This window comes from Chlorocebus sabaeus, chromosome 15 (assembly GCF_047675955.1).
Source record: "Chlorocebus sabaeus isolate Y175 chromosome 15, mChlSab1.0.hap1, whole genome shotgun sequence".
Lineage (NCBI taxonomy): Eukaryota > Metazoa > Chordata > Mammalia > Primates > Cercopithecidae > Chlorocebus > Chlorocebus sabaeus.
Genome location: NC_132918.1, coordinates 92,160,190 through 92,221,137, shown reverse-complemented (window position 1 = coordinate 92,221,137; position 60,948 = coordinate 92,160,190). Strand labels below are relative to the sequence as shown.

At 57.8% G+C, this 60,948-nt stretch overlaps 1 protein-coding gene across 25 annotated transcripts; it reads right to left on the bottom strand.

Annotated features, from left to right (window-relative positions):
* Positions 1 to 2,649: 2,649 nt before the first annotated feature.
* TNK2 (tyrosine kinase non receptor 2) lies at positions 2,650 to 49,253 on the bottom strand. 25 transcript variants are annotated; one of them, XM_038003142.1, is made up of 16 exons: positions 49,115 to 49,250; positions 27,477 to 27,657; positions 25,741 to 25,811; positions 23,534 to 23,755; positions 21,733 to 21,885; positions 20,629 to 20,906; positions 18,505 to 18,631; positions 17,960 to 18,106; positions 17,767 to 17,861; positions 10,325 to 10,519; positions 8,460 to 8,551; positions 7,842 to 7,886; positions 5,658 to 7,006; positions 5,467 to 5,562; positions 5,188 to 5,315; positions 2,650 to 3,469 (listed from the first exon to the last, which is right to left on the bottom strand). In XM_038003142.1, the coding sequence occupies exons 2-16, from the start codon at positions 27,637 to 27,639 to the stop codon at positions 3,463 to 3,465; spliced, it is 3,168 nt and encodes a 1,055-aa protein (XP_037859070.1). In that variant the 5' UTR covers positions 27,640 to 27,657; positions 49,115 to 49,250; the 3' UTR covers positions 2,650 to 3,462. The 25 variants fall into 25 exon arrangements, with proteins under 25 accessions (XP_037859070.1, XP_072879892.1, XP_037859071.1 ...); XM_073023791.1 differs by lacking the exon at positions 49,115 to 49,250 and adding an exon at positions 36,324 to 36,345; XM_038003143.2 differs by lacking the exon at positions 49,115 to 49,250 and adding an exon at positions 35,005 to 35,079.
* Between the last annotated feature and the right edge of the window lie 11,695 nt (positions 49,254 to 60,948).

The following is a 60,948-nucleotide window of genomic DNA, read 5'->3' as shown; positions in this document are numbered from 1 at the left end:
TGCTCCCCTGAGAAAACTCCAGCTGCTTTGACATCCTCTGCCCACTGCAAAAATCTTTCTGAATGTGTTGGCTCTGAAACGGATTTTTAAATGCTTGTAAAGCATACACACGTCTGGATTGCTTACAAAAAAATTGATGTCTTTTTAAAAATGAAGTAAAAACACCTATGATCTCTAAATAGGATAATTGTGAGCAAAAGAATAAACTGTTTCCAAAAAAATAGAGAAAATGAGAAATGTAAAACACAATTCTATGCGCAGAGTGTGGTCAGTGCACAACGTAAGCTACCGATGAATAGAAACAGGCAGGAACACGGGGAAATAACATTTATAATAACTACTGTGTAGTGGGTACTGACTATGGCTCACACACTAAGCAAAATGTTTTACCTTCACAACCTCAGTCAGTCCTCACAGCCCTTCTAGAAAGCAGGAATTACTCCATCAGTTTACAGACTCAGAAAAGTTAAATAACGTTTCTAAGATGAAACAGAGCTGGGAATGAAATCCAGGTCTAACAGCAATGCTCAAAGCTCACTTAATACGAACTTGTTCTGGCTGGGTGCGGTGGCTCATGCCTGTAATCCCAGCACTTTGGGATCAAGGCCGAGGCAGGCAGATCATGAGGTCAGGAGTTCAAGACCAGCCTGACCAATATGGTGAAACCCCGTCTCTACTAAAAATCCAAAAACTAGTCGGGTGCGATGGCGCACACCTGTAGTCCCAGCTACTTGGGAGGCTGAGGCAGGAGAATCGCTTGAACCCGGGAGGCAGAGGTTGCAGTGAGCTGAGATCGCGCCACTGCACTCCAGCCTGAGTGACAGAGCAAGACTTCGTCTCAAAAAAAAAAAAAAAAAAAAGAACTTGTTCCTTTTTTGTCTATTTGACTAGGTATTTTAAATCACAGTTAAAATAGAATTCCTGCCTTTGCAAATGGCATATGCAAATCTGCCAGGCTTCAGAGCTTCTGAGCCTCAGGGCCTACCCCCGAAGGCCAGTCTACAGCCACAGACACACACGTGGCCCAGACTCATCCTGAATGGCCTGTTTGTTTTCAATAAACCCGAGTCATCAGCCTACTTTCCTATGATTTACCTCTTTTCCTATCAAGGTCACATGATCCTATGTGAAGCTCAAAGAGCTAGTTTCCTTAATTGAACTAGTGATTTCCTGGAAAGCAGAAAGAAACTGAAAAATAATCTGACATTTTGTAATGGGCCAAGGATATTAATAGGCAACTCATTAAAAAGGAAACACAAATGGCTCAACTTATTTTTGAGTTTATTCATAAGAGAAATGCATATTAAAACTGTAGAAACACTATTTTCTAACAGTCTGGCAAAGATCAGAAAACTCCTTCACACACGGAACGCCCTCCTGCACAGGTGGTGGACAACTGAGGACGCCCCTCCACTGGGGGCAAGTTCAGCAGCACCCACCGCCACAGCACACACTCTGACCCGGGAGTCCCACTGCTGCGAACTCATCTTTCAGACTGACGTGCCCACGTACACCATTTACTGAGGCAATGGGTGTAACTGCAAAGGACCGGATACGACTAAAATTGCCCTTCATCAGAAGGAGCCCAGGTAAGCAGGTTGTGGTACACCCGTACAGCCATTCAACCGGAAAGAACGGGAAGCCCAGCTGGGCGCAGTGACTCACGCCGGTAATCCCAGCCCTTTGGGAGGCTGAGGCGGGCGGATCACCTGAGGTCAGGAGTTTAAGACCAGCCTAGCCAACATGGAGAAACCCCGTCTCTACTAAAAATACAAAAATTGGCTGGGTGTGGTGGCGGGCGCCTGTAGTTCCAGCTACTCAAGAGACTGAGGGAGGAGAATCGCTTGAACCTGGGAGGCACAGGTTGCTGTGAGCAGAGATCGCGCCACTGCACTCCAGCCTGGGCAACAAGAGCAAAACTCTGTCTCAAAAAAAAAAAAAAAAAAAAAAAAAAAAAGAATGGGGAAGCACGTTCAATATTGCTATGGAATTCTTCAAAATACTGTTAAGTAAAAAAACAAAAACAACAAGAAGCACTACACAAGAAACTGGTGATACAGGCATCTCTGGGCTGGGGAAGTGGACGGCTGGGGTGGGTCATTTCACTGTACACTCTTCAGCGCCTTTTCAATTTTGAACCGTGTGAATATATGAGTTATTCAGAAAAACAAAATTAAAATGCCTAACATACTGAAGGGCTCCTTGTTCCTAACATTTCTGGCTCGGCTCCATGTAACTGAGTTGCTGTGCTCTCTCCTGCAGCATATATCCCGCCTTACAGAACTCCATACGGCAAATGAAGTCCAGGCCCCGAGCCTCACAGAGATCCAGGCCCCGAGCCTCACAGGGATCCAGGCCCCGAGCCTCACAGGGATCCAGGCCCCGAGCCTCACAGGGATCCAGGCCCCGAGCCTCACAGGGATCCAGGCCCCGAGCCTCACAGGGATCCAGGCCCTGTGAAAGTCACTGACCAGACCGGTGGGGACTCTGGCCCGGCTGGCAGCTGTGTAAGGGGAGACGCCCTCCCGCTGCCTCCAGGTGGTGCCACGAGACCAGCCGCCCGGAGCAGATGCTGGTGGCCCGGGGAGCCCCACTTGGGGCCTGGAGCTTGCTGACCAACAGGCAAAGGAACAGGCAGGTGCGAGTAAGTAACGTAAAATAGAAACTAACTTTATTTCTCCGGAAGAAGCAGGTACCGAATGCTGGGGCAGCAACTTTGCCGACAGGCTGGTGGGAAAACGTGGAACCGCACGGGAAGTTGGGTGGAAGAGGAAGCACTGATGTCCCTCCAGGGTGGCTGCCCCTTGGTCTCCTTCCAGCCCTGGGGCCTTGGGCCCTGGTCCCCGCCACAGAATGGTCTGGCACCCTTTCTCTGCCTCCTGAGCCACCTCAGGCTATTTCCAGGCACGAGATCCTGAGGCCAGCCAAGTCCCATTCAAGTCCATGGTGAGGCCACACGTCACATTCTGCCCGACACCCCAACTGCCTGCCAGGGGCCCCCTGGAAGAAGGCCCAGTCCTAGGAGGTCCTACTGGGTGCTGGTCCGCCTCTCTCTGTGGCCAACACATCCTGCCTGCCCAGGTCCAGTCAGGTTTCCTCCCCGTCTGGTCACCCAGGGCAGGGTTTGGGGACACTACTCCAGCCACAGGCCCCACCCAGGACCCGGGCCAGAGGCAGGTCATACCCAGAGCCTGCTGGGGCAGCCCCCAGGCCTGTCTTCACCGGGCCCCTTCCTCATCTTGGCTGGGGCACCGAACCAAAGTCTGCAGGGACAGCGCTGGTGCGGGAGGGATGGGCAGGGCGGGGCTCCCAGCCTCCCACTGCCTTGGCCTTGCTCTGTCCCCAGGAGCAACAGGGAGCAGCAGGTCCTCCAGGCCTGGACGGGAGCATCTCCCTACCCCTGGTGGATGGACAGGCTCAGGCGATTCCTTCAGCCAGGTCCTCTGGCTCTCCAGACACGTCTCAGCGCCTGCAGAATGGGAAACCACCAGCAGTTACACAGGTTACAGAAAGGTCAGCGGGGCGGGTACCGGGGGACGCAGGAGTCGCTGCCTCCTGGTGCCAGGCAACACCACTGGAAGCTGGCAGTGCCCGGCAAGAACTGTGACATTTATCATCCTGGATGTCCTTTCTCTGTACGTTAATAAACGATGAGTAAATTAACTAGCACTCCTGTGTATTAGAGAATCTGCGGACGACCGGTGCGAAAAAGCCCAAGCCTAAGTGGATGCAAATCAGTAAGAACCACGCCAGACAGTATGAGACAGACGGGGGACCCGGGGTGCCTGCGTCCTGGTGCCAGGCATGCTGTGCGTGATGTGACAGGCACGCCCCCCATCCATGGCGCCAGTCCTGTCCACAGGGTGGGCACTATTTTTTTACTTTTTTGAGACGGAGTCTTGCTCTGTCGCCCAGGCTGGAGTGCAGTGGCGCGATCTCGGCTCACTGCAAGCTCTGGTTCCTGGGTGTACACCATTTTCCTGCCTCAGCCTCCCGAGTAGCTGGGACTACAGGCGCCGCCACCACGCCCAGCTGGTTTTTTGTATTTTTAGTAGAGACGGGATTTCACCGTGTTAGCCAGGATGGTCTCGATCTCCTGACCTCGTGATCCGCCCGCCTCGGCCTCCCAAAGTGCTGGGATTACAGGCGTGAGCCACCGCGCCCAGCCTAGGGTGGGTACTATTATCTACACACTTTACATATGGGGAAACTCAGAGCCACGCACAGGCCATGCGGCTGGGACAAGGGCAGCAGGCCCTGACTGAGCTGCCGTCTCCAGGGCCTGGCCCATGTCAGCCCCACCTCCTGCCATGATGCTGGCTCCACCCATCTGACCTCAGTTCACTGCTTTTTGCCTTGGCGGCACTCTCATATACGTATTTACATAATGTATAAAGTATATTTATATATGTATATATTTTAAATGTCTATATTTTGTTACACTACAATATAAACCTTTTACAGGAAAGATAATACATTTTCTTTTTAGTGAAAAAAAATTTTTTTTTTTTTTTTTGGAGACAAGAGTCTCGCTCTGTCGCCCAGGCTGGAGTGCAGTAGTGCCATCTCAGCTCACAGCAACCTCCGCCTCCCAGGTTCAAGCCATTCTCCTGCCTCAGCCTCCCGAGTAGCTGGGATTACAGGTGCCTGCCACCACACCCAGCTAAATTTTGTATTTTTAGTAGAGACGGGGTCTCACCATGTTGGCCAGGCTGGTCTCGAACTCCTGACCTCAGGTGATCCTCCCTCCTGGGCCTCCCACAGTGCTGGGGATTACAGGCATGAGCCACAGTGCCCGGCCAACATTGAAATTTTAAATGTTACTTTAAACAGAAATACGGAAACACAGAGGTGAGACAGAGGTGTGTAAATCACGGGGCCCTAAAGCACCATTCCCTGGAACCGCTCAGGGTCGCTGCAGGTGCTAGGGGAGCAAGGTCTCTTCAACTGGAGAGGCTCCAATTCCCTCTTGTACTCGTTTGAAAACCAAGTGGCTAAAATGTCCAAACACACACATTTAGGAGAAACGATTTCCTGAGTCCCGTGCGCGCCTCCCTCCTGCAGCTGGAGAGCCGTGTCTCCCTGGCTGGGAGTGGCCTGCGAGGTGCTGGGCTTCCTCCCAGCATGGCAGGCTCCGGGACAACCCTCCTGGGGCACGGAGCGGGACAGACTGTGGGGCTCACTCACTTGTGGTGGGCAGGGCCCCAGGAGCCCAGAAGGTGGCAGCCGGCCTGCTCCAGGTTCCAGTCGAACATCTCCAGCACTTTGTGACACTCCCCTCTGGGCCGCAGACCCAGCCCGAAGAGCTGCTCCACCTGGGGGTAAGGGTGGTGCCATGGACACGCGGACCCAGGGCACCAACTAGGGTGGGGAAGAGGAGAGTTGGAGCCGGGGGCGGGGGACTGGGGGCAGCAGAACCAGGCTTCAGGGTCCCTAAAAGCCAGAGCGAGCAAGAGGTGGCGGTACCTTCAGATACTGGGCAGCCCTCTGCACGCTCCAGCCGTGGCTCTGCAGGGCCGCCTGGCACTCCTCTGTGGTCACCCCATGCACCATGGCCTGCAGCTGGGCACACCCCCACCCCCGTCAGCACGAGGGCCCACTGCTCCAGGCCCCTTGGGCCCTGCCCCGCCTCACCCACAGCCAGGCTGGGTGCTCACCATCTGGATCTTGTCTGCTGGCCGGCCCACCTCTGGTCCGTCCCCAGGGCAGCCCCTCTGTGGCAGCCGAGCAGTGGCCCTCGGGGCTGGTGGTCGGGCCCCTGGGTTGCTGTTGTTGGTGGAGAAGTTGGCCTTGGGGTCCGAGGCAGCCTGGGGCATCGGCCGCACGGTGGCCGTGGGGGCGGCGGGGGCCGGGGTGCTGGGTGGGGGCAGCAGCAGGGGCACAGGCAGGGGGACCGGCTCCTCGGGGCTCTGGGCCTCACGCAGGAAGCGCTGGTAGCGCTCCAGGTAGGACGGCCGCTCAGGCAGCAAATAATAGTGGGTGCTGCTGACCTTCTTGCCATCCCGGACAATCGGCAGGATACAGGGACCGGCCCGAGGGCCAGGCGCCTGGATCACCTGGGGGGTGGCGTACTTGGGGTCTGAGGCAAAGCTCTGGGTGGTGGGCATGGTCTTCCCAGGTGAGCTTGAGAGTCGGGGTGGCAGTGGGGAGCTACCAGGTGGTACCAGGGGGCTGGGTGTCCTTGAGCCTTGAGGGGACAGGGGCTCCCGCGGAGGTACCCGGGGAGGGGAGGCAGGTCCAGGCCACCGACCCGTCTCCTCCTCGCCCAAGGGGGCTGGAGACAGCTGGACGTGTGGGCGCGTGGGCCGAGGGGGGATGGGTACCCGGGGGGGCACCTGGGGCTTGTCGTCACCCCCTGGGCTGGGAGAGGGGGTCAGGGAGCCGGCCGGAACCTGCAGTTGCCTCATGCATTCCTGCTGCAGTGCCTGGAAGATCTCTGCGGTCTGCGCAGAGCTGGGCGGCTTGCCCCCACCCTGGGGCGGGAGGAACAGGTTGTCCTCCAGGGGAGGGGGCGGCCGCCCCTGCTCAGGCACAAAGGCGTAGTTGGTCTCGCCCTGGCTGGGCCCAGCAGGGACCCCCATGCCCACCAGGGTGCTGTTGATGGAGCAGACCTCAAAGTCATCCTCATCCTGGGCCACATCGTCATAGGCGGGCGGAGGGGGCAGCGGGCGGGCATCCCAGTCCACCACAGGCGTGGGGTGCAGGGGCCGGGGCAGTGCCCGCGTGGGGCTCTGGGGCGGGGTCTCGTCCAGCAGGGAGCAGGCGTCCATGGCCAGCTGTGCCAGGGAAGGCGCACAGGGCCGCAGGGCCGGGACCACGGGCTCCTCACCAAAGTCAATGAGCGTGACCTCGGCCCCGCTGCCTCGGCCGGCCTTGGTGCCCGGCACCCGCGCTGAGGGCTTCGCCAGCCACAGCCCTCGGGGCAGGCCTGGCTTCCGCAGGCCCAGCCTCTTGAAGTCGCTGGACAGGGGGTCCTGGTCCTCACTCACAGGGTCATAGGCTGGTTCTGTGAGGAAAGGGAGACCCCGACAGGAAGGCAGTCAGGCCGGGTCAGGGGCACAGGGGAGGTGGCACATGGGAAAGAAAGCCGAGTGTCCCCCAGCAACCCTCCACTCCCAATTCCCCCCGAGGTCTGAGGTCAGCCATTGGCTGCCAGGTTCTCAGTGCACCTCCGACCCCTCATCAGGAGGGCGGAACCTGCTCTGCCCAGCAGGCAGCCCCGTGTGGGCCCATGAGCCCCGCCTCCCTCCGTCTAAGCTGGAGCAAGCAACACCGGCTCCTGCCCGTCACTCCCTCCATCAGCACAAGACCCTGGCACCTCTGCTCCTGGGCCCCAGCGCGTTAGTAAAGCCCTCACCCCCGCCCCCGCCACGGCACACCATTAGTGCAGGCACGGAGCCACCTCCTGCCATCAGGGCCATAGGAACTATCCTTGGAGAGGACAGCGCTCCTGACCAACCGCCACAAAGCCCAGACAGTGCCCGCAGGTCTGAGAGGCAGTGAGGCCGAGGCGGAAGCCAGGGCCACACTCGTGCTCCAAAGCCCAGGCAGGTCTGAGAGGAAGTGAAAGCCTCAGCCTCACTCGTGCTCCAGAAGCCCAGGCAGGTCTGAGAGGGAGTGAGGCCGAGGCGGAAGCCAGCGCCACACTCGTGCTCCAAAGCCCAGACTCTGGGGGGCAGGCCGGAGGAGGCAGGCACGCTAGGCCAGGCCAGCCGCAGAAGCTCACAGCACACACCAGCCTCCCCGCCCACCCAGCTGCCCGGGCTCTGTACCTTCCAGGAGAGGAGTGAGAGAGAGGGGGCGGGGGCGGGGGCCGAGGCACCGGGAGCAGCCCCACTTACTCTGAGTGAAGAAGGCAGGCTGAGGTGGGCGAGGTGGAGGCTCCCCTGCAAGAAAGGCCATGCGGACAGGGGGAGAGGGACGGAACAGGACAGAGGACGAGGGAGGAAGACAGCCGGACGAGAGGGCAGAGCGTGGAGAGAGAGGAAGGGAGAGAAGTGAACGGGGGCGAGTGAATGTACAAGCCCCCAGCACACGGGAGGCCGCGGGCGGCAGGATAAGGAACAGGGCAGTCTGGTATGACAGGCAGAGGACCGGGAGATGGAGGCGGCTCCAGGCAGAGCCGGAGCATGGGGGGGTTTTGGCTTGGGACAGGAGAGCAGGATTAGGGGGAAGTGAGGAAAGCCAGGATCTGAGCTCGGCTGTGGAAGGAGGGAGGAGGGACGCCGGGGCGGACGGGGCTGCTGCAGACCCAGCCAGAGGAGGCCCACCTCGGCGGATACAGCTGCCTATCTTCCACCCCACGCCCAGCCAGAGCCAGGGACACAGCTGTCCCGCCTGCTGCCCTGACCCCACTGTCCCCAGAGCCAGAGGAGCAGGCTCAGGGTGGCCTGTGAACACAGTGCTCCTTCCTGAGCAGCCAATGAATCAGGGACACCAAGGAGCAGAGGGGATCTTACTTTTCACCCCTCCTAGATGCTGGGGGGGCCGGGAGGTGCTCAGTTCCACGCTCAGCAGGTCGGGGGGGTCCATGGGGTTTCCCAGATACAGTCTGTGGGGGAAAGAGCCAGGTCAAGAGAGCAGGGGAAGCATGTGGAGGGGTGGCAGAATCTTATCAGAACCCCCTCCTCCTGGAGGAAACCAGGTGTAGTCTTAGGTCTGGAGCGCAGGCCTCCTGCCTCCCAGTCCACAGATCCTGACCACTCATCTCAGCTGGAACCAGAGGAGACACAACAAGGTGTCCTGGAGAGAGGGCAGAGAAAGGACATCTGACCCCAGGATGGAAAGCCTAGGACTTCAGGGGCTCCAACTGTATCCTACAAGGGCAGAGGTGGGTCCTCCACAACGCCCAGGCCCCTAGCCCACACCAGGCAGCCGCAGGAGGGCACATACTTCTGTCCCGCAGGCCACCATGGGGGGCCTGAGAACAAGGCATCCCAGCTACGGTGCCCGGCTAGGGTGGCCAGGAGGTGCGGGAGAGGCTGGGCCACTTGTCCTGCTGCGGATCCACCCTCCATCGCTGCACCAACTGTCAGTATCTAAGACTTAGTCACTGGGGCTGATTAAAGCCCGTAGGAATGGGGCTGGGCTGGCCACGGTGTGCCAGGAGTGGGGCAGAGGGCAGCAGCCTCTCCCGGAGGTGTCTGCAACCTTTCACCCCAAGCCTCAGGCCCTTGCTGGGTTTTTTAGGCAAAACGCATGGGCTGAGCCCTGTGAGCCTGGGGTTCTGGTGTGTGGGGTCCGGTGGCCAGAGGCCCCTGCTTTCCATGCCTCTCAGGACAGACCAGAGTGTGAGCTTGGGGTTCTGGTGTGTGGGGTCCGGTGGCTGGAGGCCCCTGCTTTCCATGCCTCTCAGGACAGACCAGAGTATCAGAAGTCAGCAGAAGGGCTGCAGAGGCCAGGGACCTGGAATCCCCCTGTGGCCAGCAGAGAGGCTTGGAGGCCTGGTGGAAGAAGCTTCCAGGGCCTCCCTGGGGTGTAGCATCCCGGAAGTGACCGATTCTGTGCGTCCTTCCCAGATGCCCCTCAGTGGCCTTATCCTCTTACACAGGGGGCAGCGCCCTTCCCAGGTATGGAGTGAGCTCTGTACTGTGCGGTGGGGAGGCGGACCTGCCACCTAACGTTCCCTCTGCAGTCCCCAAGGTCCCCAGTCCTGCTGTGGTTCTGGGAAGCAGGCTCACTCCCACACATCCCCAGGGCCCGAGCCAGTGGGCTCACGTCTCCGGGACTCTGGCACCACCGGCAGGAGAAGGAAAACCACTGCTCACGTGCAGGGGTCACAGGGGGTCACGGGGGGGTCACGGGAGAAGCTCTGCCCCTCAGCAGCTTCCACTGGGTTCCTCTCAAGTCCATTTTCCTAAGGCCGGGGTCCCAAGAGGGGTTACAGCTGTGGCTCCGGGGCCTTTCCACCAAACAGGAGTCCATCCTCAGAAGCTCCTGACCCTACTTTCATCTGTGATGGGCAGGAAAGCATCTCTCAGGACCCCTGCCTCTGAGCAGCACGTTCTAATTCACAGTGCATTTCCAGCCCTCCCCTCATCGGGGGGTGGACCCATTTCACAGATGAAGTCAGTCTCGGAGTTAGGAGATCGGCCCCGGAAGCTTGAAAATGGCAGGGAAAGCACGTTCCCCGGGAGAATCCCCACCAAGCTGGGCTTTCTAGGGTTCCACAGCTTCCAGAGAGTAAGGCCGGGGGTGAGGAGGGGCGGGTCGCAGGTCGCAGGCTGAAGCCCGAGCGAAAGGTGACGAACAGGTTCCGCCTATGCGTGCTGTGCTGAGGGTCCTGGAGTCCCGAGCGGGGCACCCATCCCCGCCCGGTACTCACTCGTCGATCCTGTCTGGGAAGCCCCAGCAGTGGCGAGGGTCACTGTCGCCATGCCCCGTGTGGATGAAGCTGTTCTGCAGGGGCTGGCTGATGTCCTGGGCCGACAGGCCGGCCACGGAGGTCACCACGTTGCGAGGGAAGGGTCCCACACACAGCGTCCGCGTGTTCTGGCCACGCCACCAGTAGTTCTCGGCCCTGCCCGACAGAGTTGGCACAGTGAACTCGAGACGTGGCGGGCAGCCCCGGCACTGGGACCCTCCTCACACCCTGGCCACTGTGGCAGAACGAGGATGGGGCTCAGGCCTCAGGACCAGACTGCCTGCCACCGGCCCTCCTCCCCCACAGCCCCCGTGACCCACCATGCCTCGTACAGGCCTGTTTGCACACGGCCTTACCCTCAACTCTCTAGGTGGGTCAGGCAGCTTTCCCTACAGTTTGCAAATAAGGAGGCACGCTGCTGCAGCAGGCAACATGATCTGCCTACGGTTACCAGAAAGATCCCAGGAGACCCGGGACCCAAACCCAGCTTTCAGGTCTGCGAGACCAGTGCCCCAACCACGGCTCCTCCTCGCTCCCCAGTCAGTCCCCTGGCAAGGCCGGGCCCCAGTCCTTTTCTGGCCACTGGCTTTCACTCCTCGGCTGGGTTCCAGGAGTTCTGAGCGGTGTGGGGGTGTCGGGACACCGAGAGCCTTGCACTAGGCTGGGGGCCAGGCCTCCAACTACAACCTGCCTCCTGCATGCAGACCCGTGAGAGTCTAGAAGCACTCCCGGCAACTGAAGGCCTTCTCCCCACCACTTCACATGCTTCCGGCAGTTTCTATCACCTCCTGGCAGGTCTGCGGGAGCCTCCCCGTCTCCTCAGGAGGGGCTCTACTTGTGTCTTAAAACAAGAAGTCCAAAAGGGAACTCAGTACTCACACAGTGACCAGTGGCTGCCAGTGCCCTCTGACCTCAGTCCCCCCCACCTCAGTTGCCCCGACCTCAGTCGCCCCCTGACCTCAGTGCCCCCCTGACCTCAGTCCCCCTGACCTCAGTCCCCCATGACCTCAGTCCCCCTCTGACCTCAGTCCCCCATGACCTCAGTCCCCTCTGACCTCAGTCCCCCTCTGACCTCAGTCCCCCTCTGACCTCAGTCCCCCCCGACCTCAGTCCCCTCTGACCTCAGTCCCCCATGACCTCAGTCCCCCCCGACCTCAGTCCCCCTCTGACGTCAGTCCCCCTCTGACCTCAGTCCCCCATGACCTCAGTCCCCCCCGACCTCAGTCCCCTCCGACCTCAGTCTCCTCCGACCTCAGTCCCCCATGACCTCAGTCCCCTCTGACCTCAGTCCCCCCCGACCTCAGTCCCCTCTGACCTCAGTCCCCCATGACCTCAGTCCCCCATGACCTCAGTCCCCCATGACCTCAGTCCCCCCCGACCTCAGTCCCCCCCGACCTCAGTCCCCCCCGACCTCAGTCCCCCATGACCTCAGTCCCCTCTGACCTCAGTCCCCCCCGACCTCAGTCCCCCTCTGACGTCAGTCCCCTCTGACCGTCAGTCCCCCTCTGACCTCAGTCCCCCTCTGACCTCAGTCCCCCCCGACCTCAGTCCCCCCCGACCTCAGTCCCCCCGACCTCAGTCCCCCTCTGACCTCAGTCCCCCTCTGACCTCAGTCTCCCCCGACCTCAGTCCCCCCCCGACCTCAGTCCCCCTCTGACCTCAGTCCCCCTCTGACCTCAGTCCCCCTCTGACCTCAGTCCCCCCGACCTCAGTCCCCCTCTGACCTCAGTCCCCCCCTGACCTCAGTCCCCCCCTGACCTCAGTCCCCCCCGACCTCAGTCCCCCCGACCTCAGTCCCCCTCTGACCTCAGTCCCCCTCTGACATCAGTCCCCCGACATCAGTCCCTCTGACCTCAGTCCCCCCCGACCTCAGTCCCCCTCTGACCTCAGTCCCCCTCTGACCTCAGTCCCCTCTGACCTCAGTCCCCCTCTGACCTCAGTCCCCCTCTGACCTCAGTCCCCCCGACCTCAGTCCCCCCGACCTCAGTCCCCCTCTGACCTCAGTCCCCCTCTGACATCAGTCCCCCGACATCAGTCCCTCTGACCTCAGTCCCCCCCCGACCTCAGTCCCCCTCTGACCTCAGTCCCCTCTGACCTCAGTCCCCCTCTGACCTCAGTCCCCCTCTGACCTCAGTCCCCCCGACCTCAGTCCCCTCTGACCTCAGTCCCCCCTGACGTCAGTCCCTCTGACCTCAGTCCCCCCCGACCTCAGTCCCCCTCTGACGTCAGTGCCCCCGACCTCAGTCCCCTCTGACCTCAGTCCCCCTCTGACCTCAGTCCCCCTGACCTCAGTCCCCCTCTGACCTCAGTCCCCCTCTGACCTCAGTCCCCCCGACCTCAGTCCCCTCTGACCTCAGTCCCCCATGACCTCAGTCCCCCCCGACCTCAGTCCCCTCTGACCGTCAGTCCCCCCCGACCTCAGTCCCCCTCTGACCTCAGTCCCCCTCTGACCTCAGTCCCCCCCGACCTCAGTCCCCCCCGACCTCAGTCCCCCTCTGACCTCAGTCCCCCTCTGACCTCAGTCCCCCCCGACCTCAGTCCCCCCCGACCTCAGTCCCCCTCTGACCTCAGTCCCCCTCTGACCTCAGTCCCCCCTGACGTCAGTCCCCCCCGACCTCAGTCCCCCTCTGACCTCAGTCCCCCTCTGACCTCAGTCCCCCCTGACCTCAGTCCCCCCCTGACCTCAGTCCCCCCTGACCTCAGTCCCCTCTGACCTCAGTCCCTGTGACGTCAGTCCCCTCTGACCTCAGTCCCCTCTGACCTCAGACATGAAACCTCTGCTGCTGCGGCCTAAGCCGGGGCCAGGGCAGGGGCAGCGGTAGGGAAGGCATGCCAGGAAGCACAGGGCTCCCGCAAGACACTCCTGACACCCCAAGGCTCTGACAGGCTGTGAGGCTCCCGCCTCCATGCTGGACTTGCTCATAAGTGATGCCATGGGCAGAGTCTGCGCAGGGGGGGCGGTGACAGTCCCGTGCAGCTGGGGTGGACACGTGTGGCACCACACTACACACCCTCCCCACCAACCCCCGCGTCACCTGTCCCAGGGCCAAAGCCTGAGGAAGGGCTCCTCTGAAACACAGTCAGGCCCGGGAGAGAGGATGGAGAAGGCAGCGACGCGTGGGCACCCAGACCCACAGCCTTGTGAGGTGACCAGGCCTGGCTGGAGCGGCTCGACTCCGGGAACAGCCCATCCCAGAGACCAAAGTCAAACCCCAGAGCACCACAGTCCGCGGGGGGGTGGGGGGGGGGGTGGGGGGGGGGTGAGGAGAGGCCGGGAGGCCGGGGCCCAGGGAAGCTCGTGGAGGCCGCGGGTGCATGGAGGGGCAGGAGGGGGGGCGCGTGGAGGAGTTGGGGGGAGGCACAGGGAGGTTGGGGGCCTGGGGGGACGCGTGGAGGTGCGGGGGGGGGCAAGTGGAGGCGGGGAGTACATGGAGGCACGGGAGGGGGCGCAGGGAGGCAGAGGGCTCGGGGGGCGGCGCGTGGTGGGGGCGCAGGGAGGTTGAAGGTGGGGGGGCGGGGAGGCGCAGGGGGTGGGTGCATGGAGGGGGGCGAGTGGAGGGGCGGGGGGAGGCTCAGGGAGGTTGGGGGGCGGGGGGGGCACGGGGAGGCATCTGGAGGCGCGAGGTGGGGAGGCGCAGGGAGGTTGGGGGTAGGGGGTTGGTGCCGGGAGGCACGTGGAGGCGCGGGGGGCGGCGCGTGGTGGAGGCGCAGGGAGGTTGAGGGTCTGGGGGGCGCAGGGAGGCGTGGGGGGCGGGTGCGTGGAGGGGGGCGAGTGGAGGCGCAGGGGGGAGGCTCAGGGAGGTTGGGGGCCCGGGGGGACGCGGGGGGGCACGTGGAGGTGCGGGGGGCGGCGCGTGGAGGGGGGGCGCCTGGAGGCACGGTGGGAGAGGCGCAGGGAAGTTGGGGGCCTGGGGGGGTCGCGGGGAGGCACGTGGAGGCTGGGGGGGGGCGCAGGGAGGTTGGGGGCCTGGGGGTGCGTGGGGAGGCGTGGGGAGGCATGGGGAGGTGCAGGGAGGGCGGGGGGCGCGGGCAGGCAGGAAGCTCCCCCTGCCCAGCCTCCCATACACAGGGCCACTGGCCCGGCCCCACCACACACAGCCACCCTGTGATTCCCACCCTGCCTGCAGGGTGGGAAGGAAGGAGAGAGGACAACACCCGGGAAGGGACAAGTCCCATCCGAAAAATAGGGCTACTGGAAGGAGCAGAGCCACGGCTCCCCAGCACAGGCACACACAGCCTCCGGCGGCGGCCGCAGGGGAGGAACCCCGGCACCAGCCCGGCTGCGGCTCTCCTGCTACACCCACGGGTTCCCTGGTGGCGGCCCTGGGCCAGACGCTGGACTGCTGGACTCTGGTCTCCACCTCTTCAGGGGCGCTCGTTAACCAGGTGAAAATGCAGCTGAGGCGGAGACGGAGACCTCGCTCAGAGCAGCAGGACTGGCGCCCAAGGCAGGAGGCCACTCCCTCTGGCCTTTCCCTTCCACCAGCACTGCCCAGCTCCTGGCACACAAGCCTCCTCTGGGACCCACTCGTGCGAGGGAAAGGAGACACCTCCCTTAGCGCAGGCGTGGCCAGGCAAGAACCCCCACGGCTGCTGGGAGTCCTGACACTCCAGAAAACATGCTTGCTCCTGGGGGAAGGAGAGTAAGACGGCAGAGAATGTGTGCAAGAAACACCCCTCAGGATCGCACCCAAGCACATTCCCAGGCAGCTTCTCCCCCAAGAGGACCAGTGTCGCTTCTCACAGCCCACACGCACCCGTGTGAGGCTCAGTGTGGCCGAGGCACCAGCAGCCCAGAGGGGACTGAGGCCAGCCCTTCCCTCCAGACCCACCCTGTCTGCGCCCTCTCTCTCCTGCCACCAACAGGCCAGACTCCCTGCGGCCATGGGAGGGCCAGGGCTGCCACCGGGCAGTGACTGAAGCAGGGGCAGATGCGGACTTCCTGGGGAAGCAGGCAAAGGGCCCAACACCTCTGGCGTGAACCTTCTACCTCCTGCTGCCCCTGGGCCTCTGGTCAGCGTCTCTGGGGTAGACAAGATGGAAAACAGAGGCCGGGTGCTGAGAACTGCCTAAGGCTACCCCAGCTCTGGAAATCTCAGCACCGTGTTCCCGTCCTGGCCGGAGGTAGTCCAGAAATGGCTCAACCAATGCCGGACATTCTGTTCACAACGCCCGCCTGCTCTTCTCTCTGGGGGTACCAGGCGCCCAGGCCTGGAGGGATAACCAGGATGCCTGGCTCCCACCCCCAACAGGAAGCCGAGGCTCCAGGGCCAGACCAGGCCAAGGACCCGCAACGGATCCCAACACCCGCTCTGTATGCGGAACAGAAGTGCTGCCAGCCATCCCTTCCTCCAAATGAGCCCCCAGAAAGGACCGGCCATCAACTGTGTCTCCAAATCTAGACAGAGCACGAAACACCTCGGTGTCTTCCCTCTGCCCACAGCCTAGGACCCTGAGAAGGACTGAGCCTAGACTCAGAGCTGGGGCAGGTGGCCTCCCCGACTCCACACCAGGAAACAAACGCTGGACACAGCAAGTGGGAAGTCACTGCGAAGAGAAGGCCAGGCTAGGAGGGAGGCCCAAACACAGAGACCCACATGTGCAAAGCCAGGCCCAAAGACAGACAGAGCATCTGCCCGGAGACATGGAGACGGAGGCAGCCACACAAACATGGAGATATTCTGGGACTGAGAAAACAAGGGGCAGAGTCAAGCTCTGCCACCACTGACACCCAGGCCCGATCCCAAGCCTCACCGGCTGCCGTGGCCGCCTGCCCCTCACCTCCCACCTCCTGAGCAGCTTCAGGCACGGAGGGCAGGTGCTGTGGTCCAAGCCGGGGCTGGTGGCCCTGGGGAAGGAGCCCCCAGCAGCAGCCACAGGGAACCAGCGGCTGGGGCTAACAGGAGCCTTCGACGGGAGGGCAGGGCAGGGCACACCCACAATCCTCCCGGGAGCAGCCGCTCCCGGCCCCTCCCGCTGCCCGCCTTGCCCCGTCAGTGACCTAAAGCACCAGCTCCAGAGACACACGCCCCAAACACAGGCCACTCCGAGTCACCCCTGGGGACACTGGCAGGCACACAGGCTCCTGCTGAGAGCAAGGGAAGCGGGCGGTAAAGATCTGGGGCTCTGGCGGCAGCACAAGAGGGGCCAGGCCAACGGTTCTCTGGCTCATGGAGGTAGACATGGACGTGGGGCTTGACTTTGGGCTGGAGGCCCTGCCAGGTACCTCCAGGGGACCCCCACACTTAATCTTCCTATTTCCAGAATGCTCCCCGGAGCGCCACGCTTGCAATCCCATCCCTGACCCCTCCACGCCAAACCTGCAGACAGTGTGCCTCCTGTCTCCAAGCCTCTCTTTCTAGAACCTTCTGCTTTCTTCGCCAGAATAACACCCCCAGCCACAGGCCCTGCAGTCTCAGTATGTCATTCCTGTTCCCGGACCCTGGGCCCAAAGGTGAGGGAGCCGGGCCTGGGAAGGCTCGGGGTGTCGGGGCCACCGTGGTGCGGGTCACACTCCACGCAGTCCCCCCAGGTCTCCTCCCTATGCCCCCAAGAGGCACAGGATTGCACCGAAGGCTGCAGACCCCTAAAACCTGCAGTGTAGGTGGAAGAGGCTTCGTGGGAAGCAGCCGCACCCCCTCCTTGCCTGGCCTGAGTCACAGGAGCTGAGAGTACAGGGAATTTCCTCCACTTCACTCCTCTTCCTGGTCCTCAACACTCCCCGCTGCCTCAAAGGCACCTCACACCTGCCCTGCCCCCACCAGTTCCTCAGACGCCCTGGGGATCAGCCAGCAGAAGGCAGGGTCAGCAGTGGGTGGGGCCTCAGGGCAGGTGCTAGAACTGTGGGGGCTCGGGTGGAAGACGGGGGCTCTGGAGAGGCTGTGGGAGGAGGGTTAGGTACGGAGAGGGTCTCCCCAAGGGGAGATGGGAAGAGAGGCCCAGAGGCTGGAGGCAGGCCTGGGAGCGTGCAGTGGGCTCAGCAGGAAGGATGGAAAGCTGGCAAGAGGGCAGGCTGGGCTGCTTCAGCTACTGAAAGGCAGCCAGGTGGAAGGTTGAGGCCCTGTGCCAGGGAGGAGCAGAGGAGGAAGCACGGGAGTCCAGAGCTCTGCTGCGACCCAGGCCAGGCCAGGCCACTCCCTACCCCTCCATAAAGGCAGCCTGGCCCAACCACAGAGCCAGGGCTGGAGCCCAGTGGGAAAGGGTGGTGGAGAGAAGCTGGGCAGGAAAAGGCACTAGGGAGACGGAGGCAGGCCTGTCCTCCCCTCACACTGCAGGGTTCAGGCCCAACCACCAGCCTGTGTGTGGCCAAGGGAATCTTGGAGGCCAAAGAGATCTGTCCACAGGCCCCTCTGACCTGTGCCCTTCAAGCGATCCCAGGGCGGGCCCAGCCCTGCACTCTGTACCTTCCCTCGATGACGGTGATGACGTCATTCATCTGGATGTGCAGTTTGTCTGGCTCCTCAAAGTCCTGAAGGGCCCGCATGTCCGTAGGCTGGGCCTGGGGGAAGAGAAAGGTCACTGCCAGCTCTGGGACTGACGCCTGGGTAGCCCCTCCGCTTGGACACCCCAGCTCTCCTGGGCTGACCTGTCCCTCACCTCCAGCAGGAAGTCCCGCAGGGCCACAAATGTGGGTCTGTCCTCTGGCTTGTGAGCCCAGCACTGGACCATGACGTTGTAGATGTCCTGGGGACAGTCCTCAGGCCGGGGCAGCCGCTCCCCCTCCTTGTCGATCTTATGCAGGATCTGAAGGTGAGGAGGTGCAGAGTTTGAAGACAAACAGAGCACCCAGCCCTTCACTTCCCGCCTTCCCTCCGGCCTATCCACAGCTGCAGCAGCTGCTGCCGTGCCTGGCCTCCACAGAAGGGATCTGCCTGCCCGGGAGGGGCCCTCTCCAGAGCCCTAGACCCTTCTTCCCAGGTCTGGGGCCTCGGAGTGAGTGGATGTGGCAAGGGCTAGAAGAGGAGGGCAGGTCCCAGCTTTTCCCTCCCCGTCTCTTTGCTGGGCTCTCCCTGAGGCCATACAGATACGGGGCGTGGAGGAGGGAGTCCATGGGTGAGAGGCAGTTCCAGCAGGGCCAGGCTGCAAGCTGGGAATGGAACTCACCCCACCAGCCCTATGGGGGCCCATCTCCCAGCCCCCACCTGACTGCCATTGAGGCCGATCCAGGGCTCCTGGCCATAGGTGAACATTTCCCACAGCGTCACCCCGAACATCCAGGTGTCGCTGGCATGGGAGAAGGTGCGTGTCTTCAGGCTCTCGGGGGCACACCTGGCAGAGGCAGGGGTCAAAGAGAAGCCCTCTCAAACACCCTACTTGCGTCCGCCCTGGGGGACTTAAAACCCTCATTCAGCGAACACTTGTTGTGACCCCGTGCCACGTTCAACAGTGGGTCTGGGGGCGCTGTGTGAAGTGGGCAGGACTCCTTGACTACACGGTGCACAGACTTGAGGAAAATCATCTAAGCCCAGGTCTCTTCCTCACTGCAGCCTGGCGTGGGAAGAGGAGGGGAAGTTTCCCAGCCAGAGAAGCAGGGAAATGAAGGAGGTCAGAGGCTCTAGGACAGGGCAGGCAGAGAAGATCACTGGCTGTTTTCGGACTGTGGTGGGAGGATGACAATTCCCAGATTTGGGGCGGGATCCTGGGATTTGGGTCCTTCGGCAGGAAGGAGTGGGTGGGAAATTCAGATAGGGCCTGGGGAAGAACCAAAATGGGTAGAAACAGTCATACTGGCTTCACCCGAATACATTTGTTCTGGGCACCCCCCAGGTGAGGGGGAAGTGCCACTGTGGTGAGGTTAGAAACAGACATCCCGGTGTGGGCTGAGGTGCAGAGAGGAGGGTGGCACCTAGACAGGGAACCAGAGTGAGCCCTGCCCCTCAAAGGGGATGGGGCCAGGAAAGTCTCTCGAGATCTCTAAGGCTCATTATCCTCATCGGTGAAGAGAGAACAATAACCCGCCCCCTTCATCGTGTTGTTTAAAGACAACTGTATTAATACATTACCACGCAAACCAGGATGCCTGAATACAAAAGACGCTGCTATAAATTACTGCAGGACGACAGGCATAATCTAAGACCTATGCTCACCCTAGGGGTAAAGCCAGCTGCTCCTTAAGATGACCATGCGTTCTGGATCGTAGGGTTGCCCACAGTCACCGCTCGGGCAAGCAGAACTGGAATAACCCTTCCCACCTCAAAGCAGGCAGATCACAGTCCTTTGGGTGCTTCTCGCACCAGAGGACCACAATGGTCTCAGCAGAGGATAAGCCCACAGAGGGGCCAGGGCAAGTACCACCCCCAGTGCACAGGTGAGCAGCCCTGGCCCATCTACAGGGCCTGCTGCGGCCTGGGCCTGTCTACCGCTAGCTCTACCTACAACATGCTTACCAACGAGTCTTTCCCTGGCAAACTTCCCCTGACATTTCAGGAAGCCTTTGAACACCCTACCGAGCAATGCCCCTTGGGTGAGGCCACGGCATTTATCTCTGTTAACACCCCACCCAGCAATGCCCCCTGGTGAGGCCACGGCATCTATCCCTGTAACACCCCACCCAGCAACGCCCCTCGGTGAGCCCCACAGCATCTATCCCTGTAACACCCCACCCGGCAACGCCCCTCGGTGAGCCCCACAGCATCTATCCCTGTAACACCCCACCCGGCAACGCCCCTCGGTGAGCCCCACAGCATCTATCCCTGTAACACCCCACCCGGCAATGCCCCTCGGTGAGCCCCACAGCATCTATCCCTGTAACACCCCACCCGGCAATGCCCCTCGGTGAGCCCCACAGCATCTATCCCTGTAACACCCCACCCGGCAATGCCCCTCGGTGAGCCCCACAGCATCTATCCCTGTAACACCCCACCCGGCAATGCCCCTCGGTGAGCCCCACAGCATCTATCCCTGTAACACCCCACCCGGCAATGCCCCTCGGTGAGCCCCACAGCATCTATCCCTGTAACACCCCACCCGGCAATGCCCCTCGGTGAGCCCCACAGCATCTATCCCTGTAACACCCCACCCGGCAATGCCCCTCGGTGAGCCCCACAGCATCTATCCCTGTGCTTTCCAGCACCCAGATCCTGGCATGCGGGCCCTCAAGAATTCCTAGATGGTGAGTGAATGGGCGCAAAGGAGGGCACCCCAGGCTTAGAACAGACAAGGACAGGCCCAAGCAAAACCAGGGGCTGTGGTGGGTCAAGAAAGCCCCAGAACTCTGAGGCCGGGGTCTGCAGGGACTCTGTGAGCTGGCAGCACCCGCCCCTCACCAGGCGAAGGGCACCTTGCGATGTTCCTGCATGACGTAATGGTCGTCATTCTGAGGTAGTGCTCGCATCAGCCCAAAGTCCCCGATCTTGACCAGGTCTCGAGTAGCCAACAGTAGATTGCGGGCAGCCAGGTCACGGTGAATAAAGCGCTTGGACTCCAGGTAGCCCATGCCCTCAGCCACCTGCACAGCGTAGCGACTCAGAGTCCCCAGGAGGAAGTGGCCCTGGTGCTTACGTAGCCGGTCCAACAGCGATCCCAGAGGTGCCAGCTCTGTCACCTGAGGCCGCGGAGGAGGCAGGAGGAATGAGCTGGAGGACCCTGCCCCTTCTCCGCAGCCCACGCTGGGCCCCCAGCCCCCTTCCTGAAGGCTTTCCCGAAGCAGGCTGCACACTCCTTCCTGGCCTGCTGTCTGGGGACCTCTAGGAGTCCTGCAGTTTCTCAGGCCTCTCCCTCGAGACAATGTAGGAAACTGATACCCAGAGAGAAGGAGCTCAAAGAGGCAATGGCTAGAAATTCCAAAACTTGGCCAGGCCTGGTGGCTCACGCCTGTAATCCCAGCACTTTGGGAGGCTGAGGCGGGTGGATCATTTGAGGTCAGGAGTTTGAGACCAGCCTGGCCAACATGGTGAAACGCCCTTCTCTACTAAAAATACAAAAATTAGCCAGGCGTAGTAGCGCACAGCTGTACTCCCAGCTACTCGGGAGGCTGAGGCAGGAAAATCGCTTGAGCCCAGGAAGTGGAGGTTGCAGTGAGCTGAGATCGTGCCAGTGCACTCCAGCCTGGGCAACAAAGCGAGACTCTGTCTCAAAATAAATAAATAAATAAAACATAAATTCCCCAAATTAAACTCAATAGCCAGCCCCTCCCATAGGAGTAACTCTCTGACACTGAGCACCAGCAAATCCAGAGGCAGCCCCGGACCCGACCACAGCAGACACAGCCTGGACCAGGCTGGGCCCTTGTGAACCCCTTTACTCCATCAGGTGGGGGGACCAAAGTAGGATCTAGGGCGCCTCTGACCTCAGGACAGAGAGAGTAACTGCACCACACATCTGGGACCAGAGCCCTCTCCCTGCCGCCCGCTCCTGCCCACAGCACTCACCATCTTCATGGGCGGCGTGAGCACCACCCCGTAGAGGCGGATGAGGTTTCGGTGGTCGAGCGAGTGCATGGCGTTGACCTCCCGGATGAAGTCGTCCATGGCTTCTGGCTGGCTCAGGACGTCGGGCTTCAGGCACTTCACAGCCACACTCACCTGTCCACAGCGGGATGTGCAAGGACTCAGGACCTGCCAGGTCCCGGACACACGGAGCCAACCTGCTCTGCCCTCCAACTTGGCTCAACAATCTCCGCCTCCGAGCTGCTCATCTGGGTGGGTAAGCACGTCACCAGTGCCTGGGCTTACATGCTCTACAGGAGGCCTGGCTGCAGAAGGGCAGAGGGCTGGCCCTCAGGAGCCATCGTCGGCCATGCCTCCCCTTCCTGAGGGAATGCTGGGCTTAAATACCAACCAAAAAGTAAGAGATAACCAGTATGATGAGAGAATATTCAAATGTTATAAAATGAATTTTTTTTTTTTTTTGAGATGCAGGCTGGAGTGCAGTGACATGATCTCAGCTCACTGCAATCTCCACCTCCCGAATTCAAGTGATTCTCCTGCCTCAGCCTCCTGAGTAGCTGGGATTACAGGCAGGCACCACCATGCCTGGTTAATTTTGTATTTTTAGTAGAGACAGGGTTTCTCCATGTTGCTCAGGCTGGTCATAAAATGGAGTATTAAAAGTTCTTTTGCTGTAGAAGGAAAATGCTTTAAATGTAATGCCAAAAACAAATATGTGGAGCTAGAAGTCGGCACAGCGGCTTTCCCGGGAGAAGGGCTCAGTGACAGCGGCTTCCTCGAGAGAAGGGCTCAGTGACAGCGGCTTCCTCGGGAGAAGGGCGCAGGCGCACTGAGTGGACAGCGGCTTCCTCGGGAGAAGGGCGCACTGAGTGGACAGCGGCTTCCTTGGGAGAAGGGCGCACTGAGTGGACAGCGGCTTCCCCGGGAGAAGGGCGCACTGAGTGGACGGCGGCGTCCCCGGGAGAAGGGCGCAGGCGCACTGAGTGGACAGGGCATGAGGAGCCCTCTGAGGTGCCAGGAATGCACCGGACGTGACCTGGGCAGTAAGGACATGGCTTCCGCATAGGAAACAGTCACACCAGAACTGTATGCTGTGGTGCACACATGTTACCCCTGAGGGGAAAATGTTAAATGCAATGCCAGGAAGAACAAGATTTTAAAAGCTGTATCCAGAATTTGTATCTTAACTAAATCCGACAAAATACCTAAAGTAGGAGGAAGAGGCAGAAATGCCAACTCTGCTTCCTCTTAGTGGTGCGATTATAGGCGATTTTTTTTTCTTGTTTTTCAAATAGTTTCCAAACTTTTATAATAAGTAAATTATTTTTACAGTTGAAATAATAAATGTGCTTAGTTAAACCTGAGCATGGGCTGGGCGTGGTGGCTCACACCTGTAATCCTAGCACTTCGGGAGGCTAAGGTGGGCGGATCACCTGAGGTCAGAAGTTCAAGACCATCCTGGCCAACATGGTGAAACCCTATCTCTACTAAAAAGACAAAAACTAGCTGGGCGTGGTGGTGCACACCTGTAATCCCAGCTACTCAGGAGGCTGAGGCAGGAGGATCGCTTGAACCCAAAAGGCAGAGGTTGCAGGGAGCCGAGATCGTGCCCATTACACTCCAGCCTGGGCAACAGAGCGAGACTCTGTCTCAAAAAAATAAAAACCCAAAAATCCTGTTGTGACGCGTCCCCAGTCCCATTCACATGCCAGTTGGGGGCAGAAGAGCCACTGCCAGCCTCGGGTCCCACGCCTCTGCTGCGCCGGCAGGACACAGAGCTCACCGTCTTCCCTGAGGGCGCGTCCCACTCGCCCCTGCGCACCACGCCAAAGGAGCCATCGCCCAGCTTCTCCAGGAGGCGCAGGTCCTTCTCCCCAATGAGGCAGGTGAGGCTCTGCAGGGGCCCCTCCCCTGCTGGGCCCCCAGGGGCAGGCGAGGTCTTCCGGAAGGTGCTCTGAGAGTGATGAGGGGGGAACTCAGCCTCCAGTCGCTTTCCACTGAACACCTGTTTGAGGGCAGCCGGGGGCCAGATGGAATCCAACACCCCAGGATCACTCAGTCCCACCCTCCTGGGTCCACCTGGTGATGCCTGGCTCAGCTTCCAGATAAGTCCTGGCTTTGCCAAACTGCCAGTGGGGCAGCCTGGCTGGAGGGCTGCACTCCGTCCAGGCACACCCCAAATACAGAACTCAAAGCCTGACGCTGGCCTCAAGGTGGGTGCCAGAAAAAGACCAACAGGCATCAGCCTGTGGCTGCAGTGGCCCCACACCCAGCTGTGCGGACAGGGAGAGTCCAGGGCCCTCCCAGCACTGCCCACCCAAGGTCTGAGTCTCCTCCCAGTCCTGCCCCACCCTCCCTTCCTGCACCGGCCGCCCAGCAGACTCCAGCCCTAACTCATGTAGATGGTGCAGGAGCCGCAGGGGCCTCCACAAACACCTCCTTGTCCATTTTTAGCCCTGGCCCCTTCTCTGGCCTGACCATTTGGTGCTGTCTGTCTCCACCCTCACTAGGGAGTCGGCTGCCCTTCATCCTGCCCAGGGGAGAGGATAATTTTAGTCTGAGGTTGAACCGTGAGTATGTGTGTGGTTCAGATGAAGCTAGTCCTTAACTGGGGAGGGGCCTGGGAAGACAGCTGGGTTTCTGGAGGGGCGACTAGAGCGGAGGGCTGAGACAGAAGGAAGAGTGGAGGAGACTCTGAGGCCAGACTGGACAGGGAGGGGGCCAAAGGTCAAGGGACAGAAGAAAGGAGGCCATGAGGGTCAAAGCTGGCCACATCGGTCTGACTTGGCAGCCTCCACCGAGGCACCCACAGCCTAGGCTCCAGGCTGCAGATTCTTGCCAGTTTGGGTCTCACATCCCTAAAGCTGGTGGAGTCTTATCCATTCGGGCTAGGGTGCCTCAAATCTGAGGGCCTCTTCTGGCCTCTGTGCTTCCTCACAGTAACTAGAATTCCTTATGTTTGCAAGCAACGTTCAGGTTACAAGACCCTTTACAGTCATTATCTCTGGTGCCTCCCACAGCCCTGGGAGATGAGCTTGGCAGTGGGCCCGGCATCACTTCACTGAAGACACGACGAAAGATGACAATCGGGAGCCCACTGACTGCCCAGGGACCTATCAAGAGCCAGTGGCAGATCCAAGACCCCTAAATCTCAGCACCCCTAAATCTCGGCACCCCTAAATCTCGGCAAACCACGCCACTCTCTTCTCCGGCCTCCACCAGCCTGACACTACTCATCCTTCCCTAAAACCCGGGCCAAGGACCAGGACCGGGTGTTCCCAGAAAAAGCCACAGGATCCCAAGAGACAGCCCCTTTGCCGGATTGCAGCCAGGAAAATCTCTGCTGCCCAATCCCACTCCAGCTGTTGGGCCCTGCCCACCCCCCACCCCAGCCCTGAGGCCAGAGTGGGGAGGAAAGGCCACGGCTGGCTCACTTCCTCTCTCATTGTCTTCCAGACAATGGGCAGAGTTCCACTGAGTCAGACCAGGGACTCACTACACCACAGACCCAAATTAGGACAAGGTGTGGGGAGAGGTGGGGACAGGCTGTGGGGAAGGAAGCTGTCAGCAGGGACAGATGACCAGAGAAACACAGAGATTACAGAGGGTCGGGGAGGAGGGAAGCCAAGTGAAGATGTTCTGGGTCCAGACAGGTCCACCGCCCCACGCTGGACACTGGCCCCATCGCTCAGACACAGCAGGGCTAAGTTAAGGCACACACTTGTCAGTGAGCTCCTGTTCCAGGCGCTGAGAGGGGCTGTGAAGGCCTCACCACACACAGGCTGCCTGCGTGTCCATATCTGGCGGAGACAGACACTTAGCCCGGCAGCTCTACAAGTGCCCTGCCCGATAAGACCCTGGATGCAGGGGTTCTGTACAAAGTGCCGGCGGAATGGCGAGATTCGACCTGCTGGGGAGTTGGGGAAGGTTCCCAGGACTGGAAGCAGTAGGGGGCATTCGAGGCTGCCACCCTTCCACCTCCTCACCCACCTTACTCATCCACGACTTGCGTTTGCACAAGGCCTTCCTCCTCTTCACAGCCTCCCACAGCCGCCGCTGGCCTGCAGGGAGGGTGGGGAACACAGCGCTGTGAAGGCAGCTCAAACCCGAGAGAGGCTGCTGCCTATGGTCCCCTCGCGGGCGAGTCTGCCACTGGACACCACTCAGCACAATGATACCAATGAAATCAACCCCAACTAACCGGGAGCTTCAACTGACCAGACGGTCTCTGCACTCCACTTCCCGGCACTGGCTCTCAAACTGGGTGAAGGTGTTTAACCAAAAACTTGAAGTGGTGGGCTTCTCCCAGTTCTCAGGAAAAAATCAAGGTAATGAACAGAATTTTCTCAATGTTGAGGTTTTCTTCCCTCCATAAAATTTTGTTATGCTACTGGCATCAGACACCAACTATCCAGGCCAAAAGTAGCATAAGTCAGTGTCTAACTCAGCACATGACTACCTATTAAGCTATTTTAACTTGAATGCCCTAATACGTTTCTAACGTTCTATGAAGAACATCACGACTTTTAGATGCCACAACCCCCACTTTTAGGAAGAATACGAAGGGTTGAGCTCAAATCAGAGCAAACCTGTTTGTGCACGTGTGTGCGTCTGTGCATGTGCGTGTGTGTGCGTGCATGTGTTTGTGCATGTGTGCATGCGTGTGCATGCTTGTGCGTGCGTGTGCATGCATGCGTGTGTGCATGCTTGTGCGTGCGTGTGCATGCATGCGTGTGTGCATGCTTGTGTGTGTATGCATGTGTGCGTGTGCATGTGTGCGAGTGTGCATGCATATATGTGCGTGCGTGCATCTGTGTCCTGTGCGCACGTGCACATGTGTACGTGTTTGTGCATGTGTGTGCGTGTGCATGCTTGTGTGTGTGCATGTGTGCATGCTTGTGTGTGTGTGCATGTGTGCGTGTGTGCATGCTTATGTGTGTGTGCGCATGTATGTGCACGTGCGTATATGCATGTGCGTATGAAACAGAAAGAGCGCGCTAGCGGGAATCAGCAAACCATCTGAGAGTTACCGTTCTCCCTACGGATCTCTGGACGTGGACCCCCCACCACCCCGTGTTCAGAATGATGAGAACAGACTCAATTTGATGCTTATGAAGGAGAGGCGATCAAGGACATACTCTCTATGTAAGAACAAACAGAACGGGGCATGGAGTGACTCCTGTGTAGCCGGCTTTCGGAAGGCCTCACTCTCCTCAAACTCTAATTCACCTTTACAACTGCCAACTGTTCTCATCACACATCAACACCTACTGATGTCCTTCCTGCGCCGCCTCAGGCTCTGGGACAGACACAGTCCTCAGCCCGCGCCGCCTCAGGCTCTGCGACAGACACAGTCCTCAGCCCGCGCCGCCTCAGGGCCCTGGGACAGACACAGTCCTCAGCCCGCGCCGCCTCAGGGCCCTGGGACAGACACAGTCCTCAGCCCGCGCCGCCTCAGGGCCCTGGGACAGACACAGTCCTCAGCCCGCGCCGCCTCAGGGCCCTGGGACAGACACAGTCCTCAGCCCGCGCCGCCTCAGGGCCCTGGGACAGACACAGTCCTCAGCCCGCGCCGCCTCAGGCTCTGGGACAGACACAGTCCTCAGCCCGCGCCGCCTCAGGCTCTGGGACAGAGTTCTCAGCTGCCACCCATGCAGTCAGTGGTCCTGAGGACAGAGGATGTAAACGGTCAGGGGTAAGACAAGTCAAGTCAGCATCCCACCTACCAGGCCGGCCCATGCCAATCTTCTCCAGGTCCTCATTCTTGACGTACTCAAAGTGGGACAGGCGGGTGACATTGAGGTCATCTCGGAGCCGCAGGAAGTACTGTTGCAGCTGCACCTCGGACAGCAGCTCCAGCAGCCAGCCTGTGCCCTCCTCCGGCTGCATGCTGCCGCCTCCCAGCCTCTGTGGGGAGGGAAGAGTGGCTCAGGGACAAGGGTCGTGGCGGGGGACAACAGGGGGCCTGCCCGAGTGACCTGGGCTCACCTTCATCCCACTACACTGCCACCTGGAAGGGCTCACACCACCTTCTAACTCCCAACAGGAGCTACTGAGAGCCTCCTGGACCCACGTACCCCATTCCTGCCAGCCACAGGGCACAGCGAGGGCGGCAGAGACACAGCCCCGGCCTGCAGTCAGGAGAAATCTGTGATCCGTGGCTGAACGACCCAGATCACCCGTCTGTGCTCACGTTCCTCCCCCGCTCTAAGTCTCCAGGGGTCAAAAGCCCTTGAAAACCTTTTAAAAACTAACAATGGTCTCTCTGGGAACATCGAGGTGTTCTTACCCCTAACGTGTGATAAAAGTATCTGCAGGGTGCAGTGTGCCCTGAGACCCACCTATGGGCTCCTCAGATGTGACGGAGAAAACTCTCAGGGCCAGACGAGCTCTGAGCTAAGCTCCTCCCAATGCCTGACCACCCAGCCTCTCCTAACAATCCAAAGACCACTCCATGGGCCACCACCCAAGTGCCCACAGGGCCACGGCAAGCAGAAGACAAGAGGGAGGGGTGGGGCCTGGAGCGGGCTTGCGGACACCCCTGTCAACAGGGAACTCAGATCCCACCAATGGTTGTCACAAGAGACTGTGACCCAGTGTTGTCAAAGCTTTCCATTTCTTCAAGAAATAAAAGAAATCTGAAGTTACGTGTGAAATCTCACCATTAAAGTTTGTTTGGAAAAGATAATATCTGCACATGGTAAATATTCAGAAGGCACACAGACCCACGAATCTCATTCCCCCCACAACTGCACGGCCACCAGCTTCCCAGGAGCTGCCAGTGACGTCTTCTGCGGACCCTTCAGACTCTGTCGTCCCTACACAGATATCCACGCATTAACCATACCATTCTGTTCCCTGATTTCACTTAATACTCGTCTTTCTCCTGACTTTTTAACAATGCTGAATAGTTCAAATCTGAAATGCAAGCACACGCACACAACGTGCCAGCCAAAGCACACTGCAGGCCGCAATCAGCCAATGGGCAGGTGAGTGACCACTAACCTACACTCTCCTGGGCCCAGATAAAGCAGCTGGTGGAAACTTCAAAGCTAAGCAAGCGATCCACTGCACAGCAAACCCACCCCTGTCTGAGGAAGATCTGTCACCGCACAGCAAACCCACCCGTCTGAGGAAGCTCTGTCACCGTACAGCAAACCCACCCCTGACTGAGGAAGGTCGTTCAGAGCCGAGGGCGTGGCCAGGCTAGCCCCTGACCCATGCTCAATCCCCAAAGAGGCAAACAGGCAAGAGAAAAAAGGCCAGCTGCCCGGCTGGGGACCAAGCCATCCCCCTCCCCAACTCAGCGGTGGCCTCCTCCCCAGCTCCCATCACAGTGAGCAGCACTCGGAGAAGCAGGCACACACAGCCCGGGCCCAGCGTGAGCCTCCTGCCCCCACAGTTCCCAGTGGCCCTGCCAACACAGTGCCAGTTCCGACTTTCTCAGGCAGCTCAGGGAAGTACAAAGAGTAACAAAGGGGAATGAGAAACGCTCAGTTCAAGTCCTGGCTCTTCCCTCATGGCGACTGGGCCAGGCAGCTGGGCCGGCCGGGTGGTTTCCGAACTTAAAGCCGTAACCCTTTACTGGATGGTTCTCACGAGGGCTGCGCAGACCCCTACGGGACACTTTTGATTGTCATGACATTTGAGGGTGGTTGGGGGACAAGAACCTGAGCTGGCCTGCAATGCATAGGACATTCTCGCACTGTCCCAAATCCCACACAACTCAATTCATGAAGGTGTTTATGATCATGAAAATCTAGAATCTAATCCCACTTTATGTATAAACAAGAAAGTACTTTTACCGTTTTTTTTTTTTTTTTTTTTGAGACACGACCTCACTCTGTCACTCAGGCTGGAGTACAATGATGCCATCTTGGCTCACTGCAAACTGTGCCTCCGGGGTTCAGGCAATTCTCTCGCCTCAGTCTCCCGAGAAGCTGGGATTACAGGCACCTGCCACCTCACCCGGCTAATTTGTGTATTTTTAGTAGAGACAGGGTTCCTTCATGTTTGCCAGGCTGGTCTTGAACTCCCGACTTCAAGTGATCCACCTGCCTTGGCCTCCCAAAGTGGTGGGATTACCGGTGTGAGCCACCGCTCCTGGCCTTACGGTTTTAATACAAAATGAATTTTCCTGGAATGAAACTACTGCGTAAACTTAAGGGAAAATGGACTTTGCTTTATTCAGAACATAGCAGAAGTCCACTATTTGCAAAAATGTCAGTGAAGGCAACCCTCTCTCATTATTTCAAAACTCGTCTCTTGGTCAGCACTTGCAGATGCTGCCTTCACGGTGTTTCTGCCTGAGGTCTCAGGAGCGGACTCCTCATTACATTGTCTAGATTACTAATGTATTAAGATACATAAAATATGTTATAATTAGCTTCTTCTTATGTCTCTTTACACTACAGTTCCCACTGTATTGTTTCACTGTACGCAGGTTAACAGGTTAACATAACAGGTTACATATTTCTATTCATTTTATTTAAGACGAGTAACAATTAAAATAACATCTAGGCTGAGCGCGGTGGCTCACACTTGTAATCCTGGCACTTAGAGAGGCTGAGGCAGGCAGATCACCTGAGTTCAAAATCAGCCCGACCAACACGGAGAAACCCAGTTTCTACTAAAAACACAAAACTAGCCAGGTGTGGTGGCGCGTGCCTGTAATCCCAGCTACTCGGGAGGTCGAGGCAGGAGAATCACTTGAACCTGGGAGGCAGGGGCTGTGGTGAGCCAAGACTGTGCCATTGCACTCCAGCCTGGACAACAAGAGCAAAACTCCATCTCAAACTAAACTAAACTAAATTAATATCCAACACTTCAACCGCACTTACTATATACGAGAAACAGTTCTAAGTATTAAGCTGTATTAATTAATTTATCCTCAACAGAATCATCTGTTTACAAAAAAAGGGACGTGGGGTTTAAGAGGACCAGGTGCCGGTGCTTTCCAGAAGCCAGTCCAGAGGTGCACTGGGAGGCACTGGCCTGGGCAGCAGCCCCCTCCGCCCGGCCACGGCCCGGCCAATGCTGCCCTGTCCCTGGGGCAAAGTGACCCCATCCCCTCCAGGGCTCAGCCTCAGGATGGGGGATCCCAGTCTCCCGCAGGGCAGGCAGTCTCCAGGCCCCCTCTTCTTCCTCCCACCACCAACTCCCAAGGATCCAGGCCCCTCCTCCAGGCTCCTGAAAACAGCTCAAAGCCATGCCCTGGGTGGTCAGGGCTGGAGGAGACCCAGAGGCCCCTCCCCTGAAGCTCTTCAGAAAGCACAGCCCGGCCTGTTCCCTCTCCCTGAACCACCAGCTGACACACGTCTGCTCAGCCGTGCACTCCCCTCCGCGCTCCCGGACCAGGACCAGCGCCGCTCTGCACCGGGGATGCGTGTGGGAGGACGGGAAGGAACTCCGGCATCCCAGAGGGAAGCAGTCAGGGTCTCAGTCCAGGGTGACTCTGCAGGGGTCCGCCTCCCCTCTAAGTCCCCCCCAGCCCAAGGTTCTTCGCACAGCACAGGGCATGGCTGCAGCTCATCTGGAGTTCAAACACTCTCCAATTCTGCACGGGCCTGGCCCCCAGCACCTCGCAGAGTCTGCACACCTGTGTCCGTCATTACTCCGTGGCTGGCGTGCAAACACACAGGCCAACCAGAATGAACGCAGCAGCCACAGGGGAGGCCACTTGGCCCGGACCCCCTGCCGAGCCCTCACTGGCGGGGTCCCTCAGCCGCTCCCAGTCCTGCTGTCTGCCTCTCAGTCAACTGCTGGTGTGAGGAGCCCCAACAGTCCCCAGCAGTCCAACCCCTGCACCCCACTCACTGTGTACAGCCGTCGCCGCAGTCTGGCCAGGAGAGGGAAGGAGAGCTCCAGGCCAGGGAACCGACGTGCCGCCGGCATCTCCACGGAGCAGGACCCCCAGAACAGTCACTGGGGATCCGGCCCAGGAAGCGGGTGAGCAGGGGCCTCAGCTATGAGCTTCACACTCCGCCCAGGAGCCCCCCAAATCCCACACCAGGGGTGGGAAATGCGGAAGAACGGGCTGGGCCCCTGTGCTCTGCTGCAAGCCCGGCTGGGTTTCCACAGCTGGCCAGTCTGGCAGGGAGCGGAGGAGCTTTCCTCACGCCGGCTGCAGCCGGGATCCTCTGTCCTGTTTCTGTCTTCCCTCCAGGGCAGTGGTAACAGTCCAGCCCTACTCCCCAGCTTCCCCACCCGACTGCCTGCCTGCCCTCCCTCCTGCCTCCCTCCCTCCCTCCCTCCCCCCCCAGCTGAGCAGCTCTGACACTGGCCGAAAAAGGACCTTTCTGAATCACTGCCAAGAGGGCAGCAGGAATGGGGGGGACTCTTCCTCCCAGCCACCCGCGCTGGCCCCCCTGCCTCCCCATACACAAGGCTCCTGTCTCTGGCTTCTACCCCAGCCCTCACAGTCGCAGACAACTCCTGGGACTTTGGGGGGGTTGGGGCTATGTGACTCAAACAGCTTGTACAAAGCAGGGTTGTGGACCCCCACACGGGCTTGTGTGGGGATGTGGGGACTAGCACAGCCTGAGTGGGAGGCTTGGGCCCCAGAGGCTCTGCTGGGCCCTGCAGATGAGTCTTTAGAGACCCTCCCCCACCCCCCAGTCCCAGCCTTGGCTGGGTGTCTCCTGGCTCAGACCCTAATGTGGCCCTGTTACCCTGGTGCCCGACGGAAATAGGAGGCCGGCAGCCTGCCAGAGTGGGGCAGCCCGGCCAAGAGCAAGGGTAGGGTGGGGTGAGGATCCCCACCCCCTCCCCCAGGGTTGCCTTGTCTGCCGCCCAAACACCCAGGGTGCCTCCTACCCAGACCAGGTGGCCAAGCTCCCAAACCCCCTCAAAACAAACAAACATGCCCTGAGACTCCTGATAGGATGCCCCCACCCCAAAGCTGTAGGATGTCTCCTGTGTAACACCCCGGACACAGACCACAGCCTCAGAGTAAGGGGCTAGAGACGCTCCATCAAGCCCCTGTGGGGCCCCCATGTCTCCAGAACTGACAAATACTGTCCCTGGCCCTCCTCGAAGGGTGCCAGCTGCTCTTACACCCCCCTCGCCACGGCCCCCAGACGCACCTGACAGCTGCAGGAAGCCCTCTCCAGCTCCCCAGGCATCCCCCTCCCTGCTGAGCCATGCCTAGGGAGCCCTGTTTCTTGCACACTGCTCTCTTGTCCCTGTCCAGCTGGCCACCAGCTCAAGAAGCCCCAGCTGGCTGGAGGGGTGGGCAGCTGAGGAACAGGGCTTTGGGGATCAGCATCCCAGGCTCCCTTCCCAGGGCCTCTCCCAGCACTTGGCCTCCCTAATGATGCCGAAAGGGACAGCCATTTCCTGGTCTAACTCCAGGAGGCAGGGAGGAGGACACCCCCAGCTTCAGTCCCTCTTCCTCATCCCGCTGCCATCCACCCCACAAAGCTTGTGGAGATGGCAGGTGTGCACTGAGTGGGGGCTGAGGTCAGATGGACAAGGTCAGGCCTATGATACACTGGAGCTGACTTTTTCCCAAACCTTGGCTGACTATGCCCTTGCATCAGAGAAGCACCAAACACACCTGGAAGGAGACCCAGGGACTGGGGACCAGGGACTGGGGAAGAATTTAAGCAGCGTTATTCCCTCTACTTCAAAATGAGTCTGCTGGATCAGAATGGCTAAACACTGTAGCTGTCCCCAGAAATATGTGCCTCAAAGTGACCAGAACGCCATGCCTGACCCTCCCTTCCTTGGATGCCCCGTAAGAACAAGACCTGTAACTGGACCAGTAATCCAGATGCGGGAAGAAGCAAAGTATGTGGGGTCATACTTTGACTGTCCCCCCTCCCCCTTTTTGAGAGTCTTGCTCTGTCGCCCAGGCTGGAGTGCAGTGGCGCCATCCTGGGTTCAAGTGATTGACCTGCCTCAGCCTCCCCAGTAGCTGGGATTACAGGCACCTGCCACCACGCCCAGTTAATTTTTTTTTTTTCCGCCGTGTTGGCCAGGCTGGTCTCGAACTCCTGATCTCAGCGTCCTGGACTCAGGTGATCTGCCCGCCTCGGCCTCGCAAAGTGCTGGGATGACAGGCGTGAGCCACCGCGCCCGGCCTGGCCCCCTTTCTCCTCGCCCAGGAAAATGCCCGACCTTAAGCCCCAACGCTCCTGCCGAGGCCCCCTTTCTCCTGTGGGCTGCTGCCCTCCGCCGGCCGCGGGAGGAAGCGCCTTCTCTCCAAAGGGGAGGGAAGCTGCCTCGTCCATCAATAGTGACCGTGTTTTCAGAAGCAACCAAGCACATCCGGCTTGACATTCATATTCAAAAGGCCGGTAAACGGGAACGTCCAGGACGTACAGACTCCGTTCCTAACGGGCTGAACCCCAGTCCCAGCAGTGCTTCCTGGACTCCCTCGGGGCATAGAAGAAAGCCCAACGGGCAGCTTTTTGGGGTCCCAGGGGACCCGTGCACACGGAGACAGATGCCAGCATCACTGTCGCCCCGCCACACCCACACCCACACTCCGCCCTGTGTGCCCTGGCCCGGGAGCGGACACCCCCACTCCCGAGGCTGCCGCAGAGGCAGGGCCGGGCCGGCTCACAGCAGACCGAGGGGTCTGCGCCCAGGTATCGGGCTGCCCTCTGGCCTTCCCATTACCTGCGGTCCCTCCTCGCCCCCCGCCAGGCGCTGGTAAGCAGCTCTCTCCCCCATGGAGCCCGAACCCCGGTGACTGCGGTCAGGGAGAGCAGCAGTGCCCGCAGCCCCCGCCCCGCAGCGCCCCGCAGCGCCCCGCAGCGTCACTGCCCTGCGTCCTGGGGGGCCGGGCTTCGAGCATCCTCCAGAAGGAGCGCAGGGCCGCTACCGCGTCTCAGCCCGGGGGAGGCCCCAGCCTGTGGCCCCCGCCCCCCACAGCCTCATCCGCCACCGGGTGGTCGCCCCTCCTCCGCGGGCCTGCGGCCATTCCCCCCGCAGCCCGTCCCAGCTCCGTCCCTCCTCTCCGCGGCGCTGCCCCCCCTCTCCGTGGACCAGCTGTGCCAGCCCCGGGCTGACCCCACCGAACTGGGGCTCTGCCTCCGCCGGCCGCGGAACCGGCTCCACTCCACCCTCGGCCGCCTCCAGGGCCCCGGAGCCACCGACTGCGGCCCTGGGGATTCACGAGTCTCCGGTATTCACAAGGGGCCATCTCAGAAGCCCACGGCAGAGGCCTCCGTCCGACTCCACCTGAGACTCTCCCCCTAGACATGCCGGGGCCTGCAGCCCACCCGCCCCCAGCCTGCCGGCGCCCACCTGCCCCGCGGCTCGGCCCCGCGCTCCGCCCGCTCCGCGCCTCCCAGCGCCGCCTCCGCGCAGGCCACGCCCCGCCCCGCCCCGCCCCGCCCCCGCGGCCGAGCCAGCGCACCCCCCCCCCCGCAACGCGCCCCCCCCACGCCCCCTCCCACAGCGCGCCCCCCCCCCCTCCCGCGCCCCTCCCGCAACGCTCTGCGCTGGGCCGGCCGAGGACCGCGCTGCCTCCCTGACTTCAGAGCAGGGACACGAGGGCCCGGACTCCCGCTGAAAAGCCGCCCCAACACGGGCCCACGCGGGGGTGCCGCGCCCAGCCCTGGCACGAGGCCATCGCCGGCACAGGAAGTCCCAGGGCAGAAGCTCTTCCTCTCCCCTGGGGCCCAAGGCATCACTTCTCATTCCGGTGGCATCTGAAGCAGCCACTGACTCGTTAGTACCGGGTATTTAGGGCTGAGCTCAGGGCACCTCCCTGGGTTGGGGCAGAGGAGAGACTGATGCAGTCAAGGCTGGGCCAGACCCTGGAAGGCCACTAGGTGAGGCTCCCCCAGGGCCCCGTCTCCTCACACAGGCCCTTCCCCAGCCCGAGCACAGCAGGGTAGGTGGATGACTCTGCCGGCGAGGCCCCGGACGCCTGGTTCTATGCTGTACAGAAGCTCCTCGGCATCTGCCTGCAGCTACAGGCACACACTAGTCTTGGGAGTAGCAGCAAGACCCCAAAGCCGGGAGGTTGTAGAAGGCAAGGCAGAAAATACCAGGCCGCTCCCTTCTTGCCCTGGCTGGATAAAGGATCTGATCCAAACCACTGCCCTTTCCCGCTTTCTCCCTGCCTCACCTCCCCCGACATCTCTTGCGTCCTAGTACCATCCTATTGTAAGACATCCACAGGCTCCAAACTACCTCTAGGATGTCGAGAATCCCCCCCCGCCCCCTGTACACTCCCCTGCTCTTCACTTGTCCCTTTACATCTCCACTCTGCAGAGCTAACGGAAACAAGAGGCTGGAAACCAGCCCAGCTCCGCTGTCCATTCCCCTCTCCAGCCTCTCCAACTGCATGCGAAGTGACAAATCCACACCACGGCGCAGACATGACAGGCAATTTCCGGCCAAGAGGATTTTTCCAAAACAATCTACCGTATTCTCAGGAATAGAGGCCAACCCTACCTCCCAGCTGGCCCTCTCTCACCTCCACCTCCCTCTTCTCCAGGCCCTGAAGGAAAAAAGAACACTGAAGAGGAGACGGGGGCTTACAGCTCCTCCGCAGGCCAGAGGATTATCTTGCTGCCACATGTCAGCCCCACCAAGTTTAGTCAGCCTTAACTCACCCCTCTGTGCGCAGAGCCCAAGCTTCTGGCCCGAGGCCAGGCTGGGTGCCCTCAGAACCTCATCCCAGAGGGAGCTGCACCAGGCAACCCCGCACCTTCAGGTCAGCTGGGCCTGACATCACACTGGTCTGGGGAGGAGGCTGGCCAGGGCCCAAAGAAGAAAAGGGAGTGATTCAGACACACACCGTGACTGTCCATACTCTCTCCATCTCCAGAACACGGAGGCCCACTCCCTCCCAGGGAGCCTGGCAGCTGCGGTCCTGAGGGCAGGCAAGGCTGTGTCTGCTGGCGGTGCTAGGCCCATGGTCCAGCCCTGAAGCCTCTTCTCCCCCACGTGTTTTTTGTTTGTTTGTTTGAGATGGGGTCTCACTCTGCCCCCAGACTGGAGTGCAGTGGTGTGTGATCTTGGTTCACTGCAACCTCTGCCTCCCAAGCTCAAGCAATCCTCCTGCCCTCCATCTCCTGAGTAGCTGGGATTACAGGCGTGCACTATGACACCCGGCTAATTTCTGTAGTTTTTGTAGCGATGAGGTTTCATCATGTTGCCCAGGTTGGTCTCAAACTCCTGGGCTCAAGCATTCTGCCAGCCTTGGTCTCTCAAAGTGCTGGGATTACAGGCACGAGCCACCGCGCCTTCCCGCCCCACCCCCTGCTTCTTAACTGCTGGGATTTCCTAAGACTTTTGAACTCATGTTTCCTTATATTCTCCACCGATGCTCTGCTTCCTGGGGCCACCTCCGCCTCCAGGGGCTCCTGTTACCACCATGTGCTGCCTCCATTCCTGAGTTCCTGTGGCTCCAGACCCACATTTCCAGACACTTACAGGGCAGCTCCGCCAGGAGGCTGCACAGGCGCCACACACTGCACGTCCAAACTGGGCTCCGCATCAGCCCTTCAACTCTGCTGCTGCGCTCCTGTATCCTGCTGAAGACATCGCAAGCCAACGCCAGCCACCCAAGGTAGAAACCACGCCCCACCACGGACCCCCAACCACGACTCCTCCTCCTTCCTCTACCTTCTCCACCAGGTCCACCAGTCAGGTGGCCTCAGAATTCCTCCCAACAGTAACAGTGAGATCCGGAGTCAGGCAGACGGGGGCTGAAACCCTCACTCCATCCTGTTCTAGTTGGGCAACTTTTGAGCAAATAACCTGTGAGCCTCGGTTTCCAGTGTCCACATCTGTAAAGTGGGGATAAACGCAATCTCCTTCGTACAACTGTCATGGAGAGTCAAGGAGATGATGAGTAGCACTCCCAGCACAGCACCTGGCTGCCTACTGTTACTGTGGTCTGGGCACAGACCTGCCGTCCTTCCCCAGCTGGCACGCAGGCCCTTCGCTAAGTCCTCAAGAGCCCAATCCCCTGCTGGCACACAGGCCCTCTGGGCTCCACTCCTCGCTGATTTCCCCACCTCTCTCTCTTAGCATTCCCTTCAAATGTCTCTATGTCCCAGCCAAGCCAAGTGTTTGCCCTTCCCTAGACACACTCTGGGGTTCTTGTTTTTTGTTTTTAAGAGACTGGGTCTTGTTCTGTTGCCCAGGCTGGAGTGCAGTGGTGTGACCATGGCTCATTTTAACTTTGAACTCCTTGGCTCAAGTGACCCTCCCACCTCAGCCTCCTGAGTAGCTGGGATGACAGGCACCAGGAACTATGTCCAGATGCCCTTTGATTTCAATGTCTCCGGCTGGGCCCGGTGGCTCACGCCTGTAATCCCAGCACTTTGGGAGGCTGAGGCCGGCGGATCACCTGAGGTCAGGAGTTCAAGACCAGCCTGACCAACATGGTGAAACCCTGTCTCTACCAAAAAATAAAAAAATTAGCTGAGCATGGTGGTGTGCACCTGTAATCCCAGCTACTCGGGAGGCTGAGGCAGGAGAATCGCTTAAACCCAGGAGGCGGAGGCTGCAGTGAGCCAAGATTGTGCCACTGCATTCCAGTCTGGGTGACAGAGAGACTCCGTCTCAATAAATAAATAAATAACAAAAACAATTTTAATGTCTGAGCTATTTTTTGTCTGTGACACTTCTATTCTTTGTCTACATGATAAACTCCCACAAACTCCTCAAGACCCAAGTCAATGCCATCTCCTCTGTAAATTCCCATTTTCTAGCCCCAAATGGTTCTCTCTGCTGTTTTGTTGGAGAGATGCTTGAAACATGAGTAGTAAAACTACACAATAATATATGTAAAAAATAGCCACAAGGAATTTTTTTTTTTTTTTTTTTTTTTTTTTTTTTTTTTTTTTTGAGAAAGACTCTTGTTCTGTTGCCCAGGCTGAGTGCAGGGGCACGATCTCGGCTCACTGCAACCTCCACCTCCTGAGTTCAAGCGATTCTCCTGCCTCAGCCTCCTAAGTAGCTGGGATTACAGGCACACACCACCACGCCCAGCTAATTTTTGTGTTTTTAGTAGAGACAGGGTTTCATCATGTTGGCCAGGATGGTCTCGATCTCTTGACCTCATGATCCACCCACCTCGGCCTCCCACAGTGCTGGGATTACAGGCGTGAGCCACCATGCCTGGCCAAGAATTTTAACAAGTTTAAATTATCCATCATGTTCCTATCCTTAAAGGGTCACTATTCCTATAACTCTTTGTATCAGCACATAATTGTGCTGAAGGAGCCCTTTGTATACCTCTGTCGTGGTTTGTCCATCGTAAGGGAACCATCTTTCCACATCTGTCGCCCCGAAGGGAGAACCTGGCAGGAGCCCTGGGTGTGTCTGTGTGAGAACACGGGAGAAAGGGGGCCGCTTCTTCCCCGTGAGCTGCTGCCAGGCTGCTTTCCAGTGGGTGCCAGCAACAAGCCTGGCTGCCCTCTCCCAGCCCTGGCTTTGCCTCCCGCATGATTTCTAATCCAGAGAAGCCAGTACCTTCCTGGGAAAAGGGCTGTCAATGCCGTCACAGCCACTCCGACCCCAGACGCACCCAGCGACTCAGTCTCCCAAAGCCATCTCAGAACCAGAGACAACTCAGGCAGCCCCTCAGGCAGAGGGAGAGCCTGACACTGGTCTTAAGGAAGGTGCCTTCTCACTGGACTGCGGAGCGGGTGCTGGGGCGCGGGCTGCCACACAGGGCGATGGGAAGGGGGCCTGGGTCTGTCAGGATCCCAGCTCACCGAGAGAGAGGAGGGGAACAGGCACGTGACAGGGTGGGAGGGCAGAGCGCCGAAGCAGAGGCAGACACACCAGACAGGGCCCTGCTATGCTTCGTCCCCTCCAACTCCAGTGCAAAAAGGAGTGTCACTTGAGAGAGGAGGGGAGAGGATCTGACTAAACAATGTGACCCAGTCCACACTGAACCTGAGGCTGCCAGACTTGGTGGGACTGACATGTGGAGACAAGATCACCCATCTGTCCCAGGTCTTGAAAGTGAAACTGTTTCATGCCTTGCCAGCTGCAGACCGGAGTGGCAACGCCGACACACAGAGACAGTACACTGAGGGCCCTAGTGTGCTCCCGCACCGTCACTCCCCAACACAGACAGCAGCAGCAGTGTGCAGCGGAGGACACATCGCTGCAGCTGTCTGGGTCTCACTCCCATGCACGCCACGCGTGCCCAGGTGCCAAGGCTGGGACACTGAGTGCTGCCTCTCGTTGTTTGTCCTCCCCATGCACCGTCATGGCACAAGGGCCCAGAGGGAAGGATGCAGTCTAGCTCCCAGCAGCTAGCCACTCCCAGAGATCTCTTCCAGGGCTGGGCAGAGGCTGCCCGGCTAGTCATCCTGCCTGCTGCCAGCTCAGGCCTCACCCCACCCCCAAGCCCTAAGCAACAGCCCAGAGCTGAAGGGACCTATTGTTGGCCCTGGAGGTGAAGTGTGGAAAGAAGGAGTGGAGAGTGGATGCCAGAGCTGGGAACTGAACATTCAGGCTACAAGATGCACTGCTCACCCGCTCAGGACCACGTCTACACCAAGACCCGGGAGCCGGAACATGTCATCTAGGGCAGGCCGGAGCACTGCTCCCCCGCTCAGGACCACGTCTACACCAAGACCCGGGAGCCGGGAACATATCATCTAGGGCAGGCCGGAGCACTGCTCATCCCCCCAGGACCATTTCTACACCAAGACCCAAGAGCTGGGAACATGTCATCTAGGGCAGGCCGGAGCACTGCTCATCCCCCCAGGACCATTTCTACACCAAGACCCAAGAGCTGGGAACATGTCATCTAGGGCAGGCCGGAGCACTGCTCATCCCCCCAGGACCATTTCTACACCAAGACCCGGGAGCCGGAACATGTCATCTAGGGCAGGCCGGAGCACTGCTCATCCCCCCAGGACCATTTCTACACCAAGACCCAAGAGCTGGGAACATGTCATCTAGGGCAGGCCGGAGCACTGCTCATCCCCCCAGGACCATTTCTACACCAAGACCCAGGAGCCGGAACATGTCATCTAGGGCAGGCCGGAGCACTGCTCATCCCCCCAGGACCATTTCTACACCAAGACCCAAGAGCTGGGAACATATCATCTAGGGCAGGCCGGAGCACTGCTCATCCCCCCAGGACCACGTCTACACCAAGACCCGGGAGCCGGAACATGTCATCTAGGGCAGGCCGGAGCACTGCTCATCCCCTCAGGACCATTTCTACACCAAGACCCGGGAGCCGGAACATGTCATCTAGGGCAGGCCGGAGCACTGCTCATCCCCCCAGGACCATTTCTACACCAAGACCCGGGAGCCGGAACATATCAGCTAGGGCAGGCCGGAGCACTGCTCACCCGCTCAGGACCACGTCTACACCAAGACCCAGGGGCCGGAACATGTCATCTAGGGCAGGCCGGAGCACTGCTCCCCCGCTCAGGACCACGTCTATACCAAGACCCAGGAGCCGGGAACATATCATCTAGGGCAGGCTGGAGCACTGCTCATCCCCCCAGGACCATTTCTACACCAAGACCCAGGGGCCGGAACATGTCATCTAGGGCAGGCTGGAGCACTGCTCATCCCCCCAGGACCATTTCTACACCAAGACCCGGGAGCCGGAACATGTCATCTAGGGCAGGCCGGAGCACTGCTCATCCCCCCAGGACCATTTCTACACCAAGACCCGGGAGCCGGGAACATGTCATCTAGGGCAGGCTGGAGCACTGCTCATCCCCCCAGGACCATTTCTACACCAAGACCCGGGGGCCGGGAACATGTCATCTAGGGCAGGCTGGAGCACTGCTCATCCCCCCAGGACCATTTCTACACCAAGACCCGGGGGCCGGGAACATGTCATCTAGGGCAGGCCGGAGGGCCCAGGAGAGCCTGGGAGCGAGAGAAATGTCTGAGGCTTCACATCCTACACCTTAAATCCCACTGGATCCTGCTCACCATTTGACCCTTGAAGAGCCTGGGACCCTCAAAGGGGAAGGGGCTTGCCTGGTCCAAGGCACTAGGAAGCTGTCATCGGGAATGGAGGCTCAGCATCCGGGGGAGGGCAAATGTTAGGGGAATGTGACTCTCTTCTGGCCATGGGGTCGGGGAAGAGCCCTGCCAAGGTCAGGGGACCAGAGAAGTGGCCCTGCCTCACCAGCAGACACAGTGTACAGGAGACAGAGAGAAACAAGAGTCCAACGTTGTTACATCCAGCTGCGGCTCCCAGGAAGTATAGCCGCTGAGGAGAGGGACCAGGGAAAACCTCTCCCCTCTCGCCTTCCTTAGACACCCGCCATGCACCCCACATGCCCACCTGATGCCAGCTTCTGGGGGAATATGAGGGAGCAGAAGTCAGAGCCTGGGTCCTCAGGAAGACACTCTGCACCAGCTCCACTAAGGCAGATTCTTCACTGGCTGACCGAAAACCCGCCTTACAACCCCAGATTATCCCCGTTTTACAAAGGCGGAAACAGGCTCTGAAGAGGCGGCCAGGAGCACCCAGAGAGTAAAAGGTAAAGCTAGAATTCAGCCCGTTCAGGACTGTACTGCTTGGTCCAAGGATGCGGCCCACGGAGGTCGCGGCGGACGTCTTCTAACCCACATCAGGCTCGCCGAGTAGATACCATGTCATTCCCTAACGCTGAGTGAATGCATGGATTCTGGGAGGAAGGCTAAAGAAGGGACAGGGGTTCCAGGGAAAAAACAGTAGATTCCACACAGTGTCAGTCCTTCCTAAAACCTCACCAGACCTACAATTAAAAAAGAATGTTTTGAAAGTCACCAGCCCCTAGGGAGCAGGGAGAATGGTAGAGGGAAAAACCACCACAAAACTTGGGAAGCTGGAAAGCAGACAGGCTAGTGGCAGTTGAGAGCTGACCAAGAAAATCACAAATCCCAGTGTGAGAGACGCTTAACCAATCCCACTGAATCCTCAAAAGCCCAGGAACCGGCAGCCCCAGAAGCCTCTGGAAGAAGCGGTGAGTGTCAGAAGGGCAATGCTAAAATACAGGGGATTACTGAAAAGCTATTTAAGAGTTAGTAAGGAGTTAGTAAGGACCAGGCACGATGGCTCACGCCTGGAATCCCAGCACTGTGGGAGGCCGAGGCGGGCAAATCACTTGAGGTCAGGAGTTCATGACCAGCCTGGCCAACATGGTGAAACCCCATCTCCACTAAAAATACAAAAGTTAGCTGGGCATGGTGGCAGGTGCCTGTAATCCCAGCTACTCGGGAGGCTGAGGCAGGAGAATTGCTTGAACCCGGGAGGCAGACATTGCAGCAAGCAGAGATTGCGCCACTGCACTCCAGCCTGGGCGACAGCCAGATTCTATCTCAAAAAAAAAAAAAGCACCTCTCGGCAAAGTAGGAATTAAGGGAGCTTTTGCAACCTGGTAAAGATCAGATATGAAAAATCTATAGCTAATACCACTTTTTTTGTTTTGTTTTGTTTTGTTTTGTTTTGTGAGACAGTTTCACTCTGTCACCCAGAGTGGAGTACGATGGTACAATCTAGGCTCACCGCAACCTCCACCTCCTGGGTTCAAGCGATTCTTGTGCCTTGGCCTCCCAAGTAGCTGGGATTACAGGCATGCACCACCACGGACCCAGCTAATTTTTGTATTTTGCATAGAGACAGGGTTTCACCACATTGCCCAGGCTCGTCTTGAACTCGTGACCTCAGGTGATCTGCCCACCTCGGCCTCCCAAAGTGCTGGGATTATAGGCCTGAGCCACTGCGCCTGGCCAGCTAACATCCCTTTTTTTTTTTTTTGAGACAGAGTCGGAGTGCAGTGGCGCAATCTCGGCTCACTGCAACCTCCACCTCCCAGGTTCAAGCAATTCTCCTGCCTCAGCCTCCCGAGTAGCTGGAACTACAGGCACCCACGACCACGCCCGGCTAATTTTTTGTATTTTTAGTGGAAACGGGGTTTCATCGTGTTAGCCAGGATGGTCTCGATCTCTTGACCTCGTGATCTGCACACCTCAGCCTCTGAAAGTATTGGGATTACAGGCGTGAGCCACCGCGCCTGGCCAGCCAGCACCACTCTGAATGGCGAGAGACTAAATGCATTCCCTGGAAGATCAGAAACAAGGTATATACTCTCCTATTCGACATCATGTTAGATGAGGCTGGGCTTGGTGGCCCACCCCCACAATCCCAGCATTTTGGGAGGCGGAGGCGGGCAGGTCACCTGAGGTCAGGCGTTCGAGACCAGCCTGGCCAACATGGTGAAACCCCATCTCTACCAAAGATACAAAAATTAGCCGGGTGTGATGGCGGGTGCCTGTAATCCCAGCTACTCAGGAGTCTGAGGCAGGAGAATCGCTTGAACCCTGGAGGCGTAGGTTGCAGTGAGCTAAGATCGTGCCACTGCACTCCAGCCTGGGCAACAAGCACAAAACTCCATCTCAAAACAACAACAACATTACACCAGAGGATCCAGCCAGTGTAATCAGGCAAGAAAAAGAAATAACAGGCATAAAGATCAGAAAGGAAGAAGTAAAACTGTTCATTAGCAGATGACATGGTGCTCTATGTAGAAACTCCAACGGAAGTTACAAAAAGCTTACTAGAACTAACAAGTCAATTTAGCAAGACAGCAGGATTCAAGCTCAAAATACAAAAATCAATGGTATTTACATATACTAGCAACAAACAACTGGAAAGTGAAGTTTAAACAACAGTACCATCTTATAATAGCATTACTGACAAGAGCCAAAAGGTGAAAGCCGCTTGGGCCAGGAGTTGGCAACCAGCCTGGGCAACATGGCAAAATCCCATCTCTACAGAAAATTCCCCCCAAAAAAAAAAAAAAAATAGCCAGGCATGGTGGTACACACCGTAGTCCCAGCTACCCAGGAGGCTGAGGTGGGAGGATCACCTGAGCCCAGGAAGCTGAGTCTGCAGTTAGCCATGATCACACTACTGCTCTCGGGCCTGGGAGACAGAGTGAGACCCTGTTGTAGAAAAAAAAAAAAAAAAAGGTGAAAGCAATCCAAGTGAATGGATAAACAAAAAGGGGTATATTCATACAACAGAATATGATTTACTCTTTAAAAAGAATAAAATTCTGACATATGCCGCCACATAAATGAACCTTGAATAGGCTACGCCGAAGTGAAATAAGCCAGTCACAAAAGAACAAACACTGTAAAATTATCCTTCTATGAGGCACCTAGAGGAGCCAAATTCTTAGAGTCAGAAGGCAGAACGTTGGTTCTCAGGGGCTGAGAGAAAAGGGAATGGGAAGTTACCATTTAATAGGTACAGTTTCAGTTTCACAAGATGAAAAAAGTCCTAGAGATGGAGACTGGGGATGGCTGTGCAACAGTATGATGTATTTACCACCATTTCAGATGGTTAAAATGGTAGTATATTATGTATATTTTACCAAAACTAAAAGTTTTTAAAAATAAAAAAAAATACTACCAAGAAAAACCAGTATCATTGGCAATAACATAAAAATAGGTACTATTTAAGGATATGTTCAATAAAAGATGGAAAAGACTGATATACCAAAAACTACAAAGCACTGCTGAGAAAACCTAGATAAATACAGAGATATACACTGTTCACCGGTCAGAAGGCTCCATACTGCTAACCTATCAGTTCTTCCCAAATTGATCATAATCCCAATCAAAATTCCAGCAGGCTGTTTTGTAGAAATTGACAAACTAATTCTAAAATGTATATGGAAGTACAAAGAACCCAGAATAGCTAAAGCAATTCTGAAAAGACAAAACCAAGTTTGAGATCTTAGCCTGATTTCAAGACTTACTATTGTTTATAAACCCACAGTAATCAAGATAGTGCAATACTGGGATAAAGACAGACAATTGATCAATGGAACAAAACAGAATCCAGAATTAGACACACATAAACAATTGATTTTTTTTTTTTTTTTTTTAAGACGGAGTCTCGCTCTGTCGCCCAGGCTGGAGTGCGGTGGTGCGATCTCCACTCACTGCAAGCTCCGCCTCCCAGGTTCACGCCATTCTCCTGCCTCAGCCTCCCGTGTGGCTGGGACTACAGTCGCCCGCCACCGCGCCCGGCTAATTTTTGTATTTTTAGTAGAGACGGGGTTTCACCGTGTTAGTCAGGATGGTCTCGATCTCCTGACCTCCTGATCCGCCCATCTCGGCCTCCCAAAGTGCTGGGATTACAGGCGTGAGCCACCGCGCCCGGCTGATTTTTTTATTTTTCTTTTTGAGACGGAGTCTCACACTGTTGCCCAGACTGGAGTGCAGTGGCGCAATCTCAGCTCACTGTAACTTCCGCCTCCCAGGTTCAAGCAATTCTCCCGCCTCAGCCTCCCAAAGAGCTGGGATTACAGGTGCCCGCCACCACGCCAGGCTAATTTTTTGTATTTTTTAGTAGAGATGGGGTTCCACTATGTTCACCAGATTGGCCTTGAACTCCTGACCTCGTGATCCGCCCGCCTCGGCCTCCCAAAGCACTGGGATTACAGGCCTGAGCCACTGTGCCCGGCCAACAATTGATTTTTGACAAAGATTCAAACGCAATTCAGTGAAGAGACACATCTTCTTAACAAATGGTGCTACTAGATCAGTTAGATCTCTACATGCAAAAAACTGGACATTAATTCACACCTTGTACCACATACAAAAATTAGCCCCAAATGAATCCTAGATCTCACTGTAAAACCCAAAACTATAAAATGTCTATAAGAAAACAGGGGAAAACTGTTGTGACTCTGGGTCAGACAAAGATTTCTTGGACATGACACCAAAAATGCAATCCACAAAGTAACAAATTAGTAAATTAATCAAAATTTAAAACTTCTCTTTCAGAACACACCACTTTGCATCACTGATCATGATAATTTTTTTAGAAGACATTGTTAAGAGAATCAAAATACAAGCCACAAGCTGGAAGAAAAGATTTGCAAATCACATACCTGATAAAAGGCTTATATCCAGACTATATCAAGAACTCTTCAGAACTCAACATGAAAAAAACCCACACAATTAAAAGCAGGCAAACAATCTGAACAGACACATCACCAAAGACATATATATGGCAAATGAGCACATCAGAAGATGCTCAGCAACATGAGTCATTAGGAAACACAAATGAAAATCATAATGAGATACCACCACAGACATGAGAATGTCTGAAATTAGACACTGACCATATGACGGTGTGGGCATATCAAAGACGTGGGCAAACCAGAACCCTCAGACACAGTGGGTGAGTATATAAAACGTACAACCACTTTGGAAAACAGTCTGGCAGTTTCTTAAAGGTTAAATGTATACCTACCACATGACCCAGCCATTCCAGTCCTAGGGATTTACCTAAGATAAATAAAAGCATACATCCATACAAAGACTAACAGAAGAGTTCAGAGCAGCTTTCTCTGAAAACCCATCAACAGGTCAATGGGTAAACAGACTGGCACACGTGTGCAATGAACTGTTGATATGTGCAACCATGTGAACCAATTCCAAAACACTTCTGTTGAATGAAAGACGGAATTCCGTTTACAGTAAATGCTGCAAACTCAGATACAGTGACAGAAAGTAGAGCAGCCTGTTACCTGGGGAGGAGACGCCAGCGGAGGGGGGATGGAGGGATTCCACAAGCAAACTTTTGGGGACTGGGGAATAAGGGGGATGTTCACTATCTTGACGGTGGGGGTGGTTTCACGGGTGTATACATAGGCTACAACTTATTAAATTGTATGTTTTAAATATGCTCAGTTTACCATATGTCACTATATCTCAATAAAGCTGTTACTTAAAACAAACAAAAAGAAACACTGCATCTTCTAGACAAAGCACAAGGTGGGGGCTAATCTCGGGCTCAGGGGCCAGAGGGAAGAGTCTGACCCTTCCTCCCCAACGTCTGCTGGGCTCCTGGGAGGTCGGCACCAGGCTCCAAAGGGCCTGAGGTTTCTTCACTCGGGACACTGCAGGGGAAGCCCTGGCCCACCGCACACACCAGGAAACTGAAACCTGAAGACACTATGTTGCCCAAGGAAGTTCCACAGCTTGTAAGCGATATAACCAGATCAAAAGCAATCTGTGTGATGCCAAGGCCTTTCTCCCATTCATCTGCCACAAGTTCAAAAACGTCGACCTGAAATAAGTAGGTGAAGATGTGTGTTGTGTGCACGTGTTTAAAACAGACAGTTCTCTCCACTGAAGCCAGACACTGAGAGCCACTCTGGCCATTCCAGAAGCGTCGGGCACCGTGGGCACAGCAGCTGAACTTCCGGTGCATGAGTGTTCGGGCGGCAGCGCGACAGGCATGGGATGAAGCTGACAGGCGAGTCTGAGTATGAGGAGTAGGCTAACCGGCTCCTCCAGCAGCTACCTCCAGCACCACTCCCTCTGCCCCCATAGGAGAGCAGCCAGTCTGGTTCCGGACAGGGGCCTGGGACCATCTGACTCAGAGCCACACCTCGGGCTGGGGCAGAGAGGGGTCCTAGCTAAGGCCCTGGGCAGGCAGCAGCCCTGTACCCATCCCCACCCAGGGGCAGGGGAAGCAAGAACCCGACAGTGCCAGGTAAGAGGGAACAGCTCTAGGAGAGTAAGGCCCACAAGCAGCCCTCCAGGCATGAGGCAGTCAACAAGAAGCCAAATACAGCCCCCACCCTTGGCCCCTACAAGCCCTACCTCTAGACTGGGCTGGGCTCCTGCCCTGACAGGTGCAGAGCCCACGATACCACAGCGGCCCATCTGCAAACCTCCCCACGGTGGGGCCACAGAGGCAGCCCAGAGTCCTCTGGTGCAGATGCACCCTCCTCTCCCGTCCCTCTCACGCTGGGCTCGTGAAGCCCCACCCAGAGACTCACCAGTTGCTCTCCCACCTTCTGCCCACTAATCATCCTTGGCTCTGGGCCCTCAGGGTAAATCAGCTGTGACAGGACGGCGTGGCAGGTGCGGGTCAGGCTCGTGCCGTGCCCAAGCCACTAGCTGTCACACTCACATCTCAGCTCACGTGACCAACAGGGTTACAAGATAAGGTTCTGTTAATCCCACGCTGCCCTCTTCCCTTCTGTGGAACGTGTTTTGAGGACTTGAGGCAACCTGTGCTGACTGCACCATGCAGAGCAAATACCATGGAGGCACCCTACTGCCATCGAGGGGCAGGTGGAGGGGTGACCGTCCTGTAGCTCCTCCCTGGGGCTCCCCCTCTCTTCCCTCTGCACAGACCTGGCAGCCACCCAGAAGTCCCGCGAGCTGCCTAGACTCTAAGAAGATGCCCCATCACTCCAACTACCATACACAGTACTGCGGGGGAGATGTCCTGCCTCGCAGCTGAAAAGTGCACTGCTTCCTCCCCCCAGGGATGAAAGGCCGAGAGAACGAGGGCAGCGTGGAGACCACCCTCTCGCCAGTGACCTGCAGCTTCTCGCTTCCAAGCACACCAACTCCAGCTAAGAGAACTGGGCTTCCTTACCTGCCGCCTTCCGCTGCCTCCCCGCAGACACAGCTTCAGCGATGCCCAGGCTGAGCGAGCAGAAGACGTTCCCGCGGGCCGGGCCTACCCTCAGGCAGTGGCTCGCAGAGCTCCCCGGTTCCCCGCACTCTTCTGTGCCCGACTCCCCACGCCCCTACATCCTGCGTTCCCTTCAGCTCCGGAGGCACCGTGGGGCCCGGGCGGCGGCCTGCCAGTCACCACCTCCTCCTCCGCCGGCGCCTCCGGGTCCTGAGCCCCTCGCCGGGTCCCTCCCCCTCCTGGGGCTCCTTTCCGTTCAGGTAGGTTTCCTGCACAGCCCGCACCACCTGCCCCTCCTGCACTCCGGGCAGCCAATTCGCCTCCTGCACCCCCAGGCGCCCCTCCCCCGCAGGCCCCCGGGGCCCCACCGGCCGGGCCCTCCCCACCAGCTCCGGGCGGCTTCGGCGCTCCGGGGCCGCCCCCAGGACCACCGCCTCCCGCCCCACGCTCTCCCACTGCCGCTCCCCCAGTTCGCCGGAACTTTCCGGCCCCTCCCCGCGCTCGCGGGGGCCTTCCCCGGCCTCGGGCGCCGGCTCGGGCTGCTGCAGCAGCCTCCGCGGGCTCCCCTCTCCGCGCTCCTGCACCCCGGCCCGGGCCTCGCCGCGCTCCTGCACTGCGGGGCTGCCTCCGCCCTTCTCCTGGTGCTGCCCGCGGGGCCCCAGCCCCTCCTCCTGCGCCACAGGCCAGCCCGCCGAGCCCGTCCACCGCGTAGGGCGCCCCCAGTCCGCGCCGTCCGGCGGCCCCCACACCACCCCCCGGCTGGGCTCGTGGCCGCGGCCGCCGCGCTCCTGCAGCCCCGGGCCCACCCCGCCCTCCTCCTGCACGGCCGGGCCCACCCCGCCCCGCTCCTCCACGCCGAGCTTCAGCCCGCGGAGCTGCTGCGGGCCCCAGCTGAGAACCCCGACGCGCTGCGGCTGCTGCTCCGGCAGCGCGGGGCTCAGCCCGCCGCGCTCCTCCTGCTCGCCCCGCCGGGGGCCCTCGACCGGCTCGGCCCAGCGCACTCGCTTGCCCCCCAGAGGCCGCGCGCTCCCGCCCCTCCAGATGGTGCTGCCCTCGGCGCCCGCTCACACCGCCGCCCGCCCGCCCCGGCCTCCCCGCCCGCCCCGGGCCGCCCCCGAGTTCCGCGCCCGCCTCCCCGCCCTCGCCTCCGGGCGTCAACGTCGGCCTGCCGGGCGCCCGCCCCGCGCCGGCCCCCGCAGGTGAGCGCCCGCCCGCCCGCCGTCCCTCCTGCCGCGCGCCCCGAGCCCGCCTGCGCCTGCGCCGCCCCGGGGTGGGGTTGGGGGTCGGCCCGCCCCTTAAAGGGCCCGGCCTCGTCGCTCCGCCCCCGGCTCCGCCCCCAGCCTGCGGGCCCCACCCCGCTTTCCCCCGCACCCCGGCCCGGCCTGCGCCTTCCTGCGGTGCGGAGGGAACTGGGGTGAGGAAGTCCCGCCGAGTCGAGGGGCGCAGCGGAGGAGCGCCGGAGCGTCCCTCATTCCGAGTAGCTGCTGTTGCACTGTGCGAGTGTGAAAGTCACTTCCACCCGGTCTCGGTGGTTTCAGCTCTGAAGTGAGGAGGTTGCACTGGAAGGTTTCTGGGGTCACTCCAGTGACGCTGGGATTCTAGCCCTAATATCACCGTAGCAACCGAAAGGCCCAGAAACCGGACCATCACCTCTCTTTCCCCGGGGCCAACGGAGGACTCCTGAAGGAGGGAGGGTTTGTCTCAGGCCTGACAATTCCTGATGAGGACTTGGGCAGAAATAGCCCCAGGCAAGGGGACCTTCATCATTCCTGCACATGAGCGGTGTCCTCCCTGCCCCACCCCACCCCCCACCCCAGAAGGAGAAAACCCAGAGCTCTGATTCCCAGCGGCGGGGCAGCCTGCAGGCCCGGGTCCCAGCCCAAACGGAGGCAGCCCTGGGCAGCGGGCGCTTGGAACCCCAGGGCTCAGGGCCACTCAGCCCTTGTTACTGTCCCTCATCTAGAAGAAGGGTGTAATAACAAAACAATTCGCTGTAGATGGCAAGCTCAGACGTTGGGAACGGTGTAGGGCTGGCTCTTTCTGCACTCACACTGTCCAGCAGTGGGCCCCAGGGCCATGGCCAGAGGGCAGTAGGGCAATGAGAAAGAGGTGGCTTCCGGAAACCAACGCGAGACCCAATCTGGGTGGATTTGGGTGGCGGTGCCTTGCCTGCGAGGTGGGCAGGGCAACTTTCTACTGAATTATCTGACTCTGTAAGTAATAGCAGCCCTGCCCCAGGGAGCTGTGAGGCTGGGCCAGGACCACCCCCCCTGTTGCCTGGCTTCAGGAAAGAAAGTGCGGCAGACATCAGATTTGGGAGAAGGAACCTGAGGAGGTTTTTTCCCAGTCTCCCTCACACTGCCTCAGTCATGGCCATTGCTAAGGCTCACGGAGCCCAACTGTGCAAGGCCCTGCACTCTGCACTTCTTCTCATCCAACCCCACAACAATCCAAGGAGAAACATAATGTCCCCATTTTACACGTGGTAGAACTGAGGTTCTACATGGCCAAGTGACTTGTTCAGCACCATACAGCTGGTAGTGTTGCAGCCAGGATTCAAATCCAGTTTTCCGACTCTAAAGTCCAAGTCACAGACCAAGTGTGGTGGCTCACGCCTGTAATCCCAGCACTTTGGAGGCTGAGGAGGGCAAATCATTTGAGCTCATGAGTTCAAGACCAGCCTGGGCAACATGGCAAAACCCTGTCTCTACAAAAAAATACAAAAATTAGCAGAGCATGGTGGCACGCACCTGTAATCCCAGCTACTGGGGAGGCTGAGGAGGGAGGATCGCTTGAACGTGGGAGATGAAGGTTGCAGTGAATAAAGATCACACCACTGCACTCCTGCCTGGGCAATAGAGCCAGACCTTGTCTCAAAAAAAAAAAAAAAAAAAAAATCTGAGGCACAAAATAGCAACGCCAAATCCAGGAGCCCTGCTTCAGGAAGCATCAGGACTAACTAGATTTTATTGGTCAATAGATGCAAACAACTGATTTAGAGCAAACTTCCCCTCCAGTAAATCAAGCTCCAAATCAAACAAAGCTAGGGGTCAAACGCCTCCACTGTGGTTGGTCCTGCTCCTAGGGCAGCCCAGCCCCCCATTTCCCCAGCCCCTCATCTCTCCAGTTTCCCTCAAGAAGCCAGAGTCACGCCCCCTATGACCTCTAGTGTAGGGTTATCTGGAGCTTTAGGTTCAGAGGAAAGAGTGAGGTCTCCTGCTCCCTTCCTCCCTCCCACCCTGTTCCTCACCAACTCCTGGACGGTCCCGCCATGGGGCTGAGCGCTGGGGTTATGCTGGGATGTGTCCGTGACGCTGGCCGTGGTGGCCAGAGAGACGCCGAGGGAGACTGCTCTGGCACTAGGGAGCTGACATGAGGAATGAGCCCCAGACTAAAAACATAAGTCTCAGGAGATTTGGGAGCTGGCCACAGGGATAACCCCAACCCTCTAATTAACGTGCCTGAGCCAGTCTCCTCCTACATCTGGGCCTGCAGGAGAGCTGCCCACAGCAGAATGACTCGGCAAGGAGAAGGGCTTGTCAGGTCTAGCTGGGAGCGGAGGTGGGCCAGGCTGCCAGAGGGAGGCTTTGGGTGGTGCCCTTAAGAATCTCCACCATGGGCGGTTTGCACCTCGGGGTAAGCAAGAGGGCAAGGAAAGCCATTGCTGGGGAGCGGGCAGCTGCTAAGCCAAGAGTGGGTGGCTGCTGCTGAGGGGTTGGGCTTCCAGTTTGTTTGTTTTTATTTTTTTTTTTTGAGATGGAGTTTCAGGCTTGTTGCCCAGGCTGGAGTGCAGTGGTGTAATGTCGGCTCACTGCAACCTCTGCCTCCCGGGTTCAAGCGATTCTCCTGCCTCAGCCTCCCGAGTAGCTGGGATTACAGGCGCCCGCCACCATGCCCAGCTAATTTTTTGTATTTTTAGTAGAAATGGGATTTCGTCATGTTGGCCAGGCTGGTTTTGAACTCCTGGCCTCAAGCAATCCACTCATCTCAGCCTCCCAAAGCGCTAGGATTACAGGCATAAGCCACTGCACACAGCTTGTTTTTAAATAAAGCAGTTTTAAAAACTACGGTTGCAAACTTTTAGTGGGAGGTAAACAATATGGTGGATTTTGAATGACTTTTTTTTTTTCATGAAAGAGGATAATAATAGAATAAAAAATATGAGAATGTTTGGCCGGATGTGGTGGCTCACACCTGTAATTCCAGCACTTTGGGAGGCCGAGGCCGGTGGATCACCTGAGGTCAGAAGTTCAAGACCAGTCTGACCAACATGGTGAAACCCCGTCTCTACTAAAAATACAAAATTAGCTGGGCGTGGTGATGCATGCCTCTAATCGCAGCTACTTGGGAGGCTGAGACAGGACAATCACCTGAACCTGGAAGGCGGAGGTTGCAGTGAGCTGGGATCATGCCATTGCACTCTAGACTGGGTGACAGAGCAAGACTCTGTCTCTCAAAAGAAAAAGGAAAAAAAAATATATCAGAATGTAATTTTTGAACTTTTTATTGACATACAACATACCTCCAGAGAAGTGCAGAACACTTGCATTCTTGCAGGTAATACACCCAGCACCCAGATCAAGAAACAGAACATAACCAGCACCCCAGAACCCCACCCTCAAAATGTAATTTTTAAAGAGATTTTAATAAATAACTTTTAGCATGCCCTTTATATACATGGTTTACTTTTAACTTTCTGACCCCCTTGCCCTCCTCCTAGAATAGAAACCTCCCAACAACAGTGGCTTTCTTCTAGACACAGACAGCTAGAACGAGGCCTGGCACAAAGCAGGTGCCAAAACTACCTGCTGAATGAATGAGAGTGCAGAGTGCACCCCAGGTAGTGAAGGCATTGTTTCTGTGGTGTTCTTGTTTCATCGTTGTAAAGTCCATTTCTTTCTATAGGTCACAGTCAAAACATTGAGAGCCAAGCTGCAACTGGAACAAGTCAGACACGCTGTGATTCAGGCCAGGGAGATGAGCGTGGGTGAAGAACGATATACCAACTAGCTCAGGGCTTCTGGAACTGTGTGCGGCTGATCACCTGAGCATCTTGGTGAACCGTAAATTCTGATTCAGCAAACTGGGAGGAGGGTGCTGAGATCCAGCATTTCCGTCACGCTTCCCATGGACCACACTCTATCAAGGCCTTAGACGCAGACAGTTTCAATACAGCTGCACACAAGAATCACACAGAAAGCTTCAAAAATGCCAATGCCAAGCCAGGTGCAGTGGCCCATGCCTGTGATCCCAGCACTTCAGGAGGCTGAGGCGGGCAGATCATGAGGTCAGGAGTTCGAGACCAGCCTGGCCAACACAGTGAAAGCCTGTCTCTACTAAAAATACAAAAATTAACTGGGCGTGGTGGCGGGTGCCTGTAGTCCCAGCTGCTCGGGAGGCTGAGGCAAGAGAATCACTTGAACCTGGGAGGCAGAGCTTGCAGTGAGCCAAGATCACACCATTGCACTCAAGCCTAGGCAACAGAATGAGACTGTCTCAAAGCAAAACAAAACAAAACAAAATGCTGGTGCCCAGGCACCACCCTAGGACCGCTTGGATGGTGGTTGGCATCTTCATTTTATTGTTTTGTTTTTGTTTTTTTTGTAGAGACAGGATCTCAAGATGTTGCCTGGGCTGGTCTCAAACTCTTGGGCTCAAGCTGTTCTCCTGCCTCAGCCTTCTCAAAGTGCTGGGATTACAGGCATGAGCCACCCCGCCTAGCCTTAGCATCTTAGTTCTTTTGTTTGTTTGTTTGTTTTTGAGACAGAGTCTCACTCTGTCACCCAGGCTGGAGTACAGTGGTGTGATCTTGGCTCACTGCAACCTCTGTCTCCCGGGTTCAAGCAGTTCTCCTGTCTCAGTCTCCCGAGTAGTTGAGATTATAGGCGCCCGCCATCACATCACACCCGGCTAATTTTTGTATTTTGAGTAGCGACAGAGTTTCACCATGTTGGCCAGGCTGGTCTCGAACTCCTGACCTGAGATGACCCACCCACCCTGGCCTCCCAAAATGCTGGGAGTACAGGCGTGAGCCACCGCACCTGGCCAGCATCTTAGTTTTTAAAGGCTCCCTAAGAGATTCCAACCTGCTACCCGATGTGGGAGGTGCTTGGCTGAAGGCAACCGCTGGCAGGGAGGAGGAGCCAGTCTGTTCCCAGGCACACCCTCGCTGCCTCGAAGGAGGCCGGGCTAAGGCCCAGGGAAGGGAGGACTCGGATCAGGACAGTCGGACTTGACAAAGGACCACCATTTCTGAGTCAGGAGGGGATCACTTGCCTCCTGGAGGAGGTGAAGAGAGGGATTTCTGAAGGATTCTCAGGCGTGGTGCGTATCTGCTAACCCCGGCCACATCCTCCCGGGTCCGAGAACAGACTGTGCCTTCACCCTATTGCCCAAGTCGGGGGTCCCTGGAGCGGCCAAGGGGGCTGTGCTCACGTGTCCCCGAGCAATTCAGTTTTCTTTTTTTTTTTTTTTTTTTTTTTTTTTTGAGACGGAGTCTGGCTCTGTCACCCAGGCTGGAGTGCAGTGGCCGGATCTCTGCTCACCGCAAGCTCCTCCTCCCGGGTTTACGCCATTCTCCTGCCTCAGCCTCCGGAGTAGCTGGGACTACAGGCGCCCGCCACCTCGCCCGGCTAGTTTTTTGTACTTTTTAGTAGAGACGGGGTTTCACCGTGTTAGCCAGGATGGTCTCGACCTCCTGACCTTGTGATCCGCCCGTCTCGGCCTCCCAAAGTGCTGGGATTACAGGCTTGAGCCACCGCGCCCGGCCTGCAATTCAGTTTTCAAAGCCTTACTAGGCCACTGGGAGGAGGCACTGCCAGCCGTTCCCACACACCTGCCCCCTCTGCCCAACCACAGCAAGAGCCAGACGAGCCAAGAGATGACAAACGCTGAGGTCATCATGGGCTTTTCCGAAACAGAGCCTCGTGGAGCCCTGGGCTCTGGTGCCCCCTGGTGGCACTTAGAGTTGTGGTTGGTAACGGACCCGTGAGCTCAGTTCCAGGTCATCTGTTGGTGTCAGGCACAGTCATTCCAGATGTGGCCCCATACACCATCAAGGAATTTCTAGCGCGGCACGGTGGCTCACACCTGGAGTCCCAGCACTCGGGAGGCAGAAGCAGCAGGATCAGTTGACGTAGGAGTTCAAGGCTGCAGTGAGCTGTGATCCGTGCTGCAGCCTGGGTGACAGAGGGACACTCTGTCTCTAAAAAAAATTAAAATGTTTCTGAGACAGTGTCTTGTTCTGTCACCCACACTGGAGTGCAGTGGTGTGATCTCGGCTCACTGCAACCTCTGACTCTCAGGTTCAAGTGATTCTCCTGCCTCAGCCTCCCCAGTAGCTGGACTTACAGGTACCCACCATGCCGGGCTAATTGTTGTGTTTTAGTAGAGACTGGGTTTCATCATGTTGGCCAGGCTGGTCTCCAACTCCTAAGCTCAAGTGATCCTCCTGTCTCGGCCTCCCAGAGTGTAATCCCCAAAGGGATTACAGGCATGAGCCACTGCACCTGGCCAAAAAAAATAATTTTTAAAAAAGAGGTTAGGCACGGTGGTTTACACCTATAATCCCAGTACTTTGGGAGGCTCAGTTGGGAGGACTGCTTGAGGCCAGGAGTTCGAGACCAGCCTGGGCAGCATGGCAAGACACTCTACATACAAAAAATTTAAAAATTAGACAGTTGTGGTGGTGTGCACCTGTCATCTCAGCTACTCAGGAGGCTGAGGTGGGAGGATTGCTTGAGGCCAGCAGTTCAAGGCTGCGATGGGGTATCATCACACCACTGTACTCTGGCCCTGGGCAGCAGAGCAAGACCCTGTCTAAAAAATAAATAAATAAATAAATAAATAAACTTCTAGTGGAGGAATCGAGAGTAATCATATGAAGGACGGGCCGCTTTGATTCTTCACCTACTCCTTCTTTAACTCCCTGAAATCTGGCTTCCCCTGGAACCCAGCATACTAAGTGTGGAAAATGTTGCGGTCAAGGCTTGCCTTTAAATGGTGAGGTACTGTGTCACTCTTGCACCTTTCTTCTGCCCTCTCCTTTGCTCAAATCTCCCCATTTGCGGTGCAGACACTGCACAGTCTTTAGCTGACTGTTCGTCTTCCTTCTGCTAAAATAGCCTCCCAGGCAAGCCCATACCTACTCCTTTTTTGGCTAGCCTCTCCAGCTGGGTAAGATCATTTCCACCCACTGCCACTCCCCAGCTCCCCTCCCACAGCTGAGCTAATGAGGCCCCCAGGTGCCGAGCTCCCTGCGTCTGCGGCTGCCTGCCTGAGCACTGATGTTGAGTGGACACCCAGACTTTTGTTCCATCTTAGAAGGTAGCAACAGCACCCAAACTCTCAATTCCAGCTCTGCTTCCCTACTCCCCTGGCTCTCTCATTAGTCCAGAAAGCAGACTCAGGTTCTTAGCAGCCTCCTTTACCCATCTCCTCCTTCAGCACCTAATATGCCTACTTCAGCCCCAAATACTTCAGGGGTCCATCCTTCTGCCTCCTCTCCCCTCTCACTTCCTCTCAGCTACCACTTTATTCCACGTAGAAAGAACCTGTGTCCAAGTCCAAGCTTCCCCACGTTCATTTTTTAAACGGTGATCAAGTACCTTTGGGAAGCCAGACACCTAACCATGACGTGGCTTCCACGTGAGCTCCATCAAATCCTTCCATTAGCCAGCCTCTGTGTCTCAGACATGACCCCTCACCGGGAGGTTGTAAGAATTACACAAGATAATGCCATGATATGCACACCCTTGAATGACATTATTACAACAAACATTGTGTAGATGACCTTGCCGGCTTCAGTCCCTGTACCTCCTTAATTCCCTGTTCATCTTCCTAAAACATCAATTTCATCATGTCACTCCCTTACTCAAGAACTCCGCATTCCTCCCCAGTTCCACTCAGCACTGCTCCCCTGTTCCACGCAGCACTGCTCCCCTGTTCCACTCAGCACTGCTCCCCGGTTCCACGGAGCACTGCTCCCCTGTTCCACTCAGCACTGCTCCCCGGTTCCACGCAGCACTGCTCCCCTGTTCCACTCAGCACTGCTCGACTGCTCCCCGGTTCCACGCAGCACTGCTCACCTGTTCCACTCAGCACTGCTCCCCGGTTCCACGCAGCACTGCTCCTCTGTTCCACGCAGCACTGCTCCCCTGTTCCACTCAGCACTGCTCCCCGGTTCCACGCAGCACTGCTCCCCGGTTCCACGCAGCACTGCTCACCTGTTCCACTCAGCACTGCTCCCCGATTCCACTCAGCACTGCTCCCCGGTTCCACGCAGCACTGCTCCCCTGTTCCACTCAGCACTGCTCCCCGGTTCCACTCAGCACTGCTCCCCGGTTCCACGCAGCACTGCTCACCTGTTCCACTCAGCACTGCTCCCCTGTTCCACTCAGCACTGCTCGACTGCTCCCCGGTTCCACGCAGCACTGCTCCTCTGTTCCACTCAGCACTGCTCCCCAGTTCCACGCAGCACTGCTCCCCTGTTCCACTCAGCACTGCTCGACTGCTCCCCTGTTCCACTCAGCACTGCTCCTCTGCTCCACTCAGCACTGCTCCCCGGTTCCACGCAGCACTGCTCCCCTGTTCCACTCAGCACTGCTCCCCGGTTCCACTCAGCACTGCTCCCCGGTTCCACGCAGCACTGCTCACCTGTTCCACTCAGCACTGCTCCCCGGTTCCACGCAGCACTGCTCCCCGGTTCCACGCAGCACTGCTCCTCTGTTCCACTCAGCACTGCTCCCCGGTTCCACTCAGCACTGCTCGCCTGTTCCACTCAGCACTGCTCCCCGGTTCCACTCAGCACTGCTCCCCTGTTCCACTCAGCACTGCTCCCCGGTTCCACGCAGCACTGCTCCCCTGTTCCACTCAGCACTGCTCGACTGCTCCCCGGTTCCACTCAGCACTGCTCGCCGGTTCCACGCAGCACTGCTCGCCTGTTCCACTCAGCACTGCTCCCCGGTTCCACGCAGCACTGCTCCCCTGTTCCACGCAGCACTGCTCCCCGGTTCCACTCAGCACTGCTCCCCGGTTCCACTCAGCACTGCTCCCCGGTTCCACGCAGCACTGCTCCCCTGTTCCACTCAGCACTGCTCGACTGCTCCCCGGTTCCACTCAGCACTGCTCCCCGGTTCCACGCAGCACTGCTCCCCTGTTCCACTCAGCACTGCTCCCCGGTTCCACGCAGCACTGCTCCCCTGTTCCACTCAGCACTGCTCCCCGGTTCCACGCAGCACTGCTCCCCTGTTCCACGCAGCACTGCTCCCCTGTTCCACGCAGCACTGCTCCTCTGTTCCACGCAGCACTGCTCCTCGTTTCCACTCAGCACTGCTCCCCAGTTCCACGCAGCACTGCTCCCCTGTTCCACGCAGCACTGCTCCCCTGTTCCACTCAGCACTGCTCCCCAGTTCCACGCAGCACTGCTCCCCTGTTCCACTCAGCACTGCTCGACTGCTCCCCTGTTCCACTCAGCACTGCTCCTCTGCTCCACTCAGCACTGCTCCCCGGTTCCACGCAGCACTGCTCCCCTGTTCCACTCAGCACTGCTCCCCGGTTCCACTCAGCACTGCTCCCTGGTTCCACGCAGCACTGCTCCCCTGTTCCACTCAGCACTGCTCGACTGCTCCCCGGTTCCACTCAGCACTGCTCCCCGGTTCCACGCAGCACTGCTCCCCGGTTCCACTCAGCACTGCTCCCCGGTTCCACGCAGCACTGCTCCTCTGTTCCACTCAGCACTGCTCCCCGGTTCCACGCAGCACTGCTCCTCGGTTCCACGCAGCATTGCTCCCCCGTTCTCCGTAGGTGTAAGTGTTCTAGAAATCCCGGCAGCCCTTAGGGGATGATTCGTCACAGTAGCAGAGTGGAAAGTTGGGTCTAGAAGAGCCAAAAAGCCAAAACACACAAAAAGCCACAGCGAAGATAGGTCTGTGGGTTAAAACTCAAGGAAATTCCACGTCTAGAAGACAAGGCAGTGAGTACGTCAGAAATCAGGGAAGCAGGTGAAGCAGCAGATACAAGGCACCCTCTGCAAGGATGCTAATCTGCAACTTCTGCGGAGACGGGCTTGTCCATAGAAGAAGGCCTGTTCCTGGAACATTCGCTGTAGTTGTCCAAGACACCTCACTACCAGCAGACCCAAGGAAGGTGACCGGGTGGTTAGGCGCAGAGGAACACTCGCAGGGGAACACAGGGCACCTACGAGACAAGTACAGCTTCTACAGTCTCACCAACAGCACTTCTGTGTTACTGGGATGCAGAGGAAAAGATTATAAAAGAATAAATTTAGGCCGGGTGCGGTGGCTCACGCCTGTAATCCCAGCACTTTGGGAGGCCAAGATGGGCAGATCACCTGAGGTCAGGAGTTCGAGACCTGCCTGGCCAACGTGGTGAAACCCCATCTCTACTAAAAATACAAGCATTAGCCAGGCGTGATGGCAGGCGCCTGTAGTCTCAGCTACTCTGGAGGCTGAGGCAGGAGAATCACTTGAACCTGGGAAGCAGAGCTTGCAATGAGCTGAGATTGTGCCATTGCACTCCAGCCTGGGTGACAGAGCGAGACTCCGTCTCAAAAAAAAAAAAAAAAAAGAAAGAAAGAAAGAAAGAGAAAACAAAAGAAAAAATTTGAAGGGTAGAATTGAATCTGGATTTGAAGTTTGAAGGAGAAAATGTACAGTCTCAGTGGGGGAGGGATTTTATGTTAGAGCTGAAAAGACCTTAGAGAACATCAGGAGTAACACTCACTCAGCAGAAACAGGCTGTCAGGTAGAGCAGGAACCCATGGACACGCAGCAATG

Bases quoted from the DNA above. Each gene is read 5' to 3' on its own strand.
- TNK2 (XM_038003135.2), bottom strand. From the start codon at position 31,644: ATGCCGGCGGCACGTCGGTTCCCTGGCCTGGAGCTCTCCTTCCCTCTC. The intron at 21,886-23,533 runs GTGAGCTCTGTG...CGCTGTGGACAG, and splicing joins ACGCGCCCTCAGGGAAGACG to GTGAGTGTGGCTGTGAAGTG. The intron at 7,887-8,459 runs GTAAGATCCCCT...CCTTTCTTGCAG, and splicing joins GCATCTAGGAGGGGTGAAAA to GGGAGCCTCCACCTCGCCCA.